Genomic DNA, 72,089 nt, shown 5'->3' with positions numbered 1-72,089 from the left:
ATTCACTTTATGGAGTTTTTAATGAAAGTTCGGGAGGAATGAAGGCAGCCGCGCTCATTCGACACAGCTGCTGCAATTCTCACTAAATCCTGACGTAAGCAACCGGTCTCCATAAATATCAAACGTCACCCTCTCCTCTTCCTCGTTCGTTTTCTGCATGGTTTGTTTTCGCCTAGCTCAAATCCGAGCTCCCTTCTCATGGATCTACAAATCCGCCCCTCCGATGAAGACCTTTTCTGCAGCGCAGGAGACTCTCCTACCCTTCTCGTCCAGTCCACCCCCCACAGCTCCCCTCACCTCCGTCTCATCGCCTCCTTCAGCCGCCGTGCCACATCAGCGCCGCTCATCTCCCAGCCAGTCCTCACAAGATCCAACTCCTCGCCGAAGACTGCGTTCCGCCGTCGTAGTCCCTCTCTCATTACAAACCCAGCCTTCCCTTTCCTCCTCGGAAAAATCTCCAAATAACCCCCGCTTCTCTCGAGGATGTCCCTGCCGCCGCGCTTCACGCACATCGGCTCCCCCTTCTCCTGGATCATCTCTCACGACTTCCAACCGGACCGTAGCAAGCCTCCAGAGGATACTTCGAAAACATGGTGTCCATTTTAAAAGAAACGCTTCCAAAAAAAAAAAGCTCCGTTTTCCCTGTACTTAACCGCAGTCTACACAAGGAAACATCAACTCCCCAGCTTCCCCCAGCGCCCTCTGATGACATCACCTGCGTCGCCGCCACTCATCCCAACGTGAGCACCCCCAAGGCCGCTGCCTGTCGCATCTTCTGTCTTCTCCTGATATATCAGTGTCTGTCTCTTCTCCCAAGCAATCCATTCCTCTGCTGAACAACTGCACCTAGCCTCTTCCACCCAGCCTCCTGCCCTAATCTCCTCACAGCCGAGTCTAAATCCCCAGGCTCACGCCCCTCCCCCCCCCTTCTCCGCTTAATCTAATTTCTGCACTCTCCTCTGTCTCTACCTCCGGCGTCCAACACAGCTCAAGCTCCGCCAGCTTGGTGCCTTCGGCCCCGGTTTCTTTTCTTTCGGCCCCTGCTGCTGTCTCCACGGCCCGAAGGCCGGCTAGTAAACGACCCCCAGCTCCCCCACCCCCTGGCGTCCAACATGACTCGGCAGCCTCCTCAGTCCCTAACGCAGCCTTCGACCCTGCTTCAATTCCTCAACAGTCTTCGGCTTCCATATCCCAAGCCACCGAGCTCCAGGCCCCAGATCCGTCAAACCCCTCCTACCACAATCTGCTTTCCACTCTTCTTCCCTCCTCATCTTCTCCCATCCCCGGTGTCCAACACAGCATCCGTCATCCCATGCCTTCGGCCCTGGATTCCAATCTCCCCTTTACTAAGGACTTTCCTCTCCGAATAGCCGTTCCTCTCCCAGCTCCTCCTAACACTAAAGTTTAGTCCTCCTCCCATCCCCTTTTCACTCCGGCAGCAAATTCTGAGGTGCGGACGTCAATCTAGCTCACCTTCTCTCTTCCTCCACTTACAACTCCGATTCTAGAACAGTCGACTGCGGCTCGATTTCCGTTGCTCTCAAATCTTCTGTCCCTCATTCCGCTTCAGTCCTTCGAATTTTCGACTTCTGTTTGGCTTTCAGCATTTTCCGCGACATCACGTGCTCCGCCTTTCCCCAACGTCATCAGGAACTCGACGATTACATGCACAGCATCCCCGATCTATCTGTCCTTTTCGAGGGCTCCCTGTTCTACGATTACCATAAGCAGTTCTTGGCCGAGGCCGCTGCCCGCCTACTCCAATGGAACCAGCGCACCTACTGGGGAGCCCTCGACATTGAGCTTTACTGCCACACTTTCACCAGTGTCCAAGCTCTTTCCTGCGACTTCTGTTCCTCTTGGACACATTCATCAAATCTTTGCCCAGATACCCGTCCGCAAGCCCAACCCTGACTTCGCCCCTTCTCCCCCACAGCATCTATTCTCCCGTCAGGTCTTCTTCAAACCTTCCTGGTCCAAAGACGTTCACGGTCACCCCATCGTGATGATCAAAGGCCAACAAATTTCCAACATCTTCAATTCCTCTACATGTACCTCTCCCCTTCGTCGCTTCCTTCACATTTGCAGCTCTGCCTGCCCCCGCCGGCCCTTCCATGCTCGGTCCACCTTCAGCATTCCCAAAAGACTACTGGCTTTTCCGTCTACCCCAATCGACATCCCCACTCTTGCTTTCGGCCTGCTCCGTCACCCCGACCCCTCTTCCACCCACATCTTACTCGACGGCCTTTCCTTCGGATTCTCACCAGGCCCGTGCACACTTCCTTCCTTCGTCTTTTGCAAAAATTTCTAATCTGCCACCGCCGATCCCCAGTCCGTTGATTCCTTGCTAGCATCCAAAGTCGAGAATGGTTGGATTCATGATCGGCCCACTTGACTCTTCCCCATTCCCTGCATACCACATCAATCCCATTGGTATAGCGGTCCGTCTGGGCGCCCAGCTTGCTAAGGCCAACATCTCCAGTGCCGTTAAAGTTATGCCTCCTGACCCAGACCTCTGGCACCTCTTCGGAGTTCATTGGCAGAACAAGTTCTTCGCAGTCCACCTTACCTTCGGACGTAGTATTAGCCCAAAACATTTTCGGTACCTTAGCCGAAGCTCTCGGCCGGATCCTGTCGAATAACTATAAGTTTCCTTTTCTCGTCTACCTTCTCGACGATTTCCTTACCATAGACTTTCCTCACACCCCACCTGCAAGAGCCTCCTCCACACTTATTTCCGTTTTAGGAAACTAGGGGTACCCCTTGCCATGGACAAAACAACTGGCCCCTCTCATATAATCCAATTCCTCGGCATCACCCTCAATTCCATCAATTTCTCCGCTTCCCTGCCTCGCGACAAAATCGACAGGATCCAGATGTATATCTCTATCTATTCTTCCGCCAAATTTCTCCCCAGAAAGAGGGAACTTCTCTCTCCGCCCGGCCACCTCAATTACGCCATGCATATCATTCCTCAAGGACGGTCTACCTTCTCGACTTCGCCTCTTCCGTGCCCTCTCTTTACCACCACGTAAGCCCTTCAGCCAACCGTAAATCCGAGCTCAGGCTTTGGAGCTTCTCTTGGCCAACTGGAATGGCATATCTCTCTTCTACGATGACCTCCTCTCTGACACTGAGGATATCCAGACGCAGCCCCCTCAGTCGGTTTCGGAGGCTATTACAAAGGCCAATGGTTTGCGGCCCCTTGGCCTCCTGATTTCTCTCCAATCCCTCTCGCCAACCAGTCATCAGCCTTGTTAGAAATATTTCCAATTGTCGTTGCTGCTTCTCTTTGGGGCCACAATTGGAAACAAAAACCGTCCTCATCCATTAGGCCATCCATGCAGTAGTTCATATAATCAACAAAGGAAGGTCTTCATCCCAATCCATCATGAAATTCCTCTGCTGCCTTAAATGGATTTCTCTCACATCAATTCATCCGCGCAGCTGCTCACATTCCAGGCCACCTTAATGAGATAGCCGACTCTCTCTCTCTCTCTCTCTCTCTCTCTCTCTCTCTCTCTCTCTCTCTCTCTCTCTCTCGCTTTCAGTTCAGGAACTCGGCACCAGATGCAAGACCGAACCCCTGCACAGTACCTCCCTATTCGGAGCTCACATTCCTCTGAATCATCCTTTCCATCGCTATCTCCAGATGGCCCAGCAAACTATCCTCTTAGGGATCACCCCTCGAACTCTCAATTCTTACTGCACTGCCTGGAAGGGCTTCCAATCCTTCCACCTTTCCGCGAACATAAAATTCAGTTCTTTTGATATTCTCACCGTATCATCCTTCATTCGCTATCGTAGAAACTCACTCAAGGCACGAGCATCCACCACCAAAGTATACCTGTGCGGCATCAACTCCTTTTCGGCACGATCTGTCCATCCCTTATCTACCCTCAAATTACTCTCCTTAAAGGCTTTCGGTGGCTTGAAAAACCACTTCCGAACCTACGCGTACCACTTACCTCAGACATCCTTGAATCCTGCATCTACGTTGTCAGGTCAGGTTACCACTCACCCTGGGTCGACCGCCCTCTTGAATCTTTATTCTTGTTAGCCTTCTTTATCTCCCTAAGGTGCTCCGAAATTACCGCTTATTCCACATCCTTCGATCCTTCTTCTCAACCCTGCTTATCCAACATCTCCATCTTATTTTCCAAGACACTGACCTTCTATCTCAAGAAAAGCAAAACCAACCAACTCGGATCCGCCACTCTCATCTATTATTTCAAACTCTGTTCCTACATAAGCCCTTACGAGCCTCTATCCCATTACGCACATCTTCGCACCTCTACCGGAGCTTCGCCTACTGTCCCTCTGTTCGCAAATGAGAAGGGCCGTATCATGATACCCTCTTAAACAATTCTCCGGGCACTCCTTTAGATCAGGGACCGCATCGCAGGGACCCCAGTATCTCATCAAGCAACTCGGCCGTCGATCCTCCAAGGCTTACCATGCATACATTAAAACTAACCCCGGTATCCTCAAGCAGGCACTTTCTCTCCTCAGCTGAATTGGCCCAATAATCTTTAGTTTTTGTTTTTCTGCACTGGTGACTGGGGGTCCCGCTTGGTTCTTTTGGGGGGTCCCATCCTCCATTTCTGAGTCGCATGCCCTTTTCTTTTTCTACCCGTTTGAGCTTGCCGTGTGACATCAAACACCTTTCAACCTCAGTGTCAATCAGTGTCTCACTGTGTAAGACATCTCCCATGGCACTGGTGACTGGGGGTCCCGCTTGGTTCTTTTGGGGGGTCCTATCCTCCCCGTCTAACGGCCGGGAGGTTGGCCCTCAGCCAAGCGGGTTACACCAAATCTCCACATCACAATAAACAATTCTAATTTGTCCCAAGCTTTCGGCTGCTGTCATTCCTCATGAAATGGAGTTTTTAATGAAAGTTCGGGAGGAATGAAGGCAGCCGCGCTCATTCGACACAACTGCTGCAATTCTCACTAAATCCTGACGTAAGCAACCGGTCTCCATAAATATCAAACGTCACCCTCTCCTCTTCCTCGTTCGTTTTCTGCATCCCTCCTCCACCCCCTCTCCACCTTTGCAGCTACCCAATTGGTCGCATGGGGGTCCTATCCTCCCCGTCCAACGGCCGGGAGGTTGGCCCTCAGCCAAGCGGGTTACGCCAAATCTCCACATCATAATAAACAATTCTAATTTCTCCCAAGCTTTCGGCTGCTGTCATTCCTCGTGAACCACATTTAAACAATCAGTTTGGATGTGGGGTGTGGAAACTGAACACGGAGACTCTGAAGGAAGCAGAGTATGTCAGTCTAATTAGATCTAAACTGTGTAAGTGGTGGAAGGAGAGAAAGCAGGGTATCTCCCTGATTGACTGGGGGGGAGCAGTTGAAGAAGAAGATTAGGGGGGAGTCGAGAGCTTACTTCTTAGTAAGACTCAAGCGAGAATGGCAGAAGGGTAGGAAGCTGCAGGAAGAACTGAATAGCTTACATTCTCAGTGTAATAAGGGCACGGTTGTGAGTTTGGAGGCTATTTCAACGGCAAAAGCTAAACTACGAGGTTATTATGAACAAAAAGCAAAAAAGTACCTCTTAGAGCTCATGTGGAGTACTTACAAGCACATGAAACATGCTCCAGCTTCTTCTTCTGTCAAATACGGCAGAGGCAAAGGCAGAGAGTGATGGCAGGCATCCAGACCCAATTGGGGAGGATAATACCTGGTAACGATAAGATGTTGGAAGCAGTGAGGAACTATTATAAGCTTCTCTTTACCCAAAAGCCAGTAGATGAACTCATGGGGACAACGTTATTAGATAACATCGTGACACAGATACCCAAAAAGGCCCAGGAGCACCTGGAGGTACCAATCAGCCTGAAAGAACTTGGTGATGCTTTACTAAGCATGAAGCTAGATAAAGTTCCAGGTAGAGACTGGTTACCCGCTGAATTCTACCGCACATTCTCGGATGTTGTAGGGGCCCTTTTGATGCAGGTTACGGAAGAAGTCTTCCATAGAAAGATCATGAGCGACCCCATGAGGGAAGGCATCCTCACGCTGCTGTACAAGAAAGGGTCAGCAATGGACCTAAAGAACTGGAGGTCATTGTAATTGCTCTGTGTGGATTGCAAGCTTATCGCCAAGGTGTTGGTGAACTGCTTGAAAGGAGTACTAGCTTACGTGATCGGCCGGGACCAAACGTGCGGGGCAGAAAGTAATCCAAAGTCAGGACAACTCTCAGAACAAAATGGCTCCAGTGGGCTAAGGACTATCTTTTCAGGCTGAGAGGTACACGAATGGAAGGAGAGGAACAATGCTCACCCCAGTTCTTTGGCTCGGTGAGAGCACAGCAGGAGACCACTGTAATGGTCTTCTGAAGAAGGGAGGGATATTAATCGAGGATGAAGCAGGAATGTTGGACTGTGCTACTGAAAACTACACTGAACTGTTAGCAGGAATAAAGGTGGATATTGGCATGCGCGACAGGTTGATGACTGGTGTGAGTGTGAAGTTAGATGGGGAGGAAGGAAGGGGAGGACGGCCCAATAACAACTGTAGAAATGAAGGAGGCACTGGAAGGGTTGCAGAAGGGCACAGTCCCTGGGGTGGATGGGCTACCAACCAAGTTTTATGTAATGTTTTGGGAAAGGTTGGAGCCAATGCTGTCAGAGTTTTTTACTGAAATTTTGTAACAGGGTGTGATGGGGCCAACTATGAGAACTAGGATATTGGCTCTGATTTATAAAAGAAAGGGGACAAGACTAGCCTAGATAATTAGAGGCCCTTACAACTGTTATGTGCAGATTACAAGATACTGGTGTAGTCATTCATAGCCGTTCAGGGACGCCAAATATTGAATCATAGCCAAAATGTAAATGTAGTGGCTCCCTGAAGGCACCAGTTCTGTAGGGTTTGGGCATTTACTGAGACAATTATTAATTGTAGCAGTAAATCACAAAGTTGATTCTTTTGATGGCTTTAGAGTCCAACCATGCGACATAACTCAAACAACGCACACACACAGGTACTAATACACGAGGATACATTTATTAATACATAGAATATGCATATAAACCTAACATCTTATCGAGAGGGTTATCAGAAAAAAAAGATATATATTCAATCAGTTACGAAGTGTTACATATATCAAGAGGACATACGTTCAGTATATCATTCATTAAGACCGTTTCATAAATGAACTTGGTTATAACTTCTACATTAGATACTCAAAACAAGTACATTACTCTTAAGAATTAAATTGATATCAACTGGGATGGGATACCAATTGAATTCTCGAGCTGTAATGCATTGAAGTTGAATACTCATCCAATCTCTGGGGATTCAGATCTCCTGCGGGCACAAAGAAACAGTTGCAGGCTGTTGCTGTCCAATCTGCGCAATCTGGCTGTGTGCCAGGCTGTGCTGTGCGGCTTGTGACAGTGCGCTGCAGATGCTCACTGACCGGCTAGTTAGTGTTGGCTTTAACTAGCAAAGTTTGTGCACAGGAGAAAAGATGACTGTGGGTCCCAGCAAGTCAGGAAGAGGACCAGTTCGTTCCTGATGAAGAGCTAGTTCTGAATAGTGATTCAGCTGTCCACAGTTCCGACCTGTTCACGAGGCCTGCTGCTGGTGCTAACCTCGGGTGGATCCTCTGGTTACTCTCTGGCAAACTCCGCTCTAGACTCTTAGAACAAAGGAAAGTTCTGGCACTCGGACACACTGGCCATTCCGTGGTTGTCCGGGCTGAGTCTCAGGATGGTCAGGAGGCGCACTGCGAGAATGTCCTGCCCTTGGGAGCCTTCTGCTCCTGGGCCGTCCTGCCCTGGAATTCTCCTTTGAATTCCCTTTAGAAAAGTCCACAGAATTCTCCTGAATCCCTTCTGAATCTTACTGAATCTCCCAGGCTCTCTGTGTTGCCTGTTTTTACCTTGAGGAACTTCAGCTCGTTGATTGGCTGAAAGTTCCATGGGCATCAGAGTCCCACGTGGGTTACTCGGCCCTACCAGTCCCTGATTGGTTGATCAAGGTGAGATATGAGTCATTTACTCCTGACACCTAGGAATGCAGTCCAGATGTCCATCTGGGACTCCCTAGACAGATAGGCGCCAATGGATGACCATTGATCATGATAGCCAGGCTTAGCTAAGTGCATCCCCCTTTGGGAGCTGTCCTTATCAAAGGAACCTTAAATCAGCCTTCATGAATAGTTTCTCTGTGGCTGCACCACAGAGATGAACAGAGAAATGAGGCCTAATTTGGGAAAGCTCAGAAACACTTAATTCTTTCTTATTAATAAGCCTCGCCGCTACATATCCCCCCTTTTTGAAGGTCACGAGGTCCTGAGGCGTTGTTGCCTTCAAAACAAAACAGAGTTAAGTGATGTCCCTTGCCATTAGAACATTAATCTTAAATGTCTACATTACTCCTCAAGAATTCATAACGGAACCAGCATTGGGAACAAACAGGATGAATAACATCTGGAGTATGTATAAACACGGTAGGAGACATTATCTCAGTCTAGGAATTACACATCAGGAAGTTCACTGTCAATATCTGATACCTCTGTAGTAGATATTTGGGGAGAAGTCACTTCCTTTCTTTTGACATGCTACCTTTGACTCATTCGTGCTACCCGGAGTACATCTTGATGCGAGAGTACAGCATTCAGAGTACACTGTCAGTCATGATCCAGCTACCCGGCAGTAGTGTTACAATAACAACAGTTCCTGTTCCCAGCCCCCCTGATGAACCACAACACCTGTGTTGGGTATCTGCTAGGGTGGTTTGGAGGTTTGTTCCATTAAAGCAAACTAACTACCTGTACGTCTTCAGGGCATACTGTTTCTTGGATTTCTATCCAATTCAATAGTGTGGCACCTGAAGGCATCCACGACCTCAAGTTTGGTCTTATGTTGTCTGGTTCTAGACAGTACAGTGTTAAGTTCAAGAGCACTGTGGCCTCCTCGGGAGCTTACAGGAAAACTATTTGGTTAGGTAGCTGCATTGTGGTAGCTGTATCATGCCTGTCACAAGTCATGGTGACAGTTAAATGTGGTGTGCTGACCAGCCATTTACTTCCCACCTGCTCTTCATGGGGTTCATTAACCTCCCTCTGCTCGTTAGTAGCTTTACACCCTTCATTGGTGAATCGTTTAGACACAGCCAATGGATAGCTTTGGTAGCCATACCCATCTCAAGATTTGGAACCAAATTCAATCTTGGTTTGCCTTCTGGGTGAGCTATGAGCGATGGGGTTAATGTCACATACTCCTCTACTGAGAAGAGTGGAATCAAGTGGGTTGGGATTTGTGCCTTGGTTAGACTGGCTACAGTGGCACTAAACTCCCTTAACAAGTCTTGTGTCAACATTCTGGCCTGTTGCACACAAGCATAAACCCATTGTATAACACCAACAATCATGTCCACTGTTTGGGGAATAAGGTTTAACCCTGTTGCATAGGAAGTTGCCTGTAGGGTTTTCCCTAAGCTTTCCAACTTTTGCTGCTGTCGATACAGTCTGTCACTATCCTCTGGCATCTCTGACACCTACCTTCTTGGGGCAGTCAGGGGGAGAGTGCCAGTAGCACACAAACCTACCAGAGAAAGCAAACGTACAACAGTGGCGGCAGCAATCAGTCCTCCCAAAAGTCTTTTCGGGTGGCTGATCCCAGTCATCTCCTTCTGAGTGACTGTTGCCTTTCTAAACTGGCGCAGCATGTACATGGTGTCTTTCTCAGTATGCCCTGTGGCATCTTGGGCCCCACCATCCTGGAAATCTCGGGAGATCTGACACAGCTGCTGATGCTGTTCCTCCTTTTCCAGGGCATCTCCTTTTTCGATTTGTTCATGCCTGTGCTCTAGGAACCCTGCAGGGGGCGGTGCAGCGGTGGAGCATGCCTGACCCTCGGCTGAGTGGTCATCTGGAGCACCTGAGTGATCTGGGATTGTTATCCCATTCTCACTGTTCAGGTCCACCCTGCACACTTCCTGATTGAGGAATCCCTCTATCGGCATGTTTACAATCGTTCGCTGGGGGTAGGTGTAGGACACCTGCTCGTTCCCCCCTTCCCTCGCTAGGGGTTCAGGGAGCTGCCCCAGCACTGGGATAGCTAGTTCTCTGTCTTTGAACTTACTATCACTCACCAGACCCATGTCAATGCAGGCGGGGATTCTGACACCCCTCTTTGCGATGTCCTGCACTGGCAGGCGGGTGACTTGACCATCCAGCTCCAGTCTGGCTGAACCACTGTTGGTCAGACTCAGACTGACAGACTCAGCTGGTGGCTGTAAGTAGGCTGGGCAAACGATTTTTAATTTTTTTTAAAAAGAAATAAAAAATGAGATATAATGATGTGTTCCTGCTTAACTTAGACATTGCACGACTTTAAACCCTATAAAAATGGGTTACGAGAGTTAAAAACCACTTTTTATGCGCGAAAAATGGGTGATTTTTCTTCCTCGTGATCAGCTCAGAATCTCTGTGTACGCTGTAAGGTTTTTACTTCTTAATTAAACGTTTAAAATACACGAATTTCATAAAGACAACACACGTTTCGAAGAGAAAAAATTCCATTCTTTTCTCTTCCTGTTGTGTGAAACTCATCAGCAGGTCTTTTTTTCCCAATCAGAGGCTCTGAAAATAGCGTACCGCCCACTGCGCTCCGTCAGAGAGGGGCGCGGCACCGAGAGAGGGAGGAGGCGCGGAGCGCAGCAGTACAGAACGAACGTTCTGCTGCCTGGAGCGCTTATGGCAGCGGTCGCGTCTGCATTTATAACTTAGTTTTTAAAATTAATCAAGCAATATGAACCATCTCTTTTTACTTTTAAGTCACTTAATTATCATTAAGCACAGCTTTCTCACCACCTAGACTACTTTTTGATACCATCCTTAGACAAAGCAGAAACTTCTTGTTCTGTCTAATGACATTACAAGTGGAAAGATTACAGAATTTAATCGTCTTTAAATTTGTTACGTTATACATTTTAGAAACGTTTCTTCCATACAAACACCACAAAACTATTTTCGATTGTATTTCTGAATGGTATGTTACACTTAGTTCACTGTTTTAATTACACCTAATTAAGAAAGTTAGGTGTTAGGATAAACTATTAGCAATCAATATTAAATTTAGCACTGTAATAAGTTGTTGCACTTTCCCCCGCATCTTGTAAAAATATATTTTCATTGTTCAAATATACATTAAATCTGACTAAATATAATTCAAAATATTTTGCTAACAATGTTAACTGTTTATAAATAATAAATTGTATTAACTAAAGAGTAGGATGGCACAGTTGTTAGTATGCTTTTTGTTTTGTTTCTTTTTCATAAATACAACAGTAGTACCTGATGTCTCGGCGCCTTTCAAAATTAAATTATGCATGCAAACCTGTGAACTAGAAAGATAACTAAGATATCCATCCATTTATAATGGTGGCAAAGTGGTTAGCATTGCTATCTTGGAGCACTGGGGTCCTACATTCAATTCCTGCCATCCTGTGTGTGTGGGGTTTGCATGTTCTCTCTGGGTTACATGGTTTTTCTCCATATGTGTGATATGATTCCCTCTCGCACTCCAAAACATACTGGTAAGTTAATTGGTTTATGGGAAAACTGGCCCTGGTGTGTGTGTGTTTGTGTCTGTCTGTCCTGTGATGGACTGGCGCTATGTCCAGGGTGTATTCTGCCTTGTGTCCGTTGCTTACTGGGATAGGCTCCTAATCCTCTGTACTGGATAAAGAGATTAGAAATGGATGGAAGTAAAGGCACTGTGTGGATTGAACTATACTCAGTGTTAGAAACCCACTATGAAATGGCAGCATCTCACTGAGAATAAAATATTTTATAGTGCTGGCTTAAGTAAACAGCCTTTCCACCTCTCTTGCACATCAGTATCCATACCTAGTTATTTAAACAAATTGCCTCTAATTATAAACATCTTAATATGCTGGCTCTGTGGATCCGCATCAGCGATGTTTGCCCATTTCTTCAATTCATGTGCATCCAACACACAGTTCAATGCTAGCAACTACACAAAATCTAAAATACAATCCTCATTTCAGTATCTATGTAAACATACAGTCTGTTAACTTCATCATCTTCATCAAAAGTATGCCTAACCCCATTAGGAAGTGTTCTTGTTATCAGTGTATTCCTCAGCTATCCCAAAATTATCTTCTTACCAACATCTCTAGTTTTTTATCCTGCAATAACTCAGCCAACACTTAAATCTCGAAAAGCTGCTTGTGTTCATTTCTTTAAATCACAATATCATGTGTAAATACTGTCCATATAATACTCTGCATTGTGGAATAATAGTTTATTTTAAAGGGAACTAGAGAAACTAAGAACTAGAGAAATCAAGAAAGGCTTTTTTTTCTAGAATTAATAAATGCACATCCTGTTCACTGGGGAAATTAAATCCACTCTGAGCAATCTTCAATATGTTCAGAATATGACAGCGAGAATCCTATCAGGGATGCATTACACCTGTTTTCAAGTCCTTGCATTGGTTACCTATCAGGTTTCGAGTCAACTTCAAAATCCTCATCCTCATTCAGTACCTACAGTATATGGCTTATTATCTGTCTACTCCCCACCTTTGTCCGTCTGACTCTGGTCTTCTAGCTGTCCTCAAGAACATCTACATTCTGTGGGTGACAGGGTTTTCTCTAGCTGCACCCCAGAGCTCTCAATTTGTATTCCCAGTGATATCAGTCACGTACCCTGAGTGCATTTAAATCTAACCTCAGAACCTTTCTTTTCAGAAGACTTAGTGTCTGTATCTGCTTCATTTTCTAATTTTGGTAGCACCTCTAACTGCTTGTCTTTCTTATATGTATTTACTTTGTCATCTGTGGTCCTTTTATCTGTTTTTACATCTACTGTATTGCTTTGAGATGCCACCTTTAATGTTGATATATCAAATAAAGTTTTTTATTATTGTTATAGAGAAACATGATCAGTTTTCCCTGGTCCAGATAAAAAGATCTAAAGCATACTAGTTTGTCACTCTTCTCATTCCCTTTGCTAAATAACTTTTCATACTAATCTGATCAATCTAACTGCCTGTTTTCTGTGCTTTCTCTGTCCTGCTAGATTTGCAATTATTCTGAACATTTTCTTCTTGAAATAACTCATTTCTAAATACCTTTTTTCACTGTTAACATCTTGCAGCAAAGCTGCGACAAAATATACACTTAGCACAGTTCATCCTGCTACCAACATTGAATAACAAAATCTTAAGATTTCTATATTTATGTCTTTATTTAGTGGTTTCATTAGTGACAAAGGCTAAACTTTCTTGGAAAAATGTCTTTTATGTGTTTTAGAAAAAACTGACTTGCTTTAACAAAGTATGTTTACAAATCCTTTCACCTGGCAATCTACCTGAATGCCCAACTATCTGAGAAGCCCTCCTTGAAACCATGGTTGCTATTAATTCATTTAGGGCTTATTGACAGAATTGCTGTTTTTTATGCATGCTAATTTTCTGATTCCTCACTCTGTTTCATGTTTATAGATAAGACTTTATTGATCGTGAAGGGAAATTGATGTACATGATGAACATGTTTGCATGTTCTTTTGTAACATACACCTTTTTGTGATTTTTTTTGTATATCTAAGCAAGTGTTCCTGCATCCCTCTTCTGCACTTTAGTCATGGCTTTTTTTCTGTTTGCTTATTTCAAAGCAACACCTGCTCCATTTCTAAAACTTTTTACTCATGTGCATTTTTGTATTTTTTACACCTCTAGCACTTTAACATCCTGAATTTTCATTTGCCTTAATTTGTAGAATGAACTTGAGTTTTAGCCTAAAGAAGTTTTCATTATCTTTTGTTTCTTGTCCTACAACTGTTATTATTGATCACCGAATTATTGTTCTTAACATGACTTCATTCAACCTTTCCTGAACGTCTATGAACGTCTGTGTGCCTGCTTTGGAACGTGGCTTAGCCAGCTCAGGAGCCTGTGCTCCTTCGAGCAGGAGGGAGTTAACCCTGCTGGCTCTGACGGCGAACACAGTCGCTTTAACAGCTTTTTTCTCAGAGCGACTTTGGATATTATACTCCCAGGCTTTCTGCACGAATCTCTTAATATCAGTCATTTTCATGGTCTGTGCATCTGTATGCATTAAGATCATCTTTCTGACTGACGGGTGGAGATTCACATTGAATAAACCCTTGAAATGTGTGTTCTCTTCGCAACCCTCATCATTTCGCCCTGCAAAATAAGTTCGTCTAAGTCTCTCATAATATTCACAAGGGGACTCTGCTCTCTCGTGCTTAATGTTAAGGGCGGCGGCTATCGCAGCAGTCGGGTCAATAAACGCACTGTATTCTTCGATAAGTGCTTGACACAGCTGCTCAAAATCATTACAGTTCTTTCATCTGCCTAGCCATCCACTCATGTACAGCTCTGCTGGTAGTTTTTCTAACCAGAAACACTTTCTCCTGTTCTGTGGCGTTTGGCAGGTACTGCAGGGTATATCTGAGGTCTTGAATATAACTCTCGATATTATTCTCTGACACTGCGGGGTCAAATCTCTCTATGTCCTTCGCTAGCTCTCTCAGAGAATGGAGATTTATTCTAGCTTCTCCGCTGACAGAGATATAGAAGAGATCGTGGTCAGAACTGTCGCTGCTAGAGGGAGTGCTTAATAGCGACTTGAATTCAGACCTTTTAGCAACCATCGTTAAACTTAAAAAGTATTACTTTTAAGTACGAAATCACAGTTTTACCACAGAAAACCACAAGATCAAGTATGCAATCAACCCGGTAGATCACAAAAGATCACAAAACAATCAAGCACTGCTAAAAGTGCAAGGGGAACTTTTTTCCTTTCGGCTTTCAGCACACTGTATTGTCGTGTATGAAACCCGCTGCGTTTTATATGAATTATTCCGCTTGGTTGACTCATTTCAGTCTTGCCACGCCCACCCAGGGACGCCAAATATGTAGTCATTCATAGCCGTTCAGGGACGCCAAATATTGAATCATAGCCAAAATGTAAATGTAGTGGCTCTCTGAAGGCACCAGTTCTGTAGGGTTTGGGCATTTACTGAGACAATTATTAATTGTAGCAGTAAATCACAAAGTTGATTCTTTTGATGGCTTTAGAGTCCAACCATGCGACATAACTCAAACAACGCACACACACAGGTACTAATACACGAGGATACATTTATTAATACATAGAATATGCATGTAAACCTAACAGATCTTAACGAGAGGGTTATCAGAATACAAAAGGTATATATTCAGTCAGTTACAAAGAGTTACATATATCAAGAGGACATAAGTTCAGTATATCATTCATTTAGACCATTTCGTAAGTGAACATTGTTATAACTTCTACATTAGATACTCAAAACAAGTACATAACTCTTAGGAATTAAATTGATATCAACTGGTTGGGATAACAATTGAATTCTCGAGCTGTAATGCATTGAAGTTGAATAGTCATCCAATCTCTGGGGATTCAGACCTCATGCGGGCACAAAGAAACAGTTGCAGGCTGTTGCTGTCCAATCCGCGCTCTCTGGCTTGGTGCCAGTCTGTCCTGTGCGGCTTGCAAAGGTGCGCTGCAGATGCTCACTGGCTGGCTAGTTAGTGTTGGCTTTAACTAGCACAGTTTGCGCACAGGAGAAAAGATGACTGTGGATCCCAGCAAGTCAGGAAGAGGACCGGTTCGTTCCTGATGAAGAGCTAGTTCTGAATAGTGATTCAGCTTTCCACCGTTCCGACCTGTTCACGAGGCCTGCTGCTGGTGCTAACCTCGGGTGGATCCTCTGGTTACTGTCTGGCAACCTCCGCTCTAGACTCTTAGAACAAAGGAAAGTTCTGGCACTCGGACACACTGGCCGTTCCGTGGTTGTCCGGGCTGAGTCTCAGGATGGTCAGGAGGTGCGCTGCCAGAATGTCCTGCCCTTGGGAGCCTTCTGCTCCTGGGCCGTCCTGCCCTGGAATTCTCCTTTGAATTCCCTTTAGAAAAGTCCACAGAATTCTCCTGAATCCCTTCTGAATCTTACTGAATCTCCCAGGCTCTCTGTGTTGCTTGTTTTTACCTGGAGGAACTTCAGCTCGTTGATTGGCTGAAAGTTCCATGGGCATCAGAGTCCCACGTGGGTTACTCGGCCCTACCAGTCCCTGATTGGTTGATCAAGGTGAGATATGAGTCACTTAGTCCTGACACTTAGTAATGCAGTCCAGATGTCCAACTGGCACTCCCTAGACAGATAGGCGCCAATGGATGACCATTGATCATGATAGCCAGGCTTAGCTAAGTGCATCCCCCTTTGGGAGCTGTCCTTATCAAAAGAAAACATCTTACATGAATAGTTTCTCTGTGGCTGCACCACAGAGATGAACAGAGAAATGGGGCCTCATTTGGGAAGGCTCAGAACACTTAATTTTGCCTTATTAATAAGCCTCGCCGCTACAACAGTAAACAGTAACATGGTAAGAAGGAGCACGTACAAACGTTTTCGAAATAACCACATGTAAGACTCTGATGCTTAAAATGTTTAGGGAGAAAGTGGAATACTGGTGTGTATTTTTTCTTGAAACTACCAATACCAGCCATATACAGTCTGTAACGTAGGGATTTCTATATGTCTTTATTTAGTGTTTACATTAGTGACAAAGGCTAAACTTTTAGCTTCAGTAACGTGTACATATCTCCCCTTTTTATAAAACGACTTGGTTGAAAACTGTTCCAGAGCCACTGTTGTTTCATCAGTGAAAAGTACATCATGAAATGCCTCTCCCTGTTCAATCCACTGGAAAAAAGAAAAGGAGCATAAAGCTTCTGATGGTCATAAACGATATTCATTTAGGAGCAGCATCAGAGGTATGTTTTTAACTGCACTGCATTGGAGAGAATACCATAGTGTGTTTTTTTTTTACTCCCTGGCGGAAACTGGCTTCCAGAAGAATCAGTATGGCTCAGAGATTAAATAAAACTTCACAGACATTAACAAAGAGCATAACGCGTGTACTGTATACGCTGCAAGTACAACCCAACTCTCTGCAGGAGTGCTGGCTGTGACGAATTGAACCGGTTTCACAGGTATTTTCAAAGTAGGAGGCGAGATTTCCAGCGAAAGACACCCCCCCCCCCTCAAAAACCCAGTAAATACAGTACTTACTAGTTAAAGGCTAGGCTCCCGACTACGGCGAAAGGAACCCTTCTTTCATAAGAAGACAATGATCATATTTTAGCCCTGAATGAATTAATAGCAAACATGGTTTACATAAAAGACATTTTTCCAAGAAAGTTTAGCCTTTGTCACTAATGAAACCACTAAATAAAGACATAAATATAAAAATCTTAAGATTTTTAAAATACATGACTTTGCTAAAATTTATTTGAAAATAAAAACAATTACAACCGCCAGGGGAGAGAGAGAACAGGGGAGGGATGTTAAGGGGCATAAGGGGCGGGGCTATGGAAATTTGGTCTGTTTGGGAATGTGTAGTTACATGTTCTGGCTGCTTGTGAATTATCGTTGTTGAGTATGGAGTGTTGAGGTATTGATTTTGTGTAATGCTTTATGTTGAAAATTGAGGTGGATTTTGTTTATGATAAACAGGATAATCTGGGATGGGAGGAAGGTTTGGTTTTGCATAAGGGGCAGGATTATGATAATTGGAGGACTTTGCGAGAGTAAAATGGTTTGATTATTTGATTTTGTATTGTGGTTGTTATCTATGTTTTTGGTTGGTATTATGTTTATATGGTTGTTTTTGTTGGTTGGTTTTTATTATGGTTATTAATAATACGATCTATAGTTGAAATCTGAGCCTAAATAAAAAGAAAAAGCAAGTGATTAGGTTTATGAGCAATCTAATTACTTATTCGTTTAAAAAGCTATATAAAATAAAGTTTATTATTAATTTGCTGGACAGAACGGTGAACATTATTATTCATAAGACAAAGATAACGATCCTGATCAGTTTAGAAATCTGTGTACGCTGTAAGGTTTTTACTTCTTAAACTTTTAAAATACACGTTTTGAATAGAAAGAAATCCTCTTCCTGGTACAGTATGTTTACAAACCAGCACGTCTTTTTTCTCCAATCAGAGGGGTGTCAGATGGTGTCAGCCAATCACCATTCTGCGTTGGGTAGCAACGGGTGACTGTTCTCAGGCGGAAGATGTAAACAGCTTAATGTTCGTGTTAAATAATTTTTTTTAATTAAAATTCATTCTATACAGCAATCGCATATTTGGGTACCGTTTCATAAAACTTTCATGCTTAAAATGTTTAGGGAGAAATGGAAGACTGGTGTGTATTTTTTCTTTAAACTACCAAGACCAGCCATACACAGTACAGTTTACATACATACAGTAATGTTTATGTTCCTAAATTAATATCGTTTATGACCTTCAGATGCGTTATGCTCCTCTTCTTTTTATGCTCAGCTACTAAAATTTCCCTTTAGTGGTAAAATCCATATAAATATTCATAACTAAGCGGATTAAAATGTGCACAGTAAAGACATTAAATGATTAAATCTTTGCACTACCAACCAATGCACCACGAGTGCCCCTGTCGGTCATTTTGGCCAGCCAATCACTTGCCCTGCGGTACCCTCCGGTACCCCGCGATATCAACTGCTTGTGGGTAGGTTACCGTACCGCGTGTTTTTACCGCGCATTTTGAATGGCTGCATCTGTATTATAGGAGAATTTACGGTAACTCGCGGTAGACTGCGTAAAGCGGAAATAATGTGGTATCGCCCGCTTGTTTTGAATGGCTGCATCTGTATTTCCTTGCTGTATTTGTATATAACAGTTTTTTTTACACTTTTTACATCTCTTGTATTTTTACACTTTTTGTTTTGAAAACATAGTAAAAACCATATATAAAAAGGTCTCCGTGTGTTTCTTTTTGATGTTTTCACTTTCAAGCAAATGAGAATCAATTTGCTGTTGGCTACTTGTGGATTTGAATAATCTAATTAGTGGGCTGTTTGCCTGGTGTTTTCAATGCAGTGAGCAAAAGGGTGAGGCCTTTTTTGTCAACCTCCTTTATCTCTTGTGAACAAAAGAAGTGTGAATGGCTGTGGAGAGAGAATATGGTAGAAAGCTCAACTTCAAACGATCAATAGAATTTACCTTCACAGGGAAAAACAGCTTACTTTGAAAGACTGAGAAAATATTTGAAAGGGTTAAACAAAAAAAAACTTGGTCAGGTCAGGTACATCAGAATTTGTACTAATAATTAAATAAAATGTCTGCTAGTTTACAGAATTGAGTGGAAGTAAGAGTCTTGACAGGTGTGGCATTAGAAATTAAAAATTAGAGTATTGTTCATGCATACGCATTATGGAAACCCTTGGGATACCCAAACCTCTCCAAAAAGGCCACCTTTTGGATAGAATATTGGATTGTAAAGGAAAATAAGGGGATTGAGAATTGTAATGTTTATGCAAAGTACAATATCTAAAACAACAGAAAATGACATCCCTACTAAATTTTGCTCATAAAACCCAAGTATCGTTGGCCACCAATAATGGCACAAATTCAGTTTGGAGAGGTTTTGGGGACCCATGGACCTGGTTGTCTAAAAACCCATTCAGAAATTTTGGGCTGTGTTTCAAAAGTCCCAGATTTTTATGCAAAGTTGTAGACATATTGGAGAAGGCCTGAATAAACATATAGCTATCTACCAATGCTACAAATTTTGACTATGGGAAATAGAAAAAACAAAAGTGTTTTATTGTTTTTTTTCTGCATTTACAACTCTAGGGTGTGTACTGGGTCAGGGATAAAAAGTTTTTAATGGTTCAGACTTGATACCCAATGGGTTACCTTGAACAAGGCCTGCTCTGTACATGTTTTCCAATAAAATGCAAAATATATAGGGGTACCTGCTTCCAGGGCAAAATTAACCCTGTAGAGCCAATGGCTAAGAGGTTTTAATTAACATGTTAATATCAGTTTAAATAAATTAGACAGTTACTCATGAGCACCTGAATGCTGATTGTTAAAGAGTGAAGAGGAAGTAAGAGAAACCAATGGTATACTAAACCATTCTCCTTGTTTTTATGCATCTCTTCTGTACACTTGCTGTGAGCTTGATATTTTGTAAGCTTTTATATAGTTGTATGCATGAATAAATATATTGTGTGGTGAAACCTTGTGAAGACTCCTTGTTCTTTTGTTGTTCTACAGATCGATTCCTAATAGCCAAAGTAAACTGACACAATGTTACAACAGTTACAACTAAACACTGTGCCAGTAAATTCACAAAACCCTTATATATTTTGGCATCACATGCGAAAACTGGTTTAGACTAAAATCAATTAAATGAACAATAAAACTGGTTTGACAAAAAACAAGGCTTTACCGGATTCTGCAGAGTATAGTTCTGCTTATGCAAGGCAACAACAGCTGCCCCCTGCTCTTTAAATACACACTTCAGTGTGCTCCTCTTTTTAAGTCATATAAATACCGTAGAATTGTAGAACTATCATAAATGCAGCAAAGTGTCCAATATTCTAAAAAAAATCATGTTAATTGATTAATATCAGTGGCTGCCAGGAACTCATTTATAATTAGTCAGAACAGTCTTTTCTTCAGATCTAATCACTGTGCCTGTGAATTCACATAACCCCTACACAATATTCTGTGCATTATGGGATAGTTTCTTAGTCTACATCAAGAAGTGTAATACCCTAGTCTTGCACTTTAGTATCATCAGGAAAGCAGAAGCTATTTCTTCTGGTTAATTACAATGGAAAGCTGGTATATTTTCCCCACTACAGAGCTGAGAACTAATTTCAGAACCAAGCTGGAAAGGGAACTGGCCTTTACCATCCGTAGTAGTGTAGAAAGAATCTACATATTAACTAAGAATGATTCTTTTGTTAATACACAGCTTTCATTTTTTTTGCAGTTTCACCCCTTATACATTGCTGGATTATAAACAAAATACATCTTCCAAATATTGACAACCCTTAAAGCTTTAAGTAACCTTAAAGTAATATCGGTAATCTTTTATTTAACTTTCATTTGTCTTCAGAGCTTGTCCATATTTAGTTTTACTAAATAAAAGTAATCACCATAAACACTTTTTTCCCCCCAAAATACCCTTCACTTTAAAAATGCTAAAAGCAAATGTAATTTACCAAAACAGAGCACTTTTATAAACCATCTGCTCTAAAGCCACAGCAACTTTGTGAACCTACTCCCACCAAAGACAAACTCCTCTAATCAATCTTATACAGCTGGTCAGTCTTCCACAGCTCAGGTTCTGTGTTCCAGGTGTTAATTGTTCACCTGCCTAATGGAAACAGAGCATTTTTCTGCATTCTCATGCACAAAACTAATAATGTTGAAAACCAATATCTACAGTTTTATACTTCTAATAAAATGTTGTCATGTGTTTATAATAAAAAACAGTCATGTGTTTAGAAAAAAACTGATGTAAAAAAGTGAAGACAGACTAAAAGTACAGAAATTAAACTGGTATTTAGAAAAACCTAAAAATAAAAAGTCAAAGAAAAAAGTAAGTGTTTGGCAACATTAATGGCAATTTATATACATTTTTAAAAAGCAATATAATTCAAACAAGTGTTATACATTACATGGTTTTATAATTATATAAATAGATGAGATGGAAAGTAGTATTTTGAAATTGTAAAACTAATGTTTTAGAATATTTTGTAAAGGAAAACTACAAATGCCTTCTTACTTCCTTAAAGCTCAAAACAAGACTTTACAGGTAAGACCCAATTAAAAAAATACTAAAAAAGCTATGTTTTTAAATGCAGATAGTTAAAGGAGAAAGGGTACTTTCCAAACCTAGTTAATCACAAATTTTAAAAATCTCATTCTGCAAACTACCATTTAGAAGTCTGGATAAAAATTATGAATGTTACATTGTAAAGCAGAACTGCTCTGAACATTTAAATATCAAGTGTTTGGTAGAAAAGGGGATATTTTAAATTACTATAAATAGATATTACAAAATGTGAAGACCTAAAAAAAAATGCAATTCACATCACTTTAAATAGATTTAAATATTACATCCAAGTTAAGAAATGATTTATTTCAAAACTGTCTTAATTGAATTAAAGGGAAGAATGTAAAAAAATTAGTCCCATCTCCCAAATCAGGTTTTTAGGAGAAATACAATTATATGTGCCACAGAATAGGTACATAGCAAAGTAATGTAATCGTTTTATAACATTTCTGTGATCATTTCACTGTTAAGAATTCAAATGATAACTATTTTTTATTGTATGTGTTCAAAGTCACACCTCAACTGTCTAATGATGTTAAAAATGACACAAATAACGATGTTAAAATTGTATTTCAATACTAGAACTGTTAAGAATAAAGCAAAATGATGTAGGATAAGAAGGTTATACGTTTACACAATGAAAGAGAAAGGAGAACAAAATTCTTTATATTTTATTAAAACACAAATAGCAGAAATATTCAGATTAAAAAACTCATGGGATTGAAGATATCCTACTAAAATGTAGTCAACTGCATAATACAGTAAACGAACTTGAGAACCTATTATTTTTTTCCACATTCCACCTTTTTTTCAAAACGAATTAATTTTTGTACTAAGGATTTTACACGAAAACAAATCTGAAGTGATAATTTTCGCACTGAACTTTCACATCGAGTCATGAAAATAACGATTTCTAAGCATAATTAAAAAAAATATTTGGCACCTTTGCTATGACACGGGCTATGTTGCAACTCACTCTTACAAAGGATTCTGATTGTTATGATCGCTTTGTGAATATTTCACGCTGATAAACATTTTTTCTTCGGGGTTTCTACTTTATCTTAACGTATTTTGCATCAAGTCTGAGTACTTCTGTGCTTCGTATCGGAATGGCTTCGGATATTAAACTCTGACAACAGCGACGATTTCTCTGCATATTAAGCACAACGCTTTGTTGTTGCATTCAAATACGAAATATTTTTTTACTCCACTTCTCATTAAAAACACAGCACTATTCGTCAACGTTTGTCCTGACATTTCGATGTAAAATAAATTAAAAAATGCAAGAAAACTCGAGAACAACAAGCATGTGAACCTGAGGTCAAGGTTACTTGACGTCACACTTGAGCGTTTGCATGCAGTGGTGGCGCTGTTCTCTGTTCTCGGGACGTAAGATAGAGACACTTGCTCAAAATCACTGACTGCTCTAAATGACTGATTTCTGAAAACAAAATCGGGTTAATGTGATAAAACGATTATTAACAGCCCAATTTCAAGAGAGCAGTGAGGTTGATCTGTGTAAATTCAGATTAGGACTTGAGTTTTATTCAAATATATGAGTTTATCAAGAATAAAACTAATACAAACAAAAGGCTTGTATAAATAGTTCAGGGAATGTTGGAAAATAGCAAATTAGAAGTACTGTATTGTACAATTAGTAATTTCAAGTTCTAATTTGAGGCAAAAGGCATAAAGTGACATTAAATTCTTAACAAGATCAAGCCTTTACACTATCCCTATCAAGCTCTTGTAGGGGTTTTGTCAGCTTACTGGCACAGTATTTACAGGTATCTGTTATAGTAAATTAGGTGTTTACCTTGGCTATTAGGAATCAATCGTTTGAGCAACATGGAGTCTTCACAAGTATTTACGTCACATCAAAATTAATAGAAGAAGTGTACATAAGATGTTAAAAATATCAAATTGATACAGAAGCGATACATAAAAATATAGATATTATGTTAGTACACCATTGGTTACATTAATCTCCTCATTAATCTAATTAAAATGATCAACATTAATGCACTTTTGATTAACTATGGAGACGTTAATATCAATTTCTTCAAAGTAGAAGTAGTTACTCATGAGCACCTGACTTGATTATGATAATGAAAGTGATCAAGTTAGAAAAACCAACAGTTTACTCAATACATTGTCTTTATTTTTATGCATCTCTTCTGTGCACTTGCTATAAGCTTGATATTTTGAATGCTTTTATGCATCAAATGTTTTCTGTGTAATGATTCCTTGTGGATCCTTGAATCAATTTACTGTTACAACTAAACACTGCCAGTAAACTCACAAAACCCTTACATATTTGGGCATCCCGTGTGAGGATTGGTTTAAACTAAAATAAGAATCAATTGAAAAAACAAAATCTTGAGAACTACAGATGCAGCCATTCAAAATGCACGGGCGATACCGCATTATTTTCCGCTGCGCTTTACACAGTCTACCGTGAGTTACCGGTAAATACCGCTAGTTACTGTAAATTCTCCTATAATACCACAAGCAAAATAATAGTATCTGGAATTTCCACAAGGTGGAGCTAATAAAGCTCAACCTCTCATGTTTGAGCTGTTGCCATCAAAGTCTTTAACGAAGATATTACCAATAGTATTAATAATGAATGACCTTGGACAAGCTGTAAACTCAAAGTATTGCCCTGGTCCACATTCTTTTTTTCATTGACCGTCTTTGTAAAAGTAACACCACAGCATTTCGCAATCACGTATTTGTTTCCAATCATGCAAAGAATCGATTCACCATGCCTTTCACATGCTCATAAAAGAGATTGATTTAGGAACATAAACATATTACCGTATGCAAACTGTACTGTATACAGTATGTATATGTATATTTAATGTCTTAATTGTGCCCGTTTAAGTATTTAATATTTATATGGAATTTTACCACTGAAGGAAATCTTAGTACCTGAGCATAAAAAGAATAGGAGCATACTGTAACGCGTGTTAAGGCCATAAACTATATTAATTTTGGAACTTAAACATACAGTATATGGCTGGTCTCGGTACTTTAAAGAAAACATACACACCAGTATTCCATTTCTCCCTAAACATTTTTAGCATCGAAGTCTTTAACTAACGTGATACCGGAGTCAACAAGCATACTTTTAGAATTTGATTAAAAGGGAATATAATATGGAATCACGTATCTAAAGAAATTAATAACGATATAATTATATTCATGTTGCAAAAAAACTTAAACGGACATAAAAACTCCCTTGCTTTTGTAATGTACCCATAGCCAAAATGTAAATGTAGGGTTTGGGCATTTACTGGGACAATTATTAATCGTAGCAGTAAATCACAAAATTGATTCTTTTGATGGCTTTAGAATCCAACCATGCGACATAACTCAAACAACGCACACACACAGGTACTAATACACGAGGATACATTTATTAATACATAGAATATGCATGTAAACCTAACAGATCTTATCGAGAGGGTTATCAGAATACAAAAGATATATATATATTCAATTAGTTACAAAGAGTTACATATATCAAGAGGACATACGTTCAGTATATCATTCATTAAGACCGTTTCATAAATGAACTTGGTTATAACTTCTACATTAGATACTCAAAACAAGTACATAACTCTTAGGAATTAAATTGATATCAACTGGTTGGGATAACAATTGAATTCTCGAGCAGTAATGCAGTGAAGTTGAATACTCATCCAATCTCTGGGGATTCAGATCTCCTGCGGGCACAAAGAAACAGTTGCAGGCTGTTGCTGTCCAATCCGCGCTCTCTGGCTCGGTGCCAGGCTGTGCTGTGCGGCTTGCGACGGTGCGCTGCTGATGCTCACTGGCTGGCTAGTTAGTGTTGGCTTTAACTAGCAAAGTTTGTGCACAGGAGAAAAGATGACTGTGGGTCCCAGCAAGTCAGGAAGAGGACCGGTTCGTTCCTGATGAAGAGCTAGTTCTGAATAGTGATTCAGCTGTCCACAGTTCTGACCTGTTCACGAGGCCTGCTGCTGGTCCTAACCTCGGGTGGATCCTCTGGTTACTCTCTGGCAACCTCCGCTCTAGACTCTTAGCACAAAGGAAAGTTCTGGCACGCTGACACACTGGCCATTCCGTGGTTGTCTGGACTGAGTCTCAGGATGGTCAGGAGGTGCGCTGCGAGAATGTCCTGCCCTTGGGAGCCTTCTGCTCCTGGGCCGTCCTGCCCTGGAATTCTCCTTTGAATTCCCTTTAGAAAAGTCCGCAGAATTCTCTCCAGAATCCTATTGAATCTCTCAGGCTCTCTGTGTTGCCTGTTTTTATCTGGAGGAACTTCAGCTCGTTGATTGGCTGAAAGTTCCATGGGCATCAGAGTCCCACGTGGGTTACTCGGCCCTACCAGTCCCTGATTGGTTGATCAAGGTGAGATATGAGTCACTTACTCCTGACACTTAGAAATGCAGTCCAGATGTCCATCTGGCACTCCGTAGACAGATAGGCGCCAATGGATGACCATTGATCATGATAGCCAGGCTTAGCTAAGTGCATCCCCCTTTGGGAGCTGTCCTTTATCCAAGGAACCTTAAATCAGCCTGCATGAATAGTTTCTCTGTGGCTGCACCACAGAGATGAACAGAGAGATGGGGCCTAATTTGGGAAAGTTCAGAAACACTTAATTCTGCCCTATTAATAAGCCTCGTCGCTACAGTAGCTAGGATTAACTAGGATTAACGTGTCTCTACCTACTGCGACTCGGACATGGAACGGCTAAAGATGGCGACAAGTCAGGCACCAAGAAAAGAGGGCGTCTTTCCGCCTCCATAACTAAAATGCCAAATAAGGGGTGGCATAAGCGACATACACAGTCGTGTAACTGACAGTTTGAGGTAGCCTATCATGTTCATTTCGCTTTGTTTCTGATAGGTTAAGCTTTCCAAACTCAGCCCCGAAGTCATGTGAATGATTTTTCACCCTGTTTCACTGGTTAAATGCAATGATCACAAGCAACACCATGGTAGGATGTGGGATGTTTAGTTTTTAATTCAGTTTGAATTATAACTGTACGTTCTGTCTTCGTATTTGGCCACGGCTTTAAAGAGAGGGCGCGCCAAAATTTTTCAGTGCCCTCATCTGCGCTTTAAAGGTACCCCTGTCGTGGAAGAATTTGACCTCGGAACATTTACCCAGCGTAATTATTGTATTTCATTGCACTTTGACAGATTGTCTTTAAATCAATCGTTGTCAGAATATCCCCACCTCCAAACAAGAACAAAATTGCAATGATTTTATTACGTGGCTATTTCAGTAACTTAAAGTATATATTCAAAGTAATAATTTAACAATATATGTACAGATGCAGCCATTCAAAGTGCGCGGTACAGACACGTACCGGAGGTAATTGGCTACGGTGTCGCGCATTGTGACGCACAATGACGCGCGGTACGTGATTGGTTGACCGACAGGGGCACTCGTGGTCCGTTGGTCTGTCGTAGAAAGAATTACAGTAAACGTCTTTACTGTGCCCGTTGTAGTATTGAATATTTATATGGAATTTTACCACTGAAGGGAAATCTTAGTACCTGAGCATAAAAAGAATAGAAGCATACTGTAACGCGTGTGAAGCCTATAAACGATATTATTTTTGGAACATACAGTATATGGCTGGTCTCGGTACTTTAAAGAAAACATACACACCAGTATTACATTTCTCCCTAAACATTTTAAGCATGAAAGTTTTATGAAACAGTACACAAATATGCGATTGCTGTATGGAATGAATTTTAATTAAAAAAAAATATTTAACACGAAAATTAAGCTGTTTACATCTTCCGCCTGAGAACAGTCACCCGTTGCTACCCAACGCAGAAACACAGCCACTAACCAACAAAGAAAGGACATTAGCTAGCCAATATGATAAAGAAATAAATTATTATTTTATTTCTTTTGCACATTTATTTGAACATTTCCATCGATTGTACAAGCACTTGGAAACTGTCCAATCCCTAGTTCATCAGGCATTTTCTTTTACGCTGTGGACATTCTCCTGGTCTGGCGCCGATCTGTGTCTTCTAGGATATAATGCCAGCGAACTCTTGTTTTTATGTCCACTATAACAGACAATCTCCTTTGCTTTTAACCGAGCGTCTAACCCCTCTGATTGGAGAAAAAAGACGTGCTGGTTTGCTATACATACTGTACTAGGAAGATGATTTCTTTCTATTCGAAATGTGTATTTTAAAAGTTTAAGAAGTAAAAACCTTACAGCGTACACAGATTTCTAAACTGATCAGGATCGTTATCTTTGTCTCATGCATAATAATGTTCACCGCTCTGTCCAGCAAATTAATAATAAACTTTATTTTATATAACATTTTAAACGAATAAGTAATTAGATTGCTCATAAACCTAATCGCTTTTTCTACATAAACACAGCATGATTGCTCTCTGAAAATGCTTTTTCTTTTTATTTAAGCTCAGATTTCAACTATAGATCATAGTATTATAAACTTTCCTGGAAAAATGTATTTTATGTAAACCATGTTTGCTATTAATTCATTTAGGGCTAGAATATGTTCATTGTCTTCCAATGAAAGAAGGGTTCCTTTCGCCGTAGTCGAGTTGACATTAGAAGCTTGCCACGCCCGGACTGTTGCACCAACGCATTAGCATCTTAAAGCGATTTCATTGAGGAGCCTAGCTTTCTTAACTAGTAAGTACTGAACTTCCTTGGTTTTGGAGGGGGAGGTGTCTTTCGCTGGAAATCTTGCCCCCTTCTACTTTTAAAATACCTGTGAAACCGGTTTAATTTGTCACAGCCAGCACTCCCGCAGAGAGGGGGGTTGTACTCGTTAATGTCTTAGCCGGAACACATCATTATATCTCATTTTGTATTTCTATAAAAAAATAGTTTGCCCAGCTTAACACTATTGCTGTTGTTTTTATCCTGTAAAGCGCTTTGAGGAGCACAGCTTTCTCACCACTTAGATTACTTTTTGATACCATCCTTACACAAAGCAGAAACTTATTGTATTTTCCGATGACATACAAGTGGAAAAATAACAGATTTTAATCGTCTTTTTTCTGAACCAAGGAAAATCTGATCATGTTTCTCTATAACATTAATAAAAAACTTTATTTTACTTATCACCTTTAAAAGTGGCATCTCAAAGCAATACAGTAGATGTAAACCACAGATTACAAAGTAAATACCCAGACAAACGCAAACGCGTTTTTAATAAAACGCTTTTATTCATTCAGCAGAGAGAGAGTGTAAAACCTGGGCGTAACAGCTGTTCCTTTTTCTGATCACTCGCTCTCTGGATAAACGTCTCACCCGTCCTGTTCTTTGTTTTCCTAATTTGCTGATTATGCCTTCTGCGATCCACTCCTGCCCTCACACCTAAAGAAGACTATTTTAAATTTCTTTGCGCGGTCCATTGTGCAATTAACCCTTGTATGTGCTGTCCTTAAGGTGATATCACATAAAGGTGATATGTTAAATAATGTTTTTATTATTGTTATAGAGAAACATGATCAGATTTTCCCCGGTTCAGAAAAAAATATCTAAAGTATACTAGTTTGTCACTAGTATACTTTTAATACAGTCTTTGCTGTGCTCTAGAGGATCCTTGTGATATTTCGAGCTCTGGTTGAATGATAAGTGTCGCAGTCTAAATAAATTTCGTAGTTGGAAATTATGGAACGCTCTGTTAAAAGTGTAGCGGCAAGGCTTATTAATAAGAAAGAATTAAGTGTTCTGAGCTTTCCCAAATGAGGCCCCATTTCTCTGTTCATTTCTGTGGTGCAGCCACAGAGAAACTATTCATGCAGGCTGATTTAAGGTTCCTTTGATAAGGTTTCCTAGGACAGCTCCCAAAGGGGGATACACTTAGCTAAGCCTGGCTATCATGATCAATGGTCATCCATTGGCGCCTATCTGTCTAGGGAGTGCCAGATGGACATCTTGACTGCATTCCTAAATGTCAAGAGTAAGTGACTCATATCTCACCTTGATCAACCAATCAGGGACTGGTAGGGCCGAGTAACCCACGTGTGACTCTGATGCCCATGGAACTTTCAGCCAATCAACGAGCTGAAGTTCCTCCAGGTAAAAACAGGCAACACAGAGAGCCTGAGAGATTCAATAGGATTCTGGAGAGAATTCTTTGGACTTTTCTAAAGGGAATTCAAAGGAGAATTCCAGGGCAGGACGGCCCAGGAGCAGAAGGCTCCCAAGGGCAGAACATTCTCGCAGCGCGCCTCCTGACCATCCTGAGACTCAGCCCGGACAACCACGGAACGGCCAGTGTGTCCGAGTGCCAGAACTTTCCTTTGTTCTAAGAGTCTAGAGCGGAGGTTGCCAGAGAATAACCAGAGGATCCACCCGAGGTTAGCACCAGCAGCAGGCCTCGTGAACAGGTCGGAACTGTGGACAGCTGAATCACTATTCAGAACTAGCTCTTCATCAGGAACGAACCGGTCCTCTTCCTGACTTGCTGGGACCCACAGTGATCTTTTCTCCTGTGCACAAACTTTGCTAGTTAAAGCCAACAGTGAGCATCTGCAGCGCACCGTCGCAAGCCGCAAAGCACAGCCTGGCACCGAGCCAGAGAGCGCGGATTGGACAGCAACAGCCTGCAACTGTTTCTTTGTGCCCGCAGGGGATCTGAATCCTCAGAGATTGGATGAGTATTCAACTTCAATGCATTACAGCTCGAGAATTCAATTGTTATCCCAACCAGTTGATATCAATTTAATTCCTAAGAGTTATGTACTTGTTTTGAGTATCTAATGTAGAAGTTATAACCAAGTTCATTTATGAAACGGTCTTAATGAATGATATACTGAACCTATGTCCTCTTGATATGTGTAACACTTTGTAACTGACCGAATATACCTTTTGTATTCTGATAACCCTCTCGATAAGATCTGTTAGGTTTACATGCATATTCTATGTATTAATAAATGTATCCTCGTGTATTAGTACCTGTGTTTGAGTTATGTCGCATGGTTGGATTCTAAAGCCATCAAAAGAATCAACTTTGTGATTTACTGCTACAATTAATAATTGTCCCAGTAAATGCCCAAACCCTACAGAACTGTTGCCTTCAGAGAGTGCACTACATTTAATTTTGCTATGGCAACATTACACTACAATACATAATTTTTAATATTTTTGTGGTAAGAGGGAGCAAAACATCAGTATTTACTTCTAGTTATTAGTGTATGATTTATAGTTGAAATTTGAGCCTAAATATAAAGTTAAAATCTCAACAAAGCAATGTAGGAAATGCACACACAGAAAATAAATCTGTTCTGACATCTCAAATCAGTTTCGATCAAGAAAAAGAACAAGAAAAAGAGCATTTTCAGAAAGCAATTAAACTGTGTTTATGTAGAATAAGTGATTAGATTTATGAGCAATCTTATTTCTTATTCGTTTAAAACGTGAAATGTCAGCTGCAAAAGATCACCCATTTTTCGCTCATAAAAAAGTGGCTATTAACTCTTGAAATCTGTTTTTATAGGTTTTAATGTCGTGCAATGTCTAAGCCAGAACACATCATTATATCTAATTTTTTTTTCTTTAAAAAAAAAATTAAATGTCGTTTGCCCAGCTTAACAGTATTGTTGTTATTGTTTAAATTTAAATGGAAATGGGGGTGACGGGAACTCTTAATCTAAATAAAAATAAAATAAATAAAACAGGTTTCGATAGTTCATAACCACTTTTTATGTGCGAAACACGGGTGATTTTTCTTCCTCCTGATCAGCTTAGGAATCTGTGTACGCTGTAAGGTTTTTACTTCTTAATTAAACTTTTAAAATACACGTTTCGAATAGAAACAACATACTGTATGCTGTTGTCTTCCTGGTATGTAGAACAGATCAGCAGGTCTTTTTTTCCCAGTCAGAGGGTGTCAGATGGTGTCAGACAATCACCATTCTGAAGCCATACCGTAGTCTCTGGTATAGGGAGACCCCAGAATTCTGTTGCATAGTTTAAATCGTTTTAATTTTAGGAAATTATGAAACGCTCAGTTAAAAGCAAGGGAGATTGTCCGTTATAGTAGACATAAAAACAAGAGTTTTCTGCCGCGTTATTGGAAACCCAAATTTAACAAAAAATCTCCGGCATTATATCCTAGAAGACACAGACCGGCGCCAGACTGGGAGCATGCCCGGAGCATAAAAGAAAATGCAGATGAACTAGGGATTGGACAGTTTCCAAGTGCTTGTACATTCGATGGAAATGTTCAAATAAATGTGCAAAAGAAATCAACAAAAAAATCATTTATTCCTTTATCATATTGGCTAGCTAATGTCCTCTCTTTGCTGGTAAGTGGCTGTGTTTCTGCGTTGCGTAGCAACGAGTGACTATATTCTCAGGTGGAGGAATGTAAACAGCTTAATTTTCATGTTAAATATATTTTTTTACATTAAAATTCATTTTATACAGTAATCACATATTTGGGGACCGTTTTATAAAATTTTGATGCTTAAAATGTTTAGGGAGAAATGAAAGACTGGTGTGTATTTTTTCTTTAAACTACCAAGACCAGCCATATACAGTACAGTTTACATACAGTAATATGTTTATGTTCCTAAATTAATATCATTTATGACCTTCAGATGCATTTTGCTCCTCTTCTTTTTATGCTCAGCTACTAAAATTTCCCTTAAGTGGTAACATTTCATATAAATATTCAATACTTAGTGGATTAAATGTGCACAGTAAAGACATTAAATGATTAAATCTTTTCACTACCAACCAGTGTCCCCTGTCGGTCATTTTGGCCAGCCAATCACATACCGCGGTACACTGCGGTGGCTTGTGGGTAGTTGCGTCTGGTACAGGTTTGTACCATGCATTTTGAATGGCTGCATCTGTATATTTTTTGGGGGGTTTGTCAAGATGGTTGAGTGTTTTAAAGCTTACATAATGATGCCCTGGGTTATATTTTCCATTCAAATTAGTGGAAGGTTGCATTAATTCTTCGGAGACAATCTGAACACCTAACCCTAACCACCCAAACCCTTAGCTAGGTTTAGGGTTAGGATTATTAGAAAACATAGAGGATGTTTGATGGCATGGTTGTGTGATCTTTCAATGTTACCTTCAAATTTTTTGCCTTTCCTATATGGCTCTATGCAATGCATGATGACTTAATTACCCTAAAAGCAAAAGTTTGAAAGAAAGGGCTTCAGCTTTTCAAACCGTTGCATTTCACATTTAATGCACTGGCATTTTAACAGTTACAGGTAAAATGTATTGGCTATTCCTGACTCTTAACCTATTTAACCCTAAAACAATGCTTATCGAGAATATAATTCTACACACAATTTCTCATGACAGAATACTTGTTACAAAATACAATTGTAGCACAATACATACAGATGCAGCCATTCAAAATGTCTGCGGTACTTCACGGTACAACGCAGTGTGCCACGGCAGTATCACGCAGTATCACGCGGAGTAACGCGTAATTTGACGTCATACCGGAAAGTATCCGGAATCACTTTGTAAAACCGACAGGAGGAGCCAATAAAGCTTAACCTCTCATGTACAGCATTTAAGCTTTTAAATTTAAACTGTGTATTACAGCATGTTAATCATCAGTCATTACAAAGTTGGTATATTTTATGAAAGCAAGATTGCTCAGTTAGGCAAAAGTACACAACCTACATTTATCATAAAAGCTCTACTTATTATTTTACAAGAGAATGCACCTGACAAGCTGGACAATATGCTTCTCAAAGTGCTTTACAGGATAATAACAACAATAACAACAACAATTTTACAAGTCCTGGGAGGAAGAATATCATCAATATCAATAATAACAATAAACTTTATTTTATATAGTGCCTTTAAAGGTGGCTTTTTAAAAATATGCATATAAAAAGAATATGCATCGTTTGGCAGGGCTATGATTCATACAAGTGGTGGTGGATTTTGAGAAAAATGTATTTACATTGGGTTGCTGTAAGTGGAGCACTAATAACCCCAAAGCTCTACTCATTATTTTACAAGAGAATGCACCTGACAAGCTGGACAATATGCTTCTCAAAGTGCTTTACAGGATAACAACAACAATTTACAAGTTCTGGGAGGAAAAATATGATCAATATTAATAATAATAAACTTTATTTTATGTAGGGCCTAAAAGGTGGCTCCTCAAAACGCTTTACAGGATAACAACCAATGAAACAACAGCGGCTGGGGTTTGAAAATACCTGTGAACCGGTTTGTTCACAAACAATGTACTGTAGACACAGAGACTCAGTAGCAGTAGCAATTAGCAATATCAAAATAGCAATATTACGGACACAAAATTGACTTTTAAAAAAAAATGTTTTTGACAGCTGTTTTTTGTCGACAGCTTGACACAAGTTTATCGGTGAAAAGACCATGGGCATTCTTCCTCCCCCCTATATTCTCAGAGTAGAATAGAATTTATTACAGTGCTAAATTGTAAGGGGTTTTGGAAGGGGGGGAGGTGACTTTCGCTGGAAGACTCGCCCCCTTCTACTTTGAAAATACCTGTGAAACCGGTTTAATTAGTCACAGCCAGCACTCCCACAGAGAGTGATGAAAACCGTGTAGCGCCAGGCGAATACACATTAATATGTTGGGCTTTTGGGCTCAGGTGGATTTGCGCCCTTCAGTTAAACCTGCGGTACCGCTGTGTACTGTACATACAGATGCAGCCATTCATAGTGCGCGGCACAGACACATACCGCGGGTAATTGGCTACATCCTCGCCCAATACCGTGGTATGTGATTGGTTGACCGACATGGGCACTCGCGGTTGGTCGGTCGTAGAAAGATTTAAATGTTTTTACTGTGCCCGTTTTAGTATTAAATATATAATAATTTTCTTCCCACCTGAAGAAGGCTCCACGGCCGAAACGTTGTGTTCTCTTTCTTCTTTTTTTTCAGCATGGAATAAACCTATTACTTGTTCCTTTGCAGCCTACGCATGCTGACGCAGCTACCCACCTGAATATAATAATTTTACCACTGAAGGGAAATCTTAGTAGCTGAGCATAAAAAGAATAGGAGCATAACGCGTGTGAAGGCCATAAATGGCAGTGGGAGCAGGGTGTTTGGGAACAGGCTTCCCAGTTTAGCCAATCTTGTTACAGCATGTTACAGTTTACTATTATTAACCATATTCATTTTAAGTGCTTAATGCCATTTTTTGATCACGCACAAATATTCTTATGTCCATATCTTCACTTTCCACCCCCTCTGACAGCAGGATCTCCTGTTCTTAGCTCAGCAGCTCATTACAATATAGGGTGTTCAAAACGTTTTCTTTTTACACAGTGACACAGCGTCGCGTTGTGAATCTGTTTTTTTGGGGCATTTACTGGGACAATTATTAATTGTAGCAGTAAATCACAAAATTGATTCTTCTGATGGCTTTAGAATCCAACCATGCGATATAACTCAAACAACGAACACACACAGGTACTAATACACGAGGATATATTTATTAATACATAGAATATGCATATTAACCTAACAAATCTTATCGAGAGGGTTATCAGAATACAAAAGGTATATATTCCGTTAGTTACAAAGAGTTACATATATCAAGAGGATATACGTTCAGTATATCATTCATTTAGACCGTTTCGTAAATGAACTTTGTTATAACTTCTACATTAGATACTCAAAACAAGTACATAACTCTTAGGAATTAAATTGATATCAACTGGTTGGGATAGCAATTGAATTCTCGAGCTGTAATGCATTGAAGTTGAATACTCATCCAATCTCTGGGGAATCAGATCTCCTGCGGGCACAAAGAAACAGTTTCAGGCTGTTGCTGTCCAATCCGCGGTCTCTGGCTCGGTGCCAGGCTGTGCTGTGCTGTGCTGTGTGGCTTGCGACGGTGCGCTGCTGATGCTCACTGACCGGCTAGTTAGTGTTGGCTTTAACTAGCACAGTTTGTGCACAGGAGAAAAGATGACTGTGAGTCCCAGCAGGTCAGGAAGATCGGTTCGTTCCTGATGAGGCGCTTGTTCTGAATACTGATTCAGCTGTCCACAGTTCCGACCTGTCCACGAGGCTTGCTGCTGGTGCTAACCTCGGGTGGATCCTCTGGTTACTCTCTGGCAACCTCCGCTCTAGACTCTTAGAACAAAGGAAAGTTCTGGCACTCGGACACACTGGCCGTTCCGTGGTTGTCCGGGCTGAGTCTCAGGATGGTCAGGAGGCGCGTTGCAAGAATGTCCTGCCCTTGGGAGCCTTCTGCTCCTGGGCCGTCCTGCCCTGGAATTCTCCTTTGAATTCCCTTTAGAATTGTCCGAAAAAGTCTCCCAGGCCCTCTGTGTTGCCTGTTTTTACCTAGAGGAACTTCAGCTCGTTGATTGGCTGAAAGTTCCATGGGCATCAGAGTCCCACGTGGGTTACTCGGCCCTACCAGTCCCTGATTGGTTGATCAAGGTGAGATATGAGTCACTTACTCCTGACACTTAGGAATGCAGTCCAGATGTCCATCTGGCACTCCCTAGACAGATAGGCGCCAATGGATGACCATTGATCATGATAGCCAGGCTTAGCTAAGTGCATCCCCCTTTGGGAGCTGTCCCTTATCAAAAGAAACATCTTTAAATCAGCCTGCTTGAATAGTTTCTCTGTGGCTGCACCACAGAGATGAACAGAGAGATGAGGCCTCATTTGGGAAAGCACAGCAACACTTAATTCTGTCTTATTAACAAGCATTGCCGCTACAGGTGGTTAATGGTTTTGTCGGCAAACTGGTGAAACAGCATTCTGGTGTGAGACAAGGTTGCCCACTGTCCCCTTTGTTGTTTGTCCTTTATATGGAACCATTTGCAAGGATGGTAAACGGAGACCCAGGCATAGATGGATTATTGTTGCCTGGGAGTGGCGGAGAGCAAGTTAAGATGACTTTGTATTCAGATGACGTTACCTTGGTGCTGACCGCCGATCACAGCTTGCAAAGGTCCTTGGCCATCTTCGAAGACTTTGCTAGAGTATCAGGGGCCAGATAAAATAGAAGTAAAAGTAAAATTAAGTTTTTTGGGTTATGGAGAGACAGAGAGGAGGGCATACATGGCCTGGATTTTTGTAGAGGCCCTTTAAAGATTTTGGGTATCTCATTCCAAAATCAGGGAACGGTGCACTATAATATGCTTCAGGCTTTGGAGGCAATAAGGGTGCGATTGTTAAGATGGGGTGATAAACGTTTAACTTTTGTAGAAAAAGTAATGGTTTTAAAGACTGACATTCTACCAGCCTTGATTTACCTGGCGAATATATATCCGATGCCTGCGAGATATAATAGGTATCTTACTAGAGAAACTTTTGTTTTTCTTTGGAACAGAAGATATGAGTATATTAAGCGCTGGGATATGTACCGGTCGATTGAAATGGGAGGTAGAGGAGTACCAAATATTCCAATTAAGTTAAATTGTATATATGTGTCGGGATTATGTGTTGCTTTGAGCCAATCAGTATTGCATAATTATCATTTTTTTGTAAAGTTTTGGCTTGCCAACCGCTTGCGGCATCTCACCTGTTGGAGGAACGACGTCCCACACGGGGAGGACTTACCGTGGCATTATAGGCATTGTAAGAGGACACGGGGAAGGGTCATCTCTAACAGGTATTTCCGAAACGAAACACTGAAAATGCTAGAGATTGACCTTAGCAAGATGGCGGACAAAAATAATCAGCTGACCAGTAGATGGAAAGGGTCTATCTTAAGAAACAATGAGACACAGCTGAGACGCATCAGGAACCGGAATATAAGTGCCTCAGAGGCAGTGAACAGGGCGGAAGCCTGTAAGGTGAATGCGTTTTGGAGGAAAAGAGGTGCATGGTAAGGATCGGGCTAAGGAACAACGAACTACTGCAAGGAGAAAGGTTTATGATTTTGGATTACGGACACTGGTTTAGGATACATCGCGGATTGGCTTTATTACGAACTTTTGGAACTCGGAACGGATCAGGACTAAGGGAACGGATTACGGACTGTATTAGGAAGACAGTTATTGGAAGAAACGGCACGGATCTGAGGACAGTAAAGTGTGGTGTAAGTACTACCTTCGTTTACATAAACTATCCCCCGGAGACACCACAGCATGCGGTGTCCTGGGTCCGGAAACATCGGGTGGCAGAGGATGTGATGACCCTGAGAAATCACAGGGCACTGTACAGAGCTATAATGGGACAAGGAGAGGACAGAATTGTTGGGAACATGGATGCCGAGACCTGGAGGAGGGTTCAACCCAAAGGTTTGCGGCCGGACATGATGGATCTGAACTGGCAGCTGGTTTGGAAGAGACTTCCTGTGCGAGATGTATTGCACAGGCATAACTATCTAGACAAACTGAATGTCCGCGAGCAGACTGCCGGTCTCTAGAGACAATTGAGTCTTTTGGTTTTGTGTTTTTGCCCTGCAAGTGTGGAATAAATGTGCACCTTTATTAGAATCTATTCCCAAGCATTCCCATTCCCATTCTGCATTCCCAAGGCAGAACAGCAACCATGGTTTTACAAAGAGGCAGCTACTTGGCTGAAAAAGTATTCTGGGGCCAAGGTGGATGTGGAGTGTATGCGGTATCGGGTTTTATACGAGAGAGCGAGAGAGGTGTGCATGCGAAAGGAGTACCCGGGGATTACTGTACCAGAACAATGTTGGAGATTCCTTCACCACAAGGGCCTTCCCAACAGGATGAAGGACATCAATTGTGTGGGTGGAAGAGGCTTTCTGTGCGGGAGGTTATGTTTCATCACAGACTGACGAAGTCTCCGGAGTGTCCAAGAGCTGGATGCTCCAAGATAGAATCTATTGCTCATGTGTTTTGGGGATGTGGGGTTGCGCAGGCTGTCTGGGTTAAGTATCGAGCCTAGTTTTGCCTCTGTGGTGTCCAGTAGGGTTTTTAGGACTGAAGATCATGCGCCTTCTGCTGCTGAGGGACAGGAGAGAAGAACAGAGGAAGATGCTCATCAGGTGGCGTACCATGAATCAGCTGCACAGGACCCAGGGGAAGGCACGTCCGGGTATGCAGAGGTACCGGAGCAGCGGGTTTTAAAGGAAAGAAGGAGATCTGCACATAACGAGCTTTTTGAAGTGGGTTTGGCTGCTCTAGGATCGGAGTAAGTAACAAAAGGAGAGGCTGTTTCGTCGCCGGCATGGCAAATTGTTGGGAAAGGGAAGAAGTACAAGAAAACGGCGAGGGATGCTCGTGAAGATGACGGGCTGAGGAAGGAGGAAAAAAGGCCTAAAGAAGCAGGTTCTTCATCGGAGGAGGGTGAGACCCCAGTGTCTGCTTTAGTTTCTGAAGAGTCTGATATGGAGGAGGAAGAGTATGATTCAGAGGAGGAGTCGGGTGGAGTGATGTTGAGGTTAGGGAAAAGGTGGTGGATAAAGAGGTGGGAATAGAAATCGACCCAGAACAAGAAGAAAGAAAACCACCGGACCCGTCCGCGGGAAGCCAAGGGAAGGGGCCACCCCAAGAGGAGAATCAGGGGGAAGCGGGTGGTATTAGCGGTTCTGAGGTGGATGGGACGTTGCTACTTAGTGGTGTTTCCGGAGCGGAGGAAGGGTTTTCTCCAGGTCTGGGTTTCCCCCTGACCCCCTCATGTTTGACGCCGCCAAACGCGGATGGGATGGGGGAGGGGTATAGCTTTTTGTTGTCTGGTCTCGATTCCTCATAACTGCATTCATGGATATCAATAAGATTTGTTCATGTTCAAGGACTGAGGAATTATGTGAAGAGGCGAGCAGTGTTCTCCTATCTTGCAGACTTAAACCCTAGTCTCTGTTTTCTTCAGGAGGTACATTTGGAGGGCCCTGGTGATATTGATAAATTCTCTAGTGAGTGGAAGAAAGGTCCCTCTTGGTGGAGTGTGGGAGGGGTGCACTCCTCTGGCTTGGGTATTTTATGTGGGGATCTAGGTTTTCAAGCCACGGAGGTGACCTCTGTAGTGCCCGGGCGCCTTTTGGTGGTGGATGGGTCTTGGGGGAAGGTTAGGGTGCGGGTGGTTGGGGTGTATGCCCCAGCTGAGAGAGCTTTGCAGCCCTCCTTTTTGAAAGATCTAGAGCCCTGGTTATATACAAACAGGGAGATTTTTTTACGAGGAGAAGAAAGTGCTTGCGGCTTTGCAAAAAGAACTTGAGGATGTGTATACGGATTTTAATCTCACTGGTATTTTTCAGGAAGATAAGGCTTCCAAGCTAAAGTCCACACTCAAAGAGGCCTGGATGAAGAAGGCCAAAGACTTCCTTTTTAGAATAAAAGGTGTGGTCTTGGAGAAGGATGAACAATGCTCTGCGCAGTTCTTCGGTACTGTGAGAGCCAGACAGGAGAGGACCCTCTTAAAGGAGCTCAAGATGGCTGATGGAAGAATCACGGATGACATGGAAGAGATGGTGACATGTGCCACAAATTATTATAAGGACTTATTCTCGGAGGAAACAGTTAGACGGGAAGTGTGGGACAGTTTACTGGATGGTATTGACTGTCCGTTTGATGCCTCTGAATTAGACCAGAGTCTGTCTTCCGTTGAATTGAGGGAGGCAATGTTAGGTTTGAGAACAGGTAGTGTCCCAGGGGTGGATGGTCTTCCGATAGAATTTTATAGTGTATTTTGGGATCAATTGGAGCCTCTTTTGATGGAAGTTTTTAAGGAAATCCTCGCCGGCAAGTGCTTGGGGTCGACTATGAGGAGGGGTATTATTATGTTGATACATAAGAAGGGTGATAAAAGTGTTTTAGATAATTGGAGACCCATTCAGCTCTTATGTAGCGATTATAAGATTCTCGCTAGATTACTGGGTCACCGTTTAAGGCAGGTGATGGGAACCATGGTGGGCATAGATCAAACATGTGGGGTGGAGGGTCGTAGAGCTAGTTGGACTTTGCAATTGATTCGAGACGTAGTAGAGTGGGTAGAGGATAGAGGTCTTCCCCTCATGATGGTTAACTTGGATCAAAATAAAGATTTTGATAGGGTCCACCATGGCTTCCTTTGGGAGGCCTTGAGGCGCTTAGGATGTAGCGAAATTTTTGTTGGGTGGCTACGGGCTCTTTACAAGGATGCTGAATCCAGTGTGTGTGTGAATGTTTTTTTAGGGGGAGGTTTTACTGTCCAGCGTGGAGTGCGACAGGGATGTCCCTTGTCTCCCCTGTTGTATGTTTTATATCTTGAGCCCCTGTTAAAGAAAATACGCTGAGATGGTTTGGTGGAGGGCATCCTCATTCCAGGGAGTGGTGGGTTAAGAGTCAAAGTAGCCGCTTATGCGGACAACGTTTCCTTGTTTTTAAGTTTGGATTTTAGTTTGTATAGAATTTTAGAAATTATTCAGGATTTTACGGCTGGGACTGGGGCCTTTTTAAATGTGAATAAATGTACAATCAAATATTTTGGAACATGGAAAGATAGGAAAGATGCAGTTGGTGGGATTCCGGTAGCAGATGGACCTGTGAAAGTATTGGGAATTCTATTTCAGGCATCTGGTTCGGCCAATATCAATTGGGAAGCACGTCCGCGGATAATCTATCAAAGGCTGGGCCTTTGGCGACAGAGACCTTTGTCCTTGGTAGGGAAGGTTCTAGTGCTAAAGGTAGACATCCTGCCGCTTTTGCTTTATTTAGGGGAAGTGTTTCCTCTACCTGGGTGCTATCGGAGAAAGGTCGTGAGAGCAGTTTTCAGTTTTATCTGGAGTGGAAAGTATGAATATATACGGAGAATTGATATGTACAGAGCAGTGGAAGAGGGAGGCAGGGAGGTCCCAGATATCCCCTTGAAGTTGGATTGTCTTTTCATTTCTAGATTGTGTTTCCTACTGCATTCTTCAGTGTCCCATCCGTGCAGATTTTTTGTCTTACTGTGGTTGTCTCAAAATGTAAGACACTTGGTACTTTGGTCAAACACTACCCCAAAGGCTGAAAATCTCCCATGGCATTACAAGCACGCTATTGAATGGATTAAAAAGCACCCTGAGGTTAGAGAGGGGCAGGTAATTCTGGACCATAGACCGATGTACAGAATGATAAGGAAAGAGGAGAGTCAGGCTGTGCTGAGGGTGACTACAGAGGTATGGAGGAGGATTCAGCCAAGTGGTTTGGACAACCGTCATAAGACCTGAATTGGTTGGGAGTGTGGGGCAGGATGGCAGTCCGTGAAACCATGTCTAAACACCGACTGTCGAGACAGCCCTTCTGTCCCAGGTTGACGTGCAAGGAAGTTGAGTCCATAAAGCACGCTTTGTGGGACTGTAGGTTTGCGGGTGAAGTGTGGAGCCAATGTGCCCCTTAGTGTTTTTTGGTGTCAAAGGACATTGTTTTAACTTTTGCTCTGATTATGAGGGGAATGCCTCGTGTCAAGAAATGGAGTATCAATTTTTTGCTCTGGGTTACGCTAAGCATTATTAAGTTTCATATCTGGGCGTCAAGGGATGACTTAGTCAAGCACAATGTGCAAGTTACAAGTAGGATGGTGGTAGGGAGAATTAGAGCAGGTGTGTATGGGAGAATTAAAAGGGACGTTTTGCGGTGGGGTTTTGCGGCGGCCAAAGAGATGGAGGAGATTGTTTTTGCTGTATGGAGGACCCTGAGGTGGTGGATTAACTTAGTGGTGGTGTATTATTGTCTAAAATGTGTTGATGGGATATTTTGGTGTTATGGGTGGTTTGTATTCTTTGTTGAAATGGGAATAATTTGGGAAGGGAGGATTTGATTTGAATAAGGGGCGGGGTTAGGGAAATTGTGTTGTTCCATGGCATATTGTTTTTTGGTGGTAGTGTGATTTTTGGGATAACGTTGTTGTTTGGTTCTGTTTGGGGTTATTGATTTTTGTTCTTTTTGTATTTTTGTTAAAAAAAAAATCTGTTCTTATCAGTTTAATATCTGATACGTCCCCCATCGGGGGACCACATTTTAAACGGATTTTTGGAACAGGGAGCTGGATCAGGAGCTTGCTCCGTCCTCTCCATGCATCGGCCCGGTATTGCAGCGCCTCCGGGAGCGGTCCACCACCTTCTCTCAGCGGTGAAAAGACAGACGTAGCTAGCAAGCAAGCAAGCAAGCAAGCAAGCAAGCGAGGTGGACTGGAGCTCCTTCTTCTCGGGTCTCGTCTCTTGTCCATCTGTGTGTCTCTGTGTCCGTCTCTCTCTCTCGCCCTCTCCATTCCCGTGCTCCCTCTGTGCACTTTCCCACGTCTCGACTCTCTCGGCAAGCAGGCCGGCCCCCTTTTTGGCTCCTGTGTGTTTTCCCTCCAAAAAACTTGGTTTTTTCAGCCTTTTTCCAAGGAGGCAGGCGTGGCTTGTGTGTGTGTGTCCGTCCCCGTCCTTGCAGGCGGGCCCGTTTCGACAGCCGAGTATTTTCCCTCCAAAAAACTGAGTCTATCCACCTTTTCTTTCTTTTTTTTCGGCAGGCAGGCGTGTGTGCGTGCGAGCGCGTGTCCCTGTCCCTTCCGAGAGAGAGAGTGCTGCCCCTTGCCTCTGCCCGCAGGTGCTGGCGGTCCGCTTTCGCTTGCAGCTGGTTGGGCACAGCTGCTGCCGGTGGGAGGGGCCTAAGCTAAGGAGGCCGGGCGGCTGGCGCCCCCCACGGCGGCTGTCGTTGTTGGGCCGTTGACAGAAGATCAAAGAGCAGGGCCCCTGCAGGAAGGCAGGCAGGCAGGCAAGAGAGAGGGGGAGCAGAGTCCGGCGGCAGGCCTCTGGCTGCAGGGAGGCCGGCAGCTGCGCGGGTCCCGGGCTCCAGAAGAGTCGGCCTGCGCCACTGTGCACCAGCGGCACGCCTGCGCGTCGGTCCGCGCCTTTAGGGGCATCGCTTCTCTGCCTTTTGGCTAAAGTCAGATTGAGGGAGAGACGAACAAGAGGACACTCTACGAGGACGCTGCTTTGGACTGCTTTTGGAACTTTGAACCCGGATTGCTTTTTGGACAACGTTTCTTGGCTTTTGGATGTCGGCACCTTTGTTTCTTTTTCACCAGGCTTTGCGCGTGGGCTGTTTTGCAGCCGAAAGGCTGCTTCAACCATAGCGGCGGAGCCTGGGGAGGCGAGGAGGGCTGGAAAGGACCCCAGCATCAAGTGGACCATCCGCTTCCACTGGAAAGCGGAGACGGGGCCACCTGGAAGAGAAGAATTTGAGGATGATGTTTTGTTTGGAGCTCTGGGGCTGAAGGTGACGGAGATCAAATGCGTGCAAGGGAACTGGGCACAGAAGTTTATCGACAGCACATTCATGAGCGCTGAGATCCACAAGAAAATGACGGAGAAGTGCCAAAAATCATTGAGGCCGGCGGAATGGGGGAGTACGAATGTGGCGGATTACAGGGCGACAGCAAGAGGTGGGTGGTCCTACACACGTTTGACCCGTTCATTTCAGATGCCGACGTGACAACCTTCCTGCACAGATATGTGGAGGTGAGGACGACAGGACAACAGACGGGTTCACCCACCCACCAGCGACCTTCTCAATAGGGACAGGTAGGGGGTATCAGTTCTACTTGGACCAGCCAGAATTCTGCAGGAAGTGCCGGGCCTTCGGGCACCGAGAAGGGGCGTGCAACGCGGAAAAGTGTGGGAAGTGCCACCGACAGGGCCACTATACACAGGACTGTCCGGTAAAGGAGTGCTCCCTGTGCGGGGAAACGGGGCACTTATACAGGCAGTGTAAGAAGAGGGGCACGGACATGGACAAGGTGGTCAAGGAGTGGATCAGGCAGGCAGATGAGAACAGCGAGGGGGAAGGCCGGCCAACGGGTAGCAGACCCTCCGGTAAGGGGGAGAAGAAGGGGGGAAAACAACAGGAATGGGAACAGGAGAAGGAGGAATGCCAGGTAGAAGAGGACGGCGAGCAGCCGGGAACATCGTGGGGAGCAGACGTTAAGCAGCCAGGAACATCGCGGGGAGCAGACGGAGAGACCGGAACCTGGGCGGAGGTGGTAAGAAAAGGGCGCCCCCAGAAGGGCGGGGGAAGAACTGCAGCACCAGCACCAGCAGAGGAGGAGGGGATGGTAACCTTGCAGAGCGCAGGGAAGAAGAGGAGAACAAAGAGACAGCGAGGAGAAAAGCGTCAGCAGGAGACACAGGAGAAAAAAAGGAGGACGGCTGAGGAGGAAGGCCAGGAGGAAGATCCGGGGGACCTCGCGGACTCTGAGGGGATGGAAAAGGAGGAGGGTTGCTTGTTGGCCTTGAGCGACTCAGAGGCCGGAAGCACCTCGGACTCTCTCCCCCCAGGGCAGGGGTCAGGAACAGTAATAGGGCGCGTCTACTCAGTGGCGCCCAACACGACAGAAGACGGCAGCCCCCTAGTCGTCTGCCTGCCGGAAACACCCGCCCCAGGACAGCCCCATGATCCAGTACATGGACACCGAGGACGAAAGCTCGGTGAGTACAGCAGGGACGGCGAGCTCCACCGATTTCAGCCGCTTGGAAGGAATGGAGAGTGACAGCCTCCCCCGAGAACCGCCATGACCCTCACTGTAGCAACAGCTAACATAAGGGGTCTGAGGAAGCAGGAAAAAAGATTGGTGGTTTTTCCTTACCTGTCTCGAAGGAAATTGGACTTGATCTTCCTACAAGAAGTCCACCTCAAGGACCTCGACGACGTGAGGACCCTTCGGAGAGAGTGGAGGTGGGGCCCCTCGTGGTGGAGCGTCAGAGGGGTGAACTCCTCTGGTGTGGGCATCCTGTGCAGCTCGCCAGGGTTCGCCGCCCAGACAGTCAGCTTAGTGATTCCCGGACGTCTGCTGGTGGTGGACGGAACCTGGAGGGGAGTGAAGATAAGGTTAGTCAACGTGTACGCCCCAGCAGACAGAAGGCAGCAGGGCTCCTTTTTGAAAGACCTGGAGCCTGTGCTGTACACCAACAGAGAGCTGATTGTAGGCGGCGACTTCAACATCAACCTGGGAGACCCGCACGGCCAGGGAGTTCATCTGTTGAGGTCCTTGATTGCGGATTTTGGCCTTCGAGACGGGTTCCAGAACATTGCACACCACACCTGGGACAACGGAAGAGGGAGCTTTCGACGCCTCGACTACATCCTCTCTACTGTGAAGTGGACAACGCTAAGCAGGCAAGTGGTTCTTGGACCCACCTGGTTCTTGGACCATTGGCTGCTGTCGGTCACCTTCGGTGTTGAGGACCCGCACTTCCAGGCTGGATACTGGAAGCTGAACAAACAAGTTCTACAGGAGGCGAGATAGCTCTTTGAGAATGGAGCTCTTTAGCTCCACGGTGCACTGGTGGGAATCATGCAAACAGACTCTCGCAACGGTCACTAGACGATACTGCTGGATCCGGCGGAGTCTGGAGGAACACCAGTGCGCCCAGCTCCAGGAAGAGCTAGAAGCACTGTACGAGCAGCTGAACCAGGGGGGCGCTTTCAACGGCGAGAAGATCACAAACGTCAGGAGCCTGCTTAGAGACGTGTCTGCAGAGAGCAAAAAACTACCTTTTCAGGCTGCAGGGAGTTTGGAGGGAGGGAGAAGAACAGTGCTCACCCCAATTCTTCAGCGCCGTGAAAAGACAGCAGGAGAGCAGCTGCTTTGAAAGCATACGGTGCGAAGATGGGACTGTAGCCACAGACTTACCCGGGATGCTGGAGTGTGCCACAGGGTTCTACACAGCCTTGTTTCAGGAGAAGGAGATTGACGCCAGCATCAAGGAGAGGCTCCTGGAGGGTGTGGAGGCCATCTCAGTCGTATGTTATGGTTTCTGTATTAAACAGGCCTGGGGAAGACGAGAGCCCTATGGCCACGTGTCTACCAGACACAGCAGGAAGATTGGAAGAAGAGATGGAGCAGGAGGACGGGGCTGGGGCCGCCTACCAAGGGCTGGAGGCGCCTGATAGTCCTGGGTATGGCTTTGGGTCCATCAGCCCCTCGTCGTCTGAGTCGGATGGAATGGACAGTGAGAGCTCTGTTGGCCCGCCATGACACTTACCATCGCAACCATTAATGTACGTGGGCTGAAGAATAGAGAAAAGAGGTTGGCTGTCTTTTCTGAGATAGCTGAAAGAAAGATAGATATCTGTTTTCTCCAAGAGGTACACTTGGCAGGGAATAGGGATGTGGACCTATTTCAGAAAGAATGGAAAAAAGGAAGATCATGGTGGAGTGTAGGAGGGGTCCATTCATCAGGGATAGGTGTCCTTTGTGGCTCCCCTGAATTTGTTGTGAGTGATACCAGAATAATTGTCCCTGGCAGACTTTTGGTGGTGGATGGCAGATGGAGAGACATGGCTTTGAGACTGGTGAGTGTGTATGTGCCTGCAGATAGAAGGCTGCAGAGCGACTTTTTGAAAGATCTAGAGCCTGTTCTTTATACGAACAGAGGTTTGATAGTGGGAGGCGATTTTAATATTGATTTGGTGGACGCACAGGGTGGTGGGGTCAGTTCACTTTTACAAATCACTAGGGGGTTTAAATTAAAAGATGGGTTTCATGGATTTAAACACTACACATGGGATAATCGAGGGTGCAGAGGCGTCTGGATTACATTTTTCATGGTTTAAGGTTGGAGATTCAGAATAGAACTGTAACACCTACATGGTTTTCGGACCATGCGTTGCTGGTACTGACCTTCAAAGTTAAAGAAAATGGCTTTAAAGCTGGTTTTTGGAAACTTAACAAAACGGTTTTAGATGACAGAGAGTACAGGGTCAGGATTGTGCGCCTTTTAGGTCATCTTTAAGAAATGCGGGAGAAGTTCAAGACGGAAGTTGGGTGGTGGAAGAACTGCAAGAGGGTCATTGCTAAGGTCACCATTGATTTCTGTGCGGCCGGAAGACGAGCAGAGAGGGAGGAACTAACCAGGAGCCAGATCGGATTTATATGGAGGCTAACCGGAGCGGGGATTTCGATCTGAGGGCCTCTACTAGAGTACGTGCACTGCTGAGGGAGAAATGGTTGCGGCGGGCTAAAGATTATTTGTTCCGTCTGAGGGGCACCCAGTTGGAGAAAGATGAGCAGTGCTCAGCCCAGTTTTTCAGCCGTGTTAAAGAACAACAGGAAAAAAATTATATAGAGAAACTGGTCAGGAGAGATGGTGTGGTGACTGAAGATATTACCGGCCTGATAGAGTGTGCGTCAGATTACTACAAGGCTCTCTTCACCGAGAAGAAGGTGGATGAGCAGGTGCGTGGAGGACTGATGGCACAGGTGCGTATTAGGAACTGGGAGGACAAAGATCTGGACTGTCCTTTATCATCTGAAGAAATAAAGGCGGCCATGTTGGGTTTGTGGAAGGGCACCGTTCCAGGTGTTGACGGCCTGCCCGTCGAGTTTTATATTGTTTTTTGGGAGCAGTTGGAGCCTGTTTTGCTGAGGGTTTTTAAGGAGATTTTAGAACTGGGCGAGCTGAGCCCCTCAATGAAGACTGGTATATTGACCCTGATTTATAAAAGGAGGACGATAAGGCCCATCTTGATAATTGGAGACCCCTACAGTTATCGTGCACAGATTACAAGATCCTTGCTAGAGTTTTGAGCAGGAGACTGAGGAACATCATGGCGTACCTGGTGCGGGAGTGTGCACGTTGGGTGTCTTCATTTTTCACGATAGAAAGGTTAGATTATTCAATGGTGCTAAAAGGGGTGAAGGGTATTAGGAAACAGAATGAGAGGTTTCTGGTGTGGCTGCTGATTAGTTTAGTAAAAGTGTATGTGTGGCAAGATAGGAATGAATTGGTGAAGCATGGTGTGCATGGATCAGTGGGTACTGTGGTGTGGAGGGTGAGGAATGATATAGTGAATAGATTGAAATGGGATGTGCGAAAAAGATGGGATTTGCCGCGGTGAAAGAGCGATGGAAAGATCTGTTTGTGTTAGGGAACTGAGTTAGGTGTAGGGCTGTGAGAGTGTGGTGTGATTGAGTTCTGATTATTGATTAGTTTTATATAAAATTAAAAATCTGTTCTTATCAATTTAATATCTGATACGTCCCCCATCGGGGGACCACATATTAAACGGATTTTTGGAACAGGGAGCTGGATCAGGAGCTTGCTCTGTCCTCTCCACGCATCGGCCCGGTATTGCAGCGCCTCCGGGAGCGGTGCACCACCTTCTCTCAGCGGTGAAAAGACAGACGGAGCTAGCGAGCAAGCAAGCGAAGTGGACTGGAGCTCCTTCTTCTCCGGTCTCGTCTCTCGTCCATCTGTGTGTCTCTGTGTCTGTCTCTCTCTCCCCCTTCCTGTCTCCGTCTCCGTTCCCATGCTACCTCTGTGCACTTTCCTGCGTCTGGACTCTCTCAGCAAGCAGGCCGGCCCCCTTTTCGGCTCCCGTGCGTTTTCCCTCCAAAAAACTTACTTTTTTTAGCTTTTTTCCAGGGAGGTAGGCTTGGCTTGTGTATGTGTGTGTGTGTGTCCGTCCGTCCGTCCGTCCGTCCGTCCCCGTCCTTGCAGGCGGGCCCCTTTCGACAGCCGGGCGTTTTCCCTCCAAAAGTCTATCCACCTTTTCTTTCTTTTTTTTTGGCAGGCAGGCGTGTGTGCGTGTGCTTGCGCGCGTGTGTGTCCCCGTCCCTCCCGAGAGAGAGAGAGCTGCCCCTTGCCTCTGCCTGCAGGTGCTGGCGCTCGGCTTTCACTTGCAGCTGGTTGGGCACAGCTGCTGCCGGTGGGAGGGGCCTAAGCTAAGGAGGCCGGGCGGCTGGCACCCCCTGCGGCTGCGGTCGTTGTCGGGCCATTGACAGAAGATCAAAGAGCAGGGCCCCCGCCCGGGACGGCCAGGAAGGCAGGCAGGCAAGAGAGAGGGGGAGCAGAGTCCGGCGGCAGGCCTCTGGCTGCAGGGAGGCCGGCAGCTGTGTGGGTCCCGGGCTCCAGAGGAGTCGGCCCGCGCCACTGTGCACCAGCGGAACGCCCGCGCGTCGGTCCGCGCCTTTGTTTCTCGGCCTTTTGGCCAAGATCTGACGGTACGTGGCTTGACCGCGGCCTGACGTCTTGTCTAGAGTATGAGAAGGGCGGCGGCAGAGCGGCGGACGGCTGTGAGAGAGACAACCTGGAGGGAAGGAGATGCTACCGGTGAAGGAGGAGTCCAGTCAATTGGAGGAACATCTGTGGGGAACACCGTCGAGCCACCACTGAAATCGCTCTAGGTTGAGCCCAGGGGGTGAAGGTGGGGCTCCCAGATGACTTCAGCAACCGGTAGGATGGCATCGGGGATGGCGGCCAGGCCTTCATTTTCCCGCGAGGGACAAATGAAGGACACGGTGCGTTTTGTCCTGAAAGAGGAAGGAGATAGAGAAGGTTGGATGGTCAGGAGTGTCTTCGAGAAAGCCATTTTGTTCAAGATCTTGGGCGTCAAGAAGGAAAATGTTTTATGCCTGCAGGACTTTTACTGGAAGGGCACGTATGATATTACTCTGCATTCTGGTAACCTTTTTGACAAGTTTTGGACAAAGACTCAAAGTTTAAAAGATCAGGTGCCTCTTGATAAGTTTCATATTGAACCGCTGTTTGCAAGAGAATTACGCACTCTGACTGTGCATATGTACAACCCTTGTGTGTTAGAGGAGGACATTATTACCTTTTTGAGGCGGTTTGTTGACATGCAGGGGGCAGGCAGGAAGATAATTGACGCCGAAGGGTTCTGGACAGGGAAAAGATCGTATGCATTTCGCTTGAGGTCAAATCCCGGGGCAGAAGGGGGGCATCTCCCGCCTTCTTCTCCATCGGGGCAAACCGCGGCTACATGTATTAGCCCGCTCAACCATTAATATGCCGAAACAATGGCGGGCATGGACGTGTTCAGTCCAAATGCAGGGAAGTAGCCTGTAGGAGGTGCGGGAAGCTCGGCCACCTAGCGAAGGATTGTAATAGCGCCCTAATGTGTAATCTTTGCGGGGCTACAGGGCACGTATTTAAAGACTGTGCAAAAAGAGCCAGAAGCTTTGCAGATATTGCCAGAGAAAAAAACTTACCTGCCAAGGATACAGGTGATGGTGTGGCAGACGTCTGGCGGCGGCCCATGGCATCCTGGGTGGCCAAAGAACCTGTGAGAGGAGGAAAGACGGCTAGATCATCTGGAGACACAGCGATCGGAGAGGGACAGACATCTTTACCAGCAGAGGCAGAACCTGGACTTCCGGAAAGGAACAGTTGGGTGACTGAGGTGGAAAGAGCCGACCCTGGCGAGTGGTCGACAGTGGGGTCTCGGAGAAAGCGGGGGGGAGGTGCAGGGAAAGGTCTGGGGAGGAGAGGGTATCCTTTGAGACAGAAAAATCGATACAATGCTCTGTTGTCCTCCGATGAGGAGGAGGGACCCAGTGTAACTATGGGGAAAGGGTTAGAGGAATCTGTTTCCTCGAGTAAGGAGGATGAAGGTGAGGATGGCTTGAATGACAAGGAGAGTGAATGTGAGAGTGTTTGTGTTTCAAGAGTTGATGTGGGGGGGATAGCTGGGCCCAGTAAGGTGGAGACAGGGATCATAAAGTCTACTGACCCTAGGAGGAGGAAAAAAAAGAAAGGTCTCAAAGGTCAAGCTTTTATGAATCTGCAGGGGAAGTTGCAAAATGGGTAAGAGACAGCTCCAATGACGAGTTAGATTTTCATGAGGAGAAGAGAAGCAAGGAAGGGATTTCTACGTTGTTTGAGGTGGGACCATACCTTTAGAGCTTCGTAGAGCACGAAATCCCGCCTGTAACCCAGGAGAAGAAGGAGAAAGAGGGAGAGAAAGAGGTGGAGGAGTTAGGTAAAAAGCAGGAGGGGCCAGGAGAGGGGGAAGTTGAAGAAAAGGGCGAGGAGGAGAGGTTGGAAGAATCTTCCAGCCAGATAGTTGAGGAAACAAGCATGGAGACACTTTCTCCAGGGAATTGTCAATCCCTTCCTTTATGATCACAAGCCCAGTCAGCTCCGTTGGGGGTTTTACTCCAGAGCCCTTGGCAAGTATAGAAGGGAACAGTGATTTAGATAATTTACTTAGCCCTAATGGATAGTCTATCCATCGGTACTATTAACGTGAGGGGACTTAAGAATTGTAGCAAAACAGTTGCAGTCTTTTTGAAGGGCTTGAGGGCAGATTTTTATTTCTTACAGGAAGTCCACGTCAAGGGTGAGGGGCACTGTAAACGTCTCTCCAAAAGGGTGGACATGTACAGGAAAATAGAGGAAGGAGAGCGGGATGTACTCAACATCCCCCTTAAATTAGATGTAATCTTTGTTTCCTGTTTGTGTAAAGTTTTAAAAGCGGACGTGATGCACAAAAGTCAGTATTTTGTCAGGTTATGGTTTAGTTGGACCATGCCACGACTCAGACCGATAAGTAACTCAGGTCCCAAAGCTGATGTAACCCCTTGGTATTATAAACATGCAGGGAAGTGGTTGAAAAATCACCCAGAGGGAAAAAATGAGACCATATGTGTACAGCAAAAGGCCCTTTATAACCTGGTCAATGAGCAACCAGGTACTGCCTTAATAGGGAAGAAGACAGAGCATTGGCTAAGGGTCCAGCCAAAAGAACTGGCTGCAGTTACAAAGACTTGAATTGGTTGTGTGTGTGGAATCGCCTCCCGGTAAGGGAGGTGATGTTTAGACATAAACTTACTAAAACCAAACATTGTCTATATTCAGATTGTGAGGAAACCGAAACAATAAAACGTGTTCTGGGAATGTGCAACAGCGAAACGCGTATGAGATAAGTCAACAATTTTTTATGTGTATACAGCCAGGTTTTTTATTAACCAGTGAGAAAGTTATGTCAGCGTGGAAGGGTACAGAACGAAAAGGAACAGCAGACTGGGTGTTATGGCTGGTAATAAGCATTATTAAACAATTTTTGTGGTCTGCAAGATGTGCCCAAATCAAGGACGATACGAGAATGAGAGATCGAGATATATATTCAGTACCTGGATGGGAGACCTCCTGGGAAAAACTAAGGTTGCTGCTGGAAGAGGTGTTAGTGGGGCCAGCAGGGGGCGCTCACCCTGCGGTCTGTGTGGGTCCTAATGCCCCAGTATAGTGATGGGGACACTATACTGTAAACAGGCGCCGTCCTTCGGATGAGACGTAAAACCGAGGTCCTGACTCTCTGTGGTCATTAAAAAATCCCAGGGCGCTTCTCGAAAAGAGTAGGGGTGTAACCCCGGTGTCCTGGCCAAATTTCCAATTGGCCCTTACCAATCATGGCCTCCTAATAATCCCCCTCTATGAATTGGCTACATCACTCTGCTCTCCTCCCCACTGATAGCTGATGTGTGGTGAGCGTTCTGGCGCACTATGGCTGCCGTCGCATCATCCAGGTGGATGCTACACACTGGTGGTGGTGGAGGGGAGTCCCCATTACCTGTAAAGCGCTTTGAGTGGAGTGTCCAGAAAAGCGCTATATAAGTGTAAGCAATTATTATTATTATTATTATTATTATATTGGGGAATTTGTAGTGAATTAAAGGCTCGGATTAAAAGAGACATTTTGAGATGGAAGTTCTACGCAGCAAAAGACAAATGGAAGGGTTTGATTTCTTTATTTTCTGACTTGGAGGTACACTGGTTGCTTTTTCTGGGGTGTCATGTATTGATTCCCGTACTTGAATTTGTTTTGTATTTTCATAACAAAAAACAAAAAAATCTGTTCTTATCAGTTTAATATCTGATACGTCCCCCATCGGGGGACCACATATTAAACGGATTTTTGGAACAGGGAGCTGGATCAGGAGCTTGCTCCGTCCTCTCCACGCATCGGCCCGGTATTGCAGCGCCTCCGGGAGCGGTGCACCACCTTCTCTCAGCGGTGAAAAGACAGACGTAGCAAGCAAGCAAGCGAAGTGGGCTGGAGCTCCTTCTTCTCGGGTCTCGTCTCTCATCCATCTGTGTGTCTCTGTGTCTGTCTCTCTCTCCCCCTTCCTGTCTCCGTCTCCGTTCCCATGCTCCCTCTGTGCACTTTCCCGCGTCTCGACTCTCTCGGCAAGCAGGCCGGCCCCCTTTTTGGCTCCCGTGCGTTTTCCCTCCAAAAAACTTAGTATATCCATCTTTTCTTTCTTTTTTTTTCGGCAGGCAGGCGTGTGTGCGTGCGCAAGCGTGTCCCCGTCCCTCCCTCCCGAGAGAGAGCTGCCCCTTGCCTCTGCCTGCAGGTGCTGGCCGTTGGCTTTCGCTTGCAGCTGGTTGGGCATAGCTGCTGCCGGTGGGAGGGGCCTAAGCTAAGGAGGCTGTGCGGCTGGCGCCCCCTGCAGCTGCGGTCGTTGTCGGGCTGTTGACGGAAGATCAAAGAGCAGGGCCCCCTCGGATTTTGGACCCCGGACCGGATTTGGACTGCCTTTGGATTGTGGACTGCATTTTTCGTTTGTTTTGTTTCACTGGGGGTGAGTAGGCTGCTTCGGCAGCCGAAAGGCTGCTTTCCACAATGGCTGCGGACCCCGGGATGGCGAGGAGGGCTGGTGGGGATCCCAACCTGAAGTGGACCATCCGCTTCTATTGGAGAGTGGAGACGGAGATGCCCAGGAGAGATGCTTTTGAAGAGGAGGCACTTTTCCGGGATCTGGGAATGGATGTGGCGGAGATCAAATGTCTGCAGGGGAACTGGGTACAGCATTTCATGGACGTCACCTTCGAGATTGCCAGCATTCACCGGCGCACAGTGGAGAAAGTACAGCACGCTCAACAAGAAGGGAAGCTTGGTGAGTACGAATGTACAGGGCTGCAAGGCGACAACAGGCGGTGTGTGGTAGTCCATATCACCCGACATCACCACCTTTTTGCGTCGGTATGTGGAGGTGTTGAGCGGGCCTTCGACAATTCTGGACCGGAAGACCGTATGGACGGGGAGGCGGCGATATGAAGTCGAGCTGCGAAAGGAGACCAGGTCCGAGGATGGCTTTGCCCACCCACCGGCCACCTTTGCAATCGGTTCAGGTAGGTGGTATCTTTTCTATTGGAACCAGCCAGAATTTTGCCGCAAATGCCGGGAGTACGGGCACCGTGAAGGGGCATGTCAGGCGACGGAGTGCGGGAAGTGTCGCAGCCGGCAGCACCCAACACAGAGGTGCCCTACGAAGGAGTGCTCTCTTTGTGGTGCTACGGGGCATTTGTACTGCCAGTGCAACCGCAGAGATGCCAGCTACAACAGAGCCATGTACGAGGGGGCAGCTCTGGCAGGAGAAGAAAAGGTGGAAGATGACCCAAAGGAAGAGGGAGATATTTCTGAGAGGAAAGCAAGGAAAGGCGGGAGGCAACAGCTGGAGGACGGACAGGGAAAGACAGGAAGACTGGAGAAGGAGACAGACGTGCAGCCGGGAACATCACGGGAGGCAGGAGGTGCCAGACCAAGTTGGGCAGACGTGGTGAAGGCACCGAGGGCAGTTGAAACATCGGTGGTGATGGCGCCAATAGAGGAGGAGAGGATGACGGTCCTGGCGCCCTCGGGGATGAAGAAACACAAGTGGCAGCGGGATAGGAAGACGAAGAAGAAGATACAGGAGAAGAAGAAAAAGACGGCTGAAGGAGAAGAGCTGGGAGATCATCAGGAATAGACACCAGAACCCGAGAGGATGGAGGCGGAGGAGCACCAGTCGGATATGAGCGACTCGGAACCCGAGAGTGTCTTGGAATCTCTTCCCCCTGGACAAGGGGATGGACCTGGCCGGGCTGCCTTCTCAGTGCCGTTGGCCGCACTGGAAGGTGACAGCCCGTACACTGGCGGTGCGCCCGACACGCCCACTCCCATGCAGGAGTCGGATGCGAGCCCCTGGGCAATCCAACAGTTTTTGGCCTCATCAAACAGCAGCAGTCCAGGAAGTACAACAGGGGTTGAGAGCTCATCCGAGCCCGGCCCCGAAGTGGGAATGGAGAGTGATGGCCCCCCAGAAGCACCATGACTTTCATGGTAGCAACCGCTAACGTGAGGGGTTTGAGGGCACGGGATAAACGAGCGGCAGTCTTTCAGTACCTGTCCCACAGGAATTTGGATTTGTGTTTTGTCCAGGAAGTCCACCTAAAGGGCCTTGACGACGTCAGGACCTTTTCGAAGGAGTGGAGGAAGGGTCCTTCTTGGTGGAGCGTCGGAGGGGTGACGTTGGCATCCTGTGCGGTTCGCCAGGGTTCACCGCTTACACGGTCAGCTCGGTGATCCCAGGACGTCTGCTGGTAGTGGACGGGACCTGGAAAAACAGCAAGATCAGACTCATCAGCGTGTATGTCCCAGCAGACAGACGTCAGCAGGGCTCCTTCTTGAGAGATTTGGAGCCCCTGCTGTATACCAACAGAGAGCTGATCGTGGGCGGTGATTTCAACATCGACCTGGGGGATTCGCACGGCGAGGGAGTTCACCTGTTGAGGTCCTTAAATGCGGACTTCAGCCTGCAGGACGGGTTTGCCAACACTGCACACCACACCTGGGATGACGGAAGGGGGATTTTCAGACGCCTGGATTATGTCCTTTCTACTGCAAACTGGAGAATCCTAAGCAGGCAAGTGATCCCCACCTGGTTCTCGGACCACCAGCTGCTCTCAGTCTCTTTCGGTATTGAGGACCCCGGTTTCCGGGCTGGCTACTGGAAATTGAACCAACAAGTTCTACAAGAGGCAAGATACCGAGAGAAGATTGTGACAGTGCTGAAGGAATTCGAGAAGAGGAGGGAACTTTTTAGTTCAGCGGTACACTGGTGGGAAGCCTGCAAAGACACCATCGCTTCGGTCAACAGGAGGTACTGTTGTATCCGGCGGAGCCTGGAGGACCGCCAGTGTACCAGACTGCAAGAAGAGCTGGAGGCACTGTACGAGCAGCTGAACCAGGGGGGCGCCTTCAACGGCGAGAGAATCGCACAAGTAAGAGGCCTGCTTAGAGACAAGTGGTTACAGAGAGCCAGAGACTTCCTTTTTAGGCTACAGGGAGTCTGGCGGGAAGGAGACGAACGCTGCTCGCCCCAATTCTTTGGGGTGGTGCTGCAGAAACAAGAACGGAAGCTCTTCGAAGCCATTCGGAAGGAAGACGGGACTGTAACCAGACATACCCAGGATGTTGGAGTGTGCCACAAGATTTCACACAGCCCTGTTCGCTGAGAAGGAGACGGACCCTAGCATCAGGGATAGGCTTCTGGAAGGTGTGGAGAAGGTGGTAGAGGACCCCTCTACACTGGTCGGGCCGGTGTCAGGGGCAGAAATTAAGACCGCAATGCTCGGCCTGAAGAAGGGCACTGTCCCTGGCGCTGATGGCCTGCCGACCGACTTTTACCACACTTTTTGGGAACAGCTGGAGCCTTTTCTGGTGCCAGTTTTCAACGAGGCCCTGGATAAGGGCAGGCTGGGTTTTAGTATGCAGACCGGCATCGTCTCCTTGCTCTACAAAGGAGGAGACAGGGCGGACCTGGGTAATTGGCGGCCTATCCAACTCCTGTGCACTGATTATAAGATCTTGGCCAGGGTGTTGGGAGGCCGCCTGAGAACGGTAATGCCAGTGATGGTTCAGGCCGACCAGACATGTAGCGTGGCAGGACGCAAGATCAGCTGGAACCTCCAGCTGACCCGAGATGTCATCGCTTGGGTGGAGGACAGAGGCCTGCCGCTCATGCCGGTGAGCCTGGACCAGACAAAGTGATGGACCGGGTCCATCACGAGATCTTGTGGGCACTCCTGCGCAAGAAAGGCCTACCGGAGATATTCGTCGAGTGGGTCAAGGCACTATATAATGGTGCCAAATCCCGGGTATGTGTCAACGGCGCAGTAGGAAGGAGCATCCCTGTAAGCTGTGGTGTGCGACAAGGCTGTCCGCTTTCTCCCCTGTTGTACGTCATCTTCCTGGAGTTGTTGTTGGACAATCTAAGGAAAGACCCCGGAGTGCAAGGAATTCAAGTGCCAGGTGGCGGGGGACACGCGGTCAAGATCGCCGCCTACGCAGATGACTTCACGCTCTTCCTGAGCTCTGAAAGTAGCTTGGGAAGAGCTTTGGCTATTGTGGAGGATTTTTCCAGATGCACCGGCGCCCGTTTGAACCGTGCCAAAAGCCTGGTGAAACTATTCGGGACCTGGTTTAGTGAACCGAAGATCTTTGGTGGCTTGATGAGGACGACAGGTCCGATGAAAATCCTGGGGTTCCTTTTCCACAACTGGGACCCCTCCACCCTGAACTGGGAGGCCAGGTTCCGGAAAATGAATCAGAAGCTGGGACTTTGGCAGAAGCGGTCCCGGACTTGGATAGGGAAGGCGCTGGTGCTGAAGGTTGAGATCCTGCCCCTTCTGCTTCACCTGGCAGTAGTGTACCCCCTACCTGTCAGGAAACGGAAGGAGCTGGTAAAACTCATCTTTGGGTTCGTATGGGGACAATCATATGAGCGCATCAAAAGATCAGATATGTGCAGGCCCATAGACGATGGTGGCAGGGGGCTCTTGGATTTCCCAGTGAAACTGGACTGTGTGTTCACGGCCAGCCTGTGTGTGATCCTGCACGAAAGCCCGCCCCACCTGTGTAGCCGATTTTCACGGCGAGCATGCATCACCTGACCGTCTGGAACAACATGACCCCAAAGGCCGAGCGACTCCCACTGCACTACCGTCACGCAGTGCAGTGGCTGCGGGCACACCCGGAGGTCAAGGAAGGTACTACTGCGTTGAACCATCGATTGATGTACAAAGTCATCATGACATCAGTACGGCCAGCGATTCCAGGTGTGTTGAGAGAGATCTGGCAGCAGGCCCAACCTAAGGGCCTGGACAACAAGCTGAAGGATTTGAACTGGCTTGGAGTATGGGGTCGAATGTCGGTTAGGGCAGTGATGCATGCTCATGGCCTGGCAAAACAGAGTCAGTGCCCAAGACATGGCTGCACAGGTGAAGAGACCGTGAGTCACATCTTTTGGGAGTGCGGGTTTGCACAGAGAGTCTGGAGCTCGAGCAAACGGCTTTTCGCACAGGTTGGTCTGGATGGTCCGCTGTCACTGCGCACAGCGATGAAGGGTGTACCCAGTTCCTGCAACTGGAATACAAGCTTCCTCCTGTGGCTCCTGATCAGTATTACCAAGATCTTTGTGTGGGACGCACGCACTGAGCTGATCGGGCACGGGGTGGAGGTGACGGTTGCCGGCATCCACAGGAAAGTGAAGACGGATGTAATTCGTCGGATGAGATGGGACATCATCCGTCGGGGGTTCCCAGCCTCGAAGGAAAGATGGAAGGACTCGATCACATGAGTGTGAGGACATTGGTGGGTAGATAAAAATCTGTTCTTATCAGTTTCATATCTGATACGTCCCCCATCGGGGGACCACATATTAAACGGATTTTTGGAACAGGGAGCTGGATCAGGAGCTTGCTCCGTACTCTCCACGCATTGGCCCAGTATTGCAGCGCCTCCGGGAACGGTGCACTACCTTCTCTCAGCGGTGAAAAGACAGACGTAGCTAGCAAGCAAGCGAGGTGGACTGGAGCTCCTTCTTCTCCGCTCTCATCTCTCGTCCATCTGTGTGTCTCTGTGTCTGTCTCTCTCTCCCCATCCCCGTCTCCGTTCCCGTGCTCCCTCTGTGCACTTTCCCGCGTCTCGACTCTCTCGGCAAGCAGGCCGGCCCCCTTTTCGGCTCCCGTGTGTTTTCCCTCCAAAAAACGTTTTGAGCCTTTTTCCAGGGAGGCAGGCGTGGCTTGTGTGTGTGTGTGTGTGTGTGTGTGTGTGTGTGTGTGTGTGTGTGTGTGTGTGTGTGTCCCTCCCGAGAGAGCGCTGCCCCTTGCCTCGGCCCGCAGGTGCCGACAGTCCGCTTTCGCTTGCAGCTCGCTCGGCACAGCTGCTGCTGGTGGGAGGGGCCTAAGCTAAGGAGGCCGGCCGGCTGGCGCCCCCCTGCGGCTGCGGTCGTTGTCCGGCCGTTGACAGGAGATCCAAGAGCAGGGCCCCCGCCCGGGACTGGCGGGCAGGCAGGCAAGCAAGCAGGCAGGCAAGAGAGGGGGAGAGCAGAGTCCGGGCAGCCGGCAGCCGCGTGCAGACCGGGGCTCCCGAGGTGTCGGCCTGTGCCGCTGCGAGCCAGACGGACGCCCGCGCCCCCGCCCAAAGCTGGCGTCGGGCATCGCTTCTCGGCCTTTTGGCTCAGATCAGAAAGTACGTGGCCTGACCGCAGCTTGAAGACTGGGCTGGGGGCGAGAAGGGCGACAAAGGAGCGGCTGGAGAGCAGAGCGGCCAAACCTGTCAAATACAAAATACCACTTGGGCCCACTACACTCAAAAGGCCAAAGTTGAAGAACCTGTTCCCAAGCAACAGGAGGCTGATTGTATTCAAAACGCCCGGGCCAGGCTGTCTGTTTGCTCTTCTCACCTGGACCCATTGTATTTAAAAGAAGCAAGATGAGTACAGGGCAGAACACAGCCCCACTAGACCATCCCTGCCCCCTCAGCAGAGTACTCCAGTACCCTGAGGACACGAAAACCATTAAGACCAGGAAACAGTACAAAGACTCCTGGATGAAGGAAAACCCAGAGACCCTCATTGCTGACTACTGCCAGGCAGGAGAAAAACGCATAAAAACCAACCTGCTCTTTTTTACTGAGCATCCGAATGCCTGGCACACAGCTGTGTGTAAGAATTATACAAACACCACCAGAAGGGTCATCAGCAAAGGCAGGCAAATCTCCATAGGGGGCGACAGCGAGGTAGAAGACACTGTCCTGACCGTCAACACTTACCACAATGGTACAGTGATGATACAGGGCAGTGAGGCCGCTCTGGAGCTTTTCGAGGAAAAGTTCACAGACCTTAAAACACAGGCCGACCTGTTGAAACCTCCCCCAGAAACAGGAGAGAGACCCAGCAGCCGGATGCCCGCCACACCGGAGAGTTCAGCTCCACCTGACTCGGAGCCCACAAACACAGCCTCAGCCACAGAACAGCCCAGCAAGAGTATAGCCCTCGGCAACACAGAAACACACCACCCGGACACACACAGCCCACACCAACCCCCCTGTGACCACAGCACAATGCGCCTCCTGAGAGAGAAACTCTCTGCTCTGGAGCTGGACTTCACTGAGTTCAAGGAGCTGATGCTGGGGAGACTCACAGAGGGGCAGACAGCACAACAGCTAAGAGACGAGGTTAACAAACACAGGAACGAATGTAAAACCTCCAACGAACAGCTCAGGGCATAGATGGAAGAGCTGCTGCGGGACAACAGTAAGCTGCAGTCGGAAGTAGCAGAGCTGAGAGAGGAACTGCAGCTCGCGGAGAGGGCAAGCAAGACTCTCAAAGACCAGCTGAGGAAACTCACCACTTCCCACTGCAGCCCTGACTGCAACAGAACAGCCCTGAGACCCAGAACACACAACACCCACCACCAACCCGCAAAGACACATCCACACAACCTGACACCCCTACAACCCCCACCACCAACTCCCACTTACCCAGTACCCCAACCGTAGCAAACACCACACCCACTGCACCCCCTGGCACCCCAAATCCCCTCACAACTCTACTGCCCAAAAGCACATCCACCTTGCCGAACACTCAGGGTGACCCACACACACACCCGGCCCCACCCAACTGCTCCACCACACACTGCACCCCCCCAAGCAGCCCCCCGCCCGGCAGCACAGCACCCCTCCAGCAGACTGGATACCAGAGGCAGACGCATGGAAGTAGCCCTTCTCATCGACTCCAACAGGAGGTACATCGATGAGCACAGGCTCTTCCCGGGATTACAAACAGCAAAGCTCTGGTGTCCGACGACAGAGAAGGCCCTGCAGCTGCTTTCCAGGTCGGTCCTGGGAGCCCCAGAGCACATCCACACCGGCACCAACAAACTGAGGAACCAGAGGGAGCAGGTGGCCCAGTCCATCAGGAGAGTGGCAGAGAGGGCCATAGAGAAGTTCCCTCGCACCCGAATCGTCATCTCCACCCTGCTGCCGAGACAGGACGAGCAGCACCACACCATCCAGAGAATCAATGCCAAGATCTCACGGTGCTGCGCCCTGCTCCCAAACGTCTACCTTGCCCATCACTCCACCCTTGGACCACAGCATCTACACGACCATAAACACCTCAAAAAACAGACCATTGGACTTTTCACAAAAACTCTGAAAGACACCACACTGGGCAGACACCCAAACAGCACCCCAGAGAGAAACAGGAGGACTACCAGAGGAACGCCCCAGCACCCACACCCCCAACCCAGACCAGCTCAACCCACAAAAAACAGAACCAGCACCACCCTACAACCCTCCAACCCAGACCAACGACCGAACAGGACCAGAACCAGCGCTCCACCCCATGCCCCTCACCCAGACCAGCAGCTGAACCGGACCAGAACCACAACCCCTCCCCACCCAGCACAACAGCAGAGCCGGACCGAGCCCCTCCTGCACAACTACGCCGCAGCCCTGGCCAGACCAGCAGTCCCGAGCGGTTTGGAGCTGGGAGAAATCCGGCAGCTCCTGAACCCCATCTGCACCCAGCTTATGAGCTGAACTTCCATCACCCACAGCGACAGAACCCAGCACAATACTTGTTTCTGTTGATGATGTAAATGTCCGACACTAATTTGATACAGTTCCAGAAAACAATAACAAATTGCAAAGATAATTCAAACGATAACAATGAGATCTCTAAAGATAAGTATGTGGAACATTCAGGGTCTGGGCTCTGCAGCATTTGGGCTGAAGAGCACTGATCCTGAATTTATCAAGGATGTAAAGGAGACAGACATCATGATCCTACAGGAGACATGGTGTCGGGGAGACTTGGCTACCCACTGTCCCCCAGGCTACAAGGAGATCATAGTGCCCTCTGTCAAAAAAACCCAAATCACCCGGGGCAGAGACTCTGGGGGGATCATTGTGTGGTACAGAGCGGAGCTCAGTCACTCCATACAACTAGTAAAGAAAGAAGAGTCACGAGTTTGGCTTAAAATCAAAAGAAATACCATCTGTACAGAAAACGAGGTTTTCCTGTGTGCTGTCTATATCCCGCCCTCAGAATCCCCCTACTACAGTGAGGGAATTCTCCCCAGTCTCCACACGGAGATCGGTCACTTCCAGGGCCAGGGAAATGTGCTGCTCTGTGGTGACCTCAATGCACGAACAGGCACACTGGCAGACTACACCAGCACACAGGGAAACACTCACATATTCGGACAATCCTCTCTGTACCACACACCGGTCACCTCACTCAGGTGCAGCCATGACACCACGGTCAACAGCACCGGGCGCGAGCTGCTGCAGCTCTGTCAAGGGCTGGGCCTGTACATCTTCAACGGCAGGACTAGAGGGGACTCCCTACGCAGGTTCACCTACAGCTCAGCTCTGGGCAGCAGTGTGGTGGACTACGCCATCACCGACCTGGACCTCCTCCTCCTGTATCAGTGCCTTCACTGTCAGGCCACAAACTCCCCTCTCCGACCACAGCCAGATCACACTCTACATGAAGAGAACACACCAGCACAGAGACACACTGACACATTCCAGCCAGCTGTATGACCTCAACCAGGCATACAGATGGGACACAGACAGCCTAGACAGATACCAAACTGCACTGGGCCACGAAGAAATTCAGACACTGAAGGACACATTCCTAAACACTCCGTATCAAACCAACAAACTAGGCATAAACTTGGCCACACAAAAACTAAATCACCTATTCCACAAACTAGCATCAAAATCTAAGCTAAAAACAACTAAATCAAAAAACTACCAAAAAACAAAAACAAAAGAAAAGTGGTTTGATACGGAGTGCAAAAACATCAGAAATGCACTACGAAAAGTCTCAAATGAAAAACACAGACAACCACACAACACAGATCTGTGACTCAGGTACTGTGACATGGTAAAACTTTACAAACACACGCTGAAAAAGAAAAGAAACACATACATAGACAAACAACTTGCAGAAATTGAGGAGTCACTAAATCAGAACTGTTTCTGGGAGAAGTGGAACAACTTAAACAAATCAAAACCAGAAGAATTGGCCATCCAAAATGGAACAATCTGGCAAACATACTTTGAAAATCTCTATGAAAAGCTCCCAAATACAAATCAATCAGACCAAAACACCATTTATGAAAAACTTAAAATTTTGGAATTGGCTATCAAAGACAACCAAAACCCCTTAGACTCCCCAATCACTGAGCAGGAGCTACTGGACAAACTCCAGGCCCTCAGACCACGCAAAGCCTGTGGCCATGATGGTGTCATAAATGAGATGCTGAGACACAGCAGCCCAAAGTTGCAACAAGCCCTGCTCAAACTCCTCAATCTCATCATGACAGCTGGATGTTTCCCCGAGGCCTGGAACCAAGGACTGATCACGCCCATCTATAAGAGTGGAGATAAACTCGATCCCAACAACTACCGGGGCATCTGTGTGAACAGTAACCTGGGGAAGGTATTCTGCAGTACCCTAAATACACAAATACTGGCCTTCCTTACCGAACACAATGTCCTGAGTAAAAGTCAGATTGGCTTCTTGCCAGATCACCACACATCTGATCACATTTACACCCTACACACACTGATAGACAAACACGTCCACCAAAAACACAAAGGAAAAATATTTGCCTGCTTTGTCGATTTCAAAAAAGCATTTGACTCGATTTGGCATGAGAGATTGTTTTATAAACTACTCCAAAGTGGCATAGGGGGCAAAGTGTACGACATAATTAAATCAATGTATTCAGAGAGCAAACGTGCAGTGAAAATTGGAAACAAAAGGACTAAATTCTTCACCCAAGGCCGCGGGGTGAGACAGGGCTGCAGCCTGAGCCCAACACTGTTCAATATCTATATCAATGAATTAGCAGGAATGTTGGAGCAGTCCGCAGCTCCTGGTCTCACACTACACGACACAGAAATCAAATTCCTGCTCTACGCAGATGACCTGGTCCTGCTGTCGCCCACAGAACAGGGGCTGCAGCAGAACCTGGCACTGCTGGAGCAGTACTGTCAGACCTGGACACTGACAGTCAATCTGGACAAGACCAGAGTTATGGTTTTCCAGAAGAAAGCCAGACCTCAGGGAAACAGGTACAAATTCACACTGAACAACAACACATTGGAGCACACATCCAGCTATACATATCTCGGTCTCACCATCAGCTCTTCCGGGAGTTTTGCAGTGAAGGCACTGAGGGAGAAGGCACTCAGGGCTTTCTACGCAATAAGAAGGAGGCTCTTCAACATCAACCCACCAACAAAAATCTGGCTCCAAATATTTCAAAGTGTAATCCAACCCATTGCCCTATACGGCAGTGAAGTGTGGGGTCCCCTCACAGACCAGGAGTACACTCAATGGGACAAACACCCCACAGAAACTCTGCACATGGAGATCTGTAGAATCATCCTCCGTGTGCAGAGAAAAATTCCTAACAACGGGTGCAGGGCCGAATTAGGCCAGTACCCACTATTGATAAACATACAGAAAAGAATATTAAAGTATTGACTACCCCTAAAAAACAGTGACCAAAATTCCTACCACCACAAAGCCCTGCTGAGCCAAGAGCTGAGCCCAAAACAGAGCCCCCTGAGCCAGCTGGTCCTGAGGCTCACCGACCTGAGCCACACCGACACTAACCAGCCTCAGGACAGCACTGCTAGAGCACCACAACCCAGACTCAACCACATCACAGCACAGATCAAACAGCAATATCTCACACACTGGGACACACACACAAACAACAATACACACTATCTGAATATTTGACCAAAATAAAAAATAAACAGAAACAGACCCTGACGAAGTACAGACTCAGTGACCACAACCTGGCCATAGAAACTGGGCGACACAGGCAAACCTGGCTGCCCAGAGAGGACAGGCTGTGCTCCCACTGCCAGCGGGGTGCACTTCCTACTGCACTGTGACAGATACTCTGGGATTAGAGAAACATTCTTCCCGAAACTCAGAAATCTAATCCCAGAGTTCCCAAACCTGCCAAAACCACAACAGGTCCCAATCCTACTGGGAGAGGGAGGAGGGAACTCAGTTGATCTGGCAGCCCAGTATGTGATCTCCTGTCACAGCCTGAGGAACAGTGAGTCTGTCTCCCAATAATGCTCCAGCCGCCTACAGTATATGTCAATATTTTATAATATGTCTTTGTTGTAAATGTCTGTAGATTTTATTTTACTTCTATTTTTTGTTTTGTTCCATGTTAATTTTATTATTTTTATTTGTTTTGGCAACACTGATTGTACCCATCGGTCATGCTAATAAAGCCCCTTGAATTGAATTGAAAAATGAACTGTTAAGGTCCCATGACACCTAGCGCAGCACCCCCACAGTCCTCAAACAACACAAGCTGCCTCCTGGAAAAATCTGATTCTGCCAGGGTCTGTGGAAAATCCCCCGAAAGGGATTGGCTAAGCAGAGGGATAAAAACAACTGAGACAGGATAGAGGTGGCTCAGAACTCCCACTGGACACTGGATACAACAGGCAGAGCAGGGGAAGCTGCAGAGTGCGAGACCATGGAGGCAAGGACCTATTAATACAGGAATGGACAACTACAGATGCAGCCATTCAAAATGCGCGGTAAAAACCCGCGGTATGGTAACCTACCCACAAGCCACCGCGGGGCACCGGAGGGTACTGCAGGGCAAGTGATTGGCTGGCCAAAATGACCGACAGGGGCACTCGTGGTGCATTGGTTGGTAGTGCAAAGATTTAATCATTTAATGTCTTTACTGTGCACATTTTAATCTGCTTAGTTTTGAATATTTATATGGATTTTACCACTAAAGGGAAGTTTTAGTAGCTGAGCATAAAAAGAAGAGGAGCATAACGCATCTGAAGGTCATAAACGATATTAATTTAGGAACATAAACATTACTGTATGTATGTAAACTGTACTGTGTATGGCTGGTCTTATTAGTTTAAAGAAAAAATACACACCAGTCTTCCATTTCTCCCTAAACATTTTAAGCATGAAAGTTTTATGAAACGGTACCCAAATATGCGATTGCTGTATAGAATGAATTTTAATTAAAAAAAATTATTTAACACGAACATTAAGCTGTTTACATCTTCCGCCTGAGAACAGTCACCCGTTGCTACCCAACGCAGAATGGTGATTGGCTGACACCATCTGACACCCCTCTGATTGGAGAAAAAAAGACGTGCTGGTTTGTAAACATACTGTACCAGGAAGAGGATTTCTTTCTATTCAAAACGTGTATTTTAAAAGTTTAAGAAGTAAAAACCTTACAGCGTACACAGATTTCTAAACTGATCAGGATCGTTATCTTTGTCTTATGCATAATAATGTTCACCGCTCTGTCCAGCAAATTAATAATAAACTTTATTTTATATAGCTTTTTAAATGAATAAGTAATTAGATTGCTCATAAACCTAATCACTTGCTTTTTCTTTTTATTTAGGCTCAGATTTCAACTATAGATCGTATTATTAATAACCATAATAAAAACCAACCAACAAAAACAACCATATAAACATAATACCAACCAAAAACATAGATAACAACCACAATACAAAATCAAATAATCAAACCATTTTACTCTCGCAAAGTCCTCCAATTATCATAATCCTGCCCCTTATGCAAAACCAAACCTTCCTCCCATCCCAGTTTATCCTGTTTATCATAAACAAAATCCACCTCAATTTTCAACATAAAGCATTACACAAAATCAATACCTCAACACTCCATACTCAACAACGATAATTCACAAACAGCCAGAACATGTAACTACACATTCCCAAACAGACCAAATTTCCATAGCCCCGCCCCTTATGCCCCTTAACATCCCTCCCCTGTTCTCTCTCTCCCCTGGCGGTTGTAGTTGTTTTTATTTTCAAATAAATTTTAGCAAAGTCATGTATTTTAAAAATCTTAAGATTTTTATATTTATGTCTTTATTTAGTGGTTTCATTAGTGACAAAGGCTAAACTTTCTTGGAAAAATGTCTTTTATGTAAACCATGTTTGCTATTAATTCATTCAGGGCTAAAATATGTTCATTGTCTTCTAATGAAAGAAGGGTTCCTTTCGCCGTAGTCGGGAGCCTAGCCTTTAACTAGTAAGTACTGTATTTACTGGGTTTTTGAGGGGGGGGGTGTCTTTCGCTGGAAATCTCGCTTCCTACTTTGAAAATACCCGTGAAACCGGTTCAATTCGTCACAGCCAGCACTCCTGCAGAGAGGGGGGTTGTACTTGCAGTGTATACAGTACACGCGTTATGCTCTTCGTTAATGTCTGTGAAGTTTTATTTAATCTCTGAGCCATACTGAATCTTCTGGAAGCCAGTTTCCGCCAGGGAGTAAAAAAAAAAAAACACACTATGGTATTCTCTCCAATGCAGTGCAGTTAAAAACATACCTCTGATGCTGCTCCTAAATGAATATCGTTTATGACCATCAGAAGCTTTATGCTCCTTTTCTTTTTTCCAGTGGATTGAACAGGGAGAGGCATTTCATGATGTACTTTTCACTGATGAAACAACAGTGGCTCTGGAACAGTTTTCAACCAAGTCGTTTTATAAAAAGGGGAGATATGTACACGTTACTGAAGCTAAAAGTTTAGCCTTTGTCACTAATGTAACCACTAAATAAAGACATATAGAAATCCCTACGTTACAGACTGTATATGGCTGGTATTGGTAGTTTCAAGAAAAAATACACACCAGTATTCCACTTTCTCCCTAAACATTTTAAGCATCAGAGTCTTACATGTGGTTATTTCGAAAACGTTTGTACGTGCTCCTTCTGACCATGTTACTGTTTACTGTTACTGACCATATTAAGTTTAAGTGCCTGTGGGCACTTTTCCTGTCCGTGGGGGGTGGACTGTCTTTCATTAGAAGGTTAGTCTGTTCTACTCTGAGAATGTAGAGGGGGTGGAAAGTGCCCGCGGTCATTTAATTAGTATTAAAATTCACACTGATTCCTTTGCGAACATACGGACATAGGAATATGCGTGAGTGGTCAAAAAATGGCATAAAAACGACAAAGTGAAGGCTGTGAAAACATTCACAATGTACTTTATACTCAAAGCAAATATACCCCCCCCCCTCTCAATTCAATTCAAGCTGCTTTATTAGCATGACAGATGGGTACAATCAGTGTTGGGTATTTACTTTGCTTTGAGATGCCACTTTTAAAGGTGATATATAAAATCAAGGCTTTAACTTGCTTTAACTCCGCAAATCTGAGTTCTTGTGTCTGTCCTATCCGAACCCGAACGTATTACAATATGTATCTTTATAGCAGGTGGTGTACAGCTTTTTAGTATAGATTACACTTTTCTAAAATGTATTTAAAAAATAAAAACGATTACAATCTAATCTTTGCACGTTTGATCCCAAAATAAATCTAAACGGGGAGAAAGCTATGCTGAAAGTTTATTAAGATACTTAGAAGACAAAGATATCAATTGATGTTGCATTTGTCTGATTGTGAATCAAAAAACACATATTTAAACCCGCATTTGCGATTTAAATCAAAACGTTATTTAAATTAATATAAATGTTTATATTGTAACGCCTAGGTGACTATTCATTGTTATTAAAATGACTTAAATTCGATCATGTTGTGATATTTAGAAATATAAATTTGTTTGGTGCGAGTGAGGTTTTATTTAATCTCTGACTCAGTGATGGCCTGGCATGGTGAGGTGCGCTGGCAGCAATGTGGTGTTACGCAGTGGTGGCCTGACACGGTGAGGTGCGCTGGCAGCTGTGTGATGCAGTGGTGGCCTGGCACGGTGAGGTGCGCTGACAGCTGTGTGCTGTGGCGCAGTTGTGGCCTGGCACGGTGAAGTGCGCTGGCAGCTGTGTGATGCAGTGGTTGTCGGGTATGTAGAGGTGCACTGGCAGCTGTGTGTTGTGATGCAGTGGTGGCCGGGCACGGTGAGGTGCGCTGGCAGCTGTGTGGTGTGACGCAGTGGTGGCCTGGCACGGTGAGGTGCGCTGGCAGCTGTGTGGCGCAGTTGTGGCCTGGCACGGTGAAGTGCACTGGCAGCTGTGTGATGCAGTGGTGGCCAGGCACGGTGAGGTGCTCTGGCAGCTGTGTGGTGTGATGCAGTGGTGGCCTGGCACGGTGAGGTGCGCTGGGAGCTGTGTGATGCAGTGGTGGTCGGGTATGTAGAGGTGCACTGGCAGCTGTGTGTTGTGACGCAGTGGTGGCCTGGCACGGTGAGGTGCGCTGGCATATACTTAATATATTCATGTGCATCCAACACACAGTTCAACGCTAGCAACTACACAAAATCTAAAATATGAGCTCAACTTGCCACTTACAATACCAACAGTACCAGCTAACTTTAGTAGTGACATTTTCATGGATCTTTTTAACAATAAAATTTAAAACATCAGACTTCAGACACAATTAAACAGGCCTCAAAAAAGTCTGGTACAAACATTTTCAGCATGGTGAAACATGGTGAACATTTCCACCACTTCGTCACACCACACAGCTGCCAGGGCACCTCACTGTGCCAGGCCACCACAGCGTCACACCACACAGCTGCCAGCGCACCTCACCGTGCCAGGCCACCACTGCATCACACATATTTCAGTGCCATATATTTCATGGATATTATGGAATATAATAGTTATCTTTCTAGTTCACAGGTTTGCATGCATAATTTAATTTTGAAAGCCACTGAGACATCAGGTATTACTGTTGTATTTATGAAAAAGAAACAAAACAAAAAACATACTAACAACTGTGCCATCCTACTCCTTAATTAATACATTTTATTATTCATAAATAGTTAACATTGTTAGCAAAATATTTTGAATTATATTTAACCCTATTTTTTCTTTAGTTTTTTATTTAACGTATTATATGATAGTCAGACTTAATGTATATTTGAACAATGAAAATATATTTTTACAAGATTTTACATTAAGCACTTAAAATCAATATGGTTAATAATAGTAAACTATAACATGCTGTAACAAGATCGGTTAAACTGCGAAGAAAATGCTTTCAGAGAAAATGTTTCAGGTGTGAAGAACATAGATCTCCAATGCAATTTCAACCAAACCTGTTCCCACACACCCTGCCCCCACTATCATTAGAATATACACAAACATTTTAGCGTTTCATTCTGAGCAGAAGACCCTCACACCTGAAGAGTGCTGGCTGTGACGAATTAAACCGGTTTTACAGGTTTCAATCACAGACCATGTGACATGGGACTCAGTAAACTACAGTAACACCGTATTTGATAACGCTATAAAAATGCTATAAAATAATGTGACTTGGCACAGAACAAGTTTACAGCACAGTACAAAAATAAATGCTGACCATGACTTTAGAAGCATAAATTGCCTCACACTCAATTTAAACACAAGCTGTCTTTAGCCCTCTAACCTGGTTCAAACAGAAATGTAGAGATCCAGGCTCAGAACACACAGCTTCATTAGCGAATACATATGCAGGACAACTAGAGAAGACGTTTTACAGAGGATGGATTTTTAGAAACATCCCATCAGACATCCCATCATATTCACAATGTGAAATCTAGAAAATAATATTACGTAACCAAAATCCGCAATATGGAAACAGAACCTGTGTAATTGTTGATAGATGATGTACTCGTAACATTTTTTCAAGACTAACTACAACATTTAAAAAATGACTGGTATGTACTTGATATCTCTAATCAATCCACGGGTCCCAGCACAAAACGAAACTAAAACGCATACCGTTTCTCGCTTCTTATTAGTTGCTCAAAAGTAATTTGACCGTATGAAATGCATAATATAAACCTAGAAACATATGTGTGAGCAGTACTTAAGCACTGTAGTATCGGTGTTAAGACATACCTCTCAAATACTGTAAATCAAGTTAAAAATATCTCAAGACCGATTCTGGTCATAATGAAACCATGTTTCGTGTATGTTTTCTTTAAAGTACCGAGACCAGCCATATACTGTATGTTTATGTTCCAAAATTAATATCGTTTATGGCCTTCACACGCGTTACAGTATGCTCCTATTTTTTTATGCTCAGCTACGAAGATTTCCCTTCAGTGGTAAAATTAGATATGAATATTCAATACTTAAACGGGCACAGTTAAGACATTAAATATACATATACATACTGTATACAGTACAGTTTGCATACGGTAATATGTTTATGTTACGCGATTAAAAAATAAATAAATAAAAATGAAAAGTCCAGCACCAGCTGGATTCAAACACACAACCTGCCAGTTGGTAGGCACGCACCTAGACCAGTAGGCTACAAGACAGCTCGCATGAACAGGCAGGCGAAACAGCCCTACACAGCCCTGCCGCAGTACACGGATATAATCATACCGTTATTAAATTCTTGAGATACGCGATTCCATATTATATTCCCTTTTAATCAAATTCTAAAAGTATGCTTGTTGAGCTTACAACATTTAGGGAGAAATGGAATACTGGTGTGTATTTTTTTCTTTAAAGTGCCGATTCCTGGAACACCCCTCTGAAGTGGGGTGAGAAGAAAAGAAAGCGTTGATAAATACAAGTGTCTTTTAATACACTTTGCTCTGCTCTTGAGGATCCTTGTGATATTTT

General features: G+C 45.2%; 4 non-coding genes across 4 annotated transcripts; all 4 read left to right on the top strand.

The window, feature by feature from the left end:
• The first annotated feature begins 42,543 nt into the window (after positions 1 to 42,543).
• Positions 42,544 to 42,729, top strand: LOC138223382 (U2 spliceosomal RNA). The gene has a single exon (XR_011181829.1). It is a non-coding gene; the product is annotated as a U2 spliceosomal RNA (small nuclear RNA).
• A 5,840-nt stretch (positions 42,730 to 48,569) lies between these two features.
• On the top strand, positions 48,570 to 48,757 carry LOC138223434 (U2 spliceosomal RNA). The gene has a single exon (XR_011181866.1). It is a non-coding gene; the product is annotated as a U2 spliceosomal RNA (small nuclear RNA).
• A 4,454-nt stretch (positions 48,758 to 53,211) lies between these two features.
• LOC138223378 (U2 spliceosomal RNA) lies at positions 53,212 to 53,400 on the top strand. The gene has a single exon (XR_011181825.1). It is a non-coding gene; the product is annotated as a U2 spliceosomal RNA (small nuclear RNA).
• Positions 53,401 to 58,787: 5,387 nt separating this feature from the next.
• LOC138223506 (U2 spliceosomal RNA) lies at positions 58,788 to 58,978 on the top strand. Its single transcript, XR_011181918.1, has one exon. It is a non-coding gene; the product is annotated as a U2 spliceosomal RNA (small nuclear RNA).
• The last annotated feature ends 13,111 nt before the right edge of the window (positions 58,979 to 72,089 follow it).

This window comes from Lepisosteus oculatus, chromosome 16 (genome assembly GCF_040954835.1).
Source record: "Lepisosteus oculatus isolate fLepOcu1 chromosome 16, fLepOcu1.hap2, whole genome shotgun sequence".
Classification (NCBI taxonomy): Eukaryota; Metazoa; Chordata; class Actinopteri; order Semionotiformes; family Lepisosteidae; genus Lepisosteus; species Lepisosteus oculatus.
The sequence above is the reverse complement of the archived record's forward strand: the minus strand, read 5'-3'. Positions and strand labels throughout refer to the sequence as shown.